Source organism: Acomys minous (assembly GCF_964271855.1).
Source record: "Acomys minous genome assembly, chromosome: 2".
Lineage (NCBI taxonomy): Eukaryota > Metazoa > Chordata > Mammalia > Rodentia > Muridae > Acomys > Acomys minous.
In genome coordinates, this window is record NC_140484.1 from 144,349,864 (window position 1) to 144,418,040 (window position 68,177).

Here is a 68,177-nt window from a genome sequence, read left to right on the forward strand (position 1 = left end):
TTCATCCACTTATGATGTCTATTTTATTTCCCTTTCTGAGTGAGATTCAAGCATCCTCTCTTGGGCCCTCCTTGTTACTTAGATTATTTGGGTCTGCGGCTTGTGGTATGGTTATCCTATGCTATATGGGTACTATCCACTTATAAGTGGGAACATACCATGTGTGTCTTTCCGGGTCTGGGTTACTTCACTCAGGATAATATTTTCTAGTTCCATCCATCTGCCTGAAAATGGCATAATTTCCTTGTTTCTATTAGCTGAGTAGTATTTGATTGTGTAAATGTACCACATTTTCTTTATCCATTCTTCAGTTGAGGGACACCTGGGTTGTCTCCATCTTCTGGCTATTATGAATAAAGCTACTATGAACATAGTTGAGCAAATCTCCTTGTGGTATGCTGGAGTCCAGGAGTGGTATAGGTGGGTCCTGAGGTAGAGCTATTCCCAATTTTCTGAGAAAGTGCCAGATTGAGTTCCAAAATGGTTGTACAAGTTTGCACTACTAACAGCAATGGAAGAATGTTCCGCTTTCTCCACATCTTCACCAGCATGTGCTGTCACTTGAGTTTTTGATCTTAGCCATTCTGACAGGTTTAAGATGGAATCTCAGAGTTGTTTTGATTTGCATTTCCCTGATGAATAAAGATGTTAAACATTTCTTTCAGTGTTTCTCAGCCATTCGGTACTCGTCTGTTGAAAATTCTCTGTTTAGCTCTGTACCCCATTTTTAATTGGATTATGTTGACATCTTGATCTACTTGGACTTAATTTTTGATCAGGGTGATAAATATGGACCAATTTGCATTCTTCTACATGCATACATCCAGTCAGACCAGTGCTACTTGTTGAAGATGCTATCTTTTTTCCCACTGTATGGTTTTTAGCTTCTTTGTCAAAAATCAAGTATCTGTAGGTGTGTAGGTTTATTTCTGTATCTTTATTTGATTCAATTCCATTGCTAAGCCTGTCTGTTTTTATGCCAGTAATATGTGGCTTTTATTACTATTATTTTGTAGTATAACTTGATGTCAGGGATGGTTATATCTCCAGAAGCTCTTTTATTGTACAGGATTGTTTTAGCTGGGAGTTTTATTTTTTCATATAAAGTTGAGAATAACTCTTTCTAGGTGTGTAAATAATTATGTTGGTATTTTGATGGGAATTGCATTAAATCTGTAGATTGCTTTTGGTAAGATGGCTAGTTTTACTATATTAATCCTATCTATCCATGAGCATGGCAATCTTTCTATCTTCTGATATCTTCTTCAATTTCTTTTTTCAAAGACTTGAAGTTTTTGTAATACAAATCTTCCACTTGCTTGGTTAGAGTTAACCAAGATATTTTATATTATATGTGGCCATTGTGAAGGGAGTTGTTTCCCTGAATTCTTTCTCACACCGTTTATTGTTTGTATAAGGGAAGGCTACTGTTTGTTTTTTTTTGTTTTTTGTTTTTTTTTTGTTTTTTTTTTTTAGTTAATTTTATATCCAGCCACTTTGCTGAAGATGTTTTTTTTTATCAAGTATAGGAGGCTTCTGGTAGAATTTTTGGGGTCACTTACATATACTATCATATCATCTTCAAATAGCAATATTTTCACTTCTTTTTTTCCAATTTGTATTCCTTTGATCTCCTTTAGTTGTCTTATTGCTCTAGCTAGAACTTCAAGTACTATATTGAAGAGATATGGAGAGAGTGGGCAGCCTTGCCTTGTCCCTGATTTTAGTAGACTTGCTTTGAGTTTCTCTCCATTTAACTTGATGTTGGCTATTGGCTTGGTGTACGTAGCTTTTATTATGTTTAGGTATGGACTTTGTATCCATGCTCTCTCCAAGACTTTTATCATGAAGGGTGTTGAATTTTGTCAAAGACTTTCTCTGCATCTAATGAGCTAATCATATGATTTTTTTCTTTCAGTTTGTTTATATGGTGGATTATATTGATGGATTTTTGTATGTTGAACCATCCCTGCATTCCAGGGATAAAGCCTACTTGATCATGGTGGATGATGTTTTTGACGTATTCTTGGATCTGGTTTGTGAGTATTTTATTAGGTGTTTTGCATCAATGTTCATGCAGGATATTGGTCTGAAATTCTCTTTCTCTGTTGGGTCTTTGTGCGGCTTAGGTATCAGGGTGACTGTAGCTTCATAGAATGACTTTGGCAATGTTCCTTTTGTTTCTATTTTGTGGAGAAGTTTGAGGAGTATTGGTATTAGTTCTTATTTGAAAGTCTGGTAGAATTCTGCACTAAAACCTTCTGGCCATGGACTTTTCTTTCATTGGGAGACTTTTAATGACTGCTTCTATTTCCTTAGGGGTTATAGACTATTTAGATTGTTTACCTGACCTTGATTTCACTTTGGTAAATAGAATCTATCAAGAAAATTGTCCATTTCATTTAGATTTTCCAGTCTTGTGAAATACAGGCTTTTAAAAAAGGTTTTTAATGACCTAATGATTCTTTGGATTTCCTCAGTGTCTATTGTTATATCTCTTTTTACTTCTGGTTTTGTTATTTTGGATGTTATCTCTCTGCCTTTTAGTTAGTTTGGCTAAGGATTTGTCTATTTTGTTGATTTGCTCAAAGAACCAGTTTTTAGTTTCATTTGTATTGCTCTCTTTGTTTCTAAGTTACTGATCTCAGCCCTGGGTATGATTACTTTCTGCCATCTATTTCTCTTTGGTGGCTTGATTATTTTTGTTCTAGAGCTTTCAGATGTGCTGTTAAGTTGCTGCTATGAGATCTCTCTAGTTTCTTTATGAAGGCACTTAGTGCTATGAACTTTCGTCTTAGCACTGCTTTTATTATTATGTCCCATATGTTTGGATATGCTGTTCCTTATTTTTTATTGAATTATAGAAAGTCTTTAATTTCTTTATTTCTTCCCTGACACAGTGGTCACTGAGTAGAGTTGTTAATTTTCTCTGAGTATGTAGGCTTTCTGTTGTTGTTGTTTTTGCTGCTGCTGCTGTTGTTGTTGTTGTTGCTGTTGTTGTTGTCTAGCTTTTGTCCATGGTGGTTACAAAGGGATTGTTTCAATCTTCTTGTATCTGTTGAGGCTTGTTTTGTGACCGAGTGTATGGTCAATTTTGGAGAAGTTTCCATGTGGTGCTGAGAAGAAGGTATATTCTTTTGTGTTTGGGTAAAATGTTTTGTAGATATCTGGTAAATCTATTTGACTCATAACATTGGTTAGTTTCTTTCTTTCTTTCTTTCTTTTTTTGATTTTTCAAGACAGGTTTCTCTGTGTAGCCTTGGCTGTTCTGGACTCACTCTGTAGATCTAGCTAGCTTCGAACTTACAGCAATCCACCTGCCTCTGTCTCCCGAGTACTGAGTAATTTCATTATTTCTATGTCTAGTTTCTGTCTTGTTGATCTGTCCATTGGTGATAGTAGGGTGTTGAAGTCTCCCTCTATTAATGTGTGGGATTGTGTGGGGTTCAATGTGTGATTTAAGCTTTAGTAATTTTTGTTTTACATATGTGGCTGCCCTTGCATTTGGGGCATAGCTGTTCAGAATTGAGATGTCATCTTGGTGGATTTTTCCTTTGATGATTATTAAGTGTCCTTCCCCATTTCTTTTGATAACTTTTGATTGAAAGTCTATTTTATTGGATATTAGAATGGCTACTCCTGCTTGTTTGTTGGGTTTGTTTGCTTAGAAAACCTTTTTCCAGCCCTTTACTCTGAGGTAACGTCTATCTTTGTTACTGAGGTGTGTGTGTGTGTGTGTGTGTGTGTGTGTGTGTGTGTTTTTGTATGCAGAAGAATGATAGATCCTGTTTTCATACCTACTCTCTTAGTCTGTGTGTTTTTATTGGGAAATTGAGCCCATTGACGTTAATAGATAATAATAATGACCATTAATTGTTGATTTCTATAATTTTGATGGTAGTGATTGTTGCATGTGTGTGTGTGTGTGTGTGTGTGTGTGTGTGTGTGTATGTGTAATTCCCTTCTTTTGCTTTTGCTTCTATGAAATTATTTATTTCCTTGTTTTCTTGGGTGTAGTTACTCTCTTTGTGTTGGAGTTTCCTTCTGGTATCCTCTACAGGGCTGAGCTAGTGGAAAGATATTGTTAATTTTGGTTTTGTTATGAAATACCTTATTTTCTCCATCTATGGTGATTGGAAGTTTTGTGGGATATTGTAGTCTGGGCTGGCATCTGTGGTCTCTTGGGGTCAGCAAGATACCTTCCCAGGCCTCTCTGGCTTTTAAAGTATGTGTTGAGAAGTCTGATGTAATTCTAATAGGTCTGCCTTTATATGTTACTTGGCCCTTACCCCTTGTGACTTTTACTATTCTTTCTTCTTCTTCTATTCCTATTATTCTTAGGTTTGGTTATTTCACAGTGTCAGAAATTTCCTGAGTGTTTTATCTAGGAAACTTTTTATATTTAGCATATTCTTTGACTAATGTCCTCTATCATGTCTTCTATGCCTGAGATGCTCTTATCTCTTGTATTCTGTTGGTGATGATTGCATACGTGGTTCCTGTTCTCTTCCCTAGGTTTCCCACCTCCAGCACTGCCTCAGTTTGTGTTTTCTTTATTGCTTCTATTTTTATTTTCAGGTCTTGAACAGCTTCATTCATTTCCTTTTCCTACTCACTTGGATTTCTTGAAGGGATTTATTCATTTCCTTTGCCTGTTTGATTGTATTTTCCTGTATTTCCTTAAAGGGTTTGTCCATTTCCTCTTTAAAGGCATCTATTATCTTAATAAGATTAGATTTAAGGTAATTTTCTTGCATTTCAGGTATGTTAGGATATCCAGGGGTTGCTGTAGTAGGATGGCTAGTTTCTAGTGGTCCCACATTGCCCTGGGTTTTATTGAGTGTGCTCTTACACTGGCCTTAGCCATCTTGTCGTTCCTGGTGTTGGGAGGCCTGGTGGTCCTTGATGGGAGGAGGCCTTGGGATTGCAGGTAGAGCTGGTAGGCCCTGATGGTTGCAGGTCTCTGGTACTCCCTGATGGCTGATGGCCTCTGTTAGTCCCTGATAGTTTCTGCCTCTGGGGTTGTAGGTAGAGCTTGGGCCAGGGAAATGGCGTATGAAGGGCACAGAGAAGATCTCACTGCTGCTGGGTTTGCCCAGATGAACCTGGCAGGCTTCATTATTTTCTTATTCTATGTACTGTTTAATAGCTCTTGATGCCTATATTTACCCTTGTTGAATATATTCTACTTTTTTATACTTTTTAAATTAATTTTTTACTTTTCTTTACATCCTGATCATAGTTCCCTCCTTCCTCTCCTCCCATTCTTACCCTCCCTCTCTTTTTCTCCCTCCCTCTTTCTCTGTTCCTCAGAGAACGGGAGCCCTTCCCCCTACCAACCCACCACAGTTCATCAAATCACAGCAGGACTGAGCGAGTCCTCTTCCCCTGTGGCCAAGTGAGGCAGCCCCACCAGGGGGACGTTATTAAAAAGCCTGTAACAAAGCCCATGTCAGAGACAGCCTCTGCTCCTTTTTCTAGGGGACCCACATGAAGACTAAGCTGCCCATTGGCTACATCTGTGGAGGGGGGCCTAGGTCCAGTCTATACATGGTCCTTGGTTGGCACTTCTGTGTCCCCAAGGTCCTCTGGGCCCTGGCTAGTTGGCCCTGTTGGTTTTCTTGTGGAGCTTCTGTCACCTCCATATCCTTCTGTCCTTCCTCCTACTTTTTCATAAGACTCCCTATGCTTCTGCTGAGACTCTCAGCCAAACATTAGGTGAAGAGTAGGGAGTTTTGTTACACTTCTTAATTTGCAGAATTGCCTAATTTACAGCAGGGTCTGGTACTATTTTGTGTTGGATAGTAAAGTTTGATAAAAACGTGCACACAACATATAGATATTCACATAGAAAAGAATCCTGGCTAAAGGACAGCTATGTAAGTAGTTTACCTTATGTTGAGGCTGGTGGCAATTTAAAGGAGTTAGTGCTACAGGCTTTGGCATAGGACAGCATTGGCTGGAGTTCCTGATCACTGCTTTCTAACTATACATCTTTGGATAAGTACCTTGACCTCTCTGAGTCCAATAAGGCTTGAACAATTCAATTTACAAAAACTTTAGAATGATGTCTGGCATATAGTAAATGCTTAATTAATATTTCTTGATATTATTATTCTTATTACTTATGTTAGAGAGCAGCATTTTTTTTTACTGCCATTACTACTTGAATCTAGTCAGCCCAAAATCTATTTATAATGTCTGGGAGCATTATTTAACCAAAGATTATAGAATCATAAAAAGGTGAACTGAAAATAACTGAGCTCAGGCGGTGGAACTAGGAAACAGCTGAGTTTCAGACACAGCAGAAGAAATATTTTTATCTTTATTATTATTTCAAATTGAATATATATTTAGTTGGGCATCTTCTTAGAGAATTTCTAGGGTCAGAGTTTTAATCACTTTCTCTCCCGGTTTCTACTTGTTCCTTGCTAAGGCAAGAGGATAGAATTATTGATGGTGTAATTGAGGAGAATATGGCAGCAGTTAGACTCCTTTAGTGGACTCCGGGTCACCACAATAGGAAGAATACCTCTTGTTCTCTTTGGCTTCCAGCTCATTAGAGCAAGGATGCTTAATGCTGGCTGGGAGACTCTGCCTGGGCTTCTGGAGTGCGGCTCCTTTTTCTGCATTGGGTCACATCAATTCACCTTCAGTTCAATAGAAGCCTCACTTTGATGTCTGATTTGAGTCATTTTATTCAGCCATTTAACAAAGATGATTGACATTCTTTATAGTGCTGGAAATAAAATACAGGGCCTTCCTTATACATACTTGGCAAGTTCTCTACCTCTGAACTGTATCTCTCTTCCTGATGGTTGACGGTTTGGTTTATTTCTAATGTCAGTCTATAACCATGATAACCATAAAATGAGATTCTGTTGTTAATTTCTATTTTTGGCCATCGATTCATCTATTACTTTATTTGCACATTAATTTGTACACTTATTTTAGATACTTAATATTCAATATTTACTGAGCTCCTACTGTTAACCAGAGACTATCTTAGGCCCTGAAACCATAATAGTGAGCAAAACAGACTGAAGTTTTTGTTGTCATGAAACCTATGGCAGAGAAGGCAGACCCTACATAATAAAAGCAAATAAAAATCCAAGTATTTATAAATAGAAACTGTATACAGTGGTGAATGTTGCTGAGGGAAATGTAATACTAGTATTGGCTGGCTGTTTAAAACCTCCACTTTGTGCCAAGCACTGTTCAAAGAACAATATGTTAATTTTAAAAAGATTTTTACTTATTTAAGTGTGTATATTAGCTAAATAGAGATTAAAAAAAGAGGGGGGAAGTAAGTAAGTAAGTTGATTCTTTTCTATCACCCTGTGGGATCCAAGGACTGAACTCAACAAGTGCCTTTACTCACAGGGCCGTATGGCCAGTCCCATAATTTTTATATCATTTCTGGAATCCTACAACTGAGGTTCTTCACAAAGGCATGGATATGGCTGGAAGATTGCCGTAATGCTAGAAGTTGGCCAAGCTAGTGTTCAAATCCAGGCAGTCTGACTCCAAAGTTCATAAATATAAAATACCTCGCTGGCTGTATTACCTCTTAAAACATATTAGGCATGACTGCTCTTTCCTTGGCTTTCTCTTCCTTTTATTAAGGCATTACTTCTTAATCTGTTTATGGACCTGCTCAGAGTTCACTAAAGGTTGATATTTATCAGACTTGTACTTCTAAGGAATATTGTTACCTCCATATACTTTGCAAAGTATAATTTTGGATTGCCCCAGGAATGACCTAGTTTTGCATTTTCCAGGACCTGTTACCTCCTATCTGTCTCTGATTTGATTTGACAGCCTGTTTTCTGTGTTTCAGCGGTATTCTGCATTTGCTTTAGTCAACAGGGAATTAGTTTGGTCTTTTTCCTGGGAATAAAATCCTGTTGAGTGTCTGTCTGCCATGACTGCTGACACTAGGGGTGTTCTTGTAATGCCATTTCATATCCACACCCAACATAGATAATAGCTGCATATCTCAGTGGCAACTCAATCACTTTGGTTCCCTTTCCACTTCACATTATATATAAATCCGTTGTTTCTAACAAATATGCAAAAGAGTACCTTATTTTATGAAGTATTAAAAATTAAAATCAATATGATGCCTGACAATAATTTGTCATCATGTAAAAATTAAAATATGTATATATAATCATAATATACGTATAATAAAAATATAGCAACGGGCTTATTATAATTTTGATAGAAACAGAACTGCATTTTATAAGGAAAACTTACTGAAAATTTAACAGCGTTTTCAGCAATAACATTATACTAGCAAATTCTGGAGGGGTAACCAGTAGTGCCAATAGTCTACGTTTGGAGAGCTTGAGTCATAGAACAGGGAGCTGTCTAGCTGGTACCGACCTAGAAACTTACTTTATCTCTACTGGCTATCTTCATAGTGTTGGAATGTTCTGTGCATGCTACTGAAGGAGAAAAGTAAGCATTAGTCATACTGAGCTGTGAGCCCTGTGAGCTGCAGTAATGACTGGCCTGTCAAGATGTGCTCACTGGTGCAGTCGTGACACAAGCAGCATGGAAGCAGCCAGTTCCCTTTTCACTGGCGTTAAGGCCCGTTCTACGAGATGACATCTATGCCTGGCACAAATATTGAGCTGAGAACCTGTGGCTAGATAGGTCATAGGCCCTAAGGAGGAATCTACTGTTATTCTGCTAAGTGGACACTTTAAACTACCAATGACTTGTCATTATAACATAGATTAAGGCATATCTTACCTTTCACCAGAGAAGCTTCTGTTGGCAGTGAATGGTGACCAACACAACGATTCATACCTGGCCAGGTTGCGAAGAACAAGAGACTGAAGAATGCACAGCCCTAAGTGGAACACATCTGCTGTGTCCTCCGTCCCGGTGCTCAGGAATCACTGCAAAAGAGGAAACAGGGAAACATATGAGCCAGAAGCAAACGGCACTTTCTAGACTCAGCAGGCCAGCAGTTACGATAGCATGTCCAAGAGCTGTCTAACACAAACTAAAACAAACTTCTGCATGGAGAGGGGAGTTGGGCATGAAGTTCCACCCCCAGCTGAGGACCTATTGGCAGATTTTAGCTGATGGGAAAGGAAGAATGAGTTTTCTCTAAAAGTGTAGCCTCTGATAAGTTGACTACATTCCAGTGGAAGTCCATATATCTAAGAGTATTTGGACAGCACAAGCTGGCCCTGATGGGGAAAAAGGACACAAAATTAAGTGAGAAGGGAAGGAGGCGTGGATCTGGGAAGAGCTGGGGGAGGGGAGGGGAATGTGATCAAAACAGATAGGGAATTCTCAAAGGAATGGGAATGAAAGTATGCTCTCTCAGTTATAACATAGGTGATAGACAGATGTACAGATGTGTAGATAGATACTTAGATGGAAGAGATAGATAGATAGATAGATAGATAGATAGATAGATAGATGGTGTTCACAGGCCCAATCTATCTGCTGCCTATTTACTCACGGCCTGTGAACTAAGAATTTTACATATATATAAATAAATATATATGTATCAAAATATTTTGATCGTATTATTTCTTCTTCTTAACTTATCTCAGATCCTTCCTACCTCTCTACCAGACGAAATTCATTTCTCTCTCTCTCTCTCTCTCTCTCTCTCTCTCTCTCTCTCTCTCTCTCTCTCTCTCTCTCTCTCACACACACACACACACACACACCCATGGAGTCTATTTTGTATTTGTTAACCAGTCCTGGGCATGGGCCTACCATAGAGTAAGGTTGACATGCCCAGTGACACTCCATTGGAGAAAAGTGATTTTCCCTTTGTTACCAGGTGTCCTGGGTGTCAGTGGGGAGTCAGAAAGAAACAGAGATGGGCTAGAAGCAAAGAGTGAAAGAGGTAGTGGGGAAGCACCGTGGTGACCCTCGGTGCACACCAAGAGGGATGGAGGTGGGCGTGGAGGAGGGGCTGAGGCAGCAGGCTGAGGTGGGGACGGAGGACAGGAGGGAGGGTAAAGACCACCTACTTGAGTCCTGGCCTAGTGTGGGGCCTGTGGATCCCTGGGAGAGAATTGGTCTCTCTTTTTATATGTTCAAGGGCTAGAAAATAAACGTTTAAGTGCACAGAATTTTATGACACATAAAAAACATACAAGGTATAGATTGCAGTGTCTGCAGGTTATAGTTTGGGTCTTAAATGCCCAGCCAAAAGCCCGTGTGTTAAAATCTTTGCTGCTAGCCTGTGCTATTATTAGGAGGCAGTGGAACTTTTAGGAGGTGAAGACAACTTAAAAAAAAAAAAAAAGGAACTCACTGGTACAGGCATACTTATGAGGGTGATTAGGAGTCCGGACCCTTCCTCTCTCTCTGAGGTAGGCGGTAGAAACATCACAGCCTCCCTGCTGGGACGTCCTGCTTTGTTACAGGTTCCCAAATGACAGACTCTACCAGTTATGTGCTGGAACCACTGAGCCAAGCCAGAATAAACTTCTCTTTTAAGATGTTTATCTCAGGAATTTTATCATGGCCATGGAAGCCTAACAATTATAAATAAAATCTTATTGGAACAAACATACATTTATTTTGTTCATGGGTGGGTGCCTTCATGCTGTGATGGAAAAAAAGAGTAGGGTTTTTTTGTTTTTTGTTTTGTTTTTTAAAGAAAGCTCACTAATCTGCAAAGCCTAAAATAGTTGCTCTCTAGCCTTTCAGTAAGGTTTTGACTCCTGAAATAGATTAATAAGCAAGTAATGCCACATGTAACATTGCCAAGATGAGGAGTCCTTACCACCAGGCTACACTGTTTCCTTTTCTGTTCCCAGCGGTCAGAGCCCTCCTGTGAATGAGGATACAGATCTCATCAGAAGGTTCAACAGGAGAATGGTGCCCAGCGGATCCTGTCCTGTCCTTTATTCTTATCATAACATGCATCTCCTTTCTGAGTAAGATGGTTCATGTAAATACTTGGCTTGTTTTCCAGAAATGAAAGTCATGAATGTGGAGATGTATTTTGAACACCAGGCAAAGCAGGTGTTTGTTTGGCACAAGAAAATGGTTTTACAATTATTGGTTTTTTCCTTATGTATTTTTGTATGAAAATTATAAAACACAGAGAAGAATAAATATGAAAATTAAAAAAAAAAAAGATCTAACCCTTTGCCTGTCGATGATACCTGTATTTTGGCACCTGTTTACCCTCGTGGCATGAGGGAATGAGCTGATGCTTGCATAAGCTTTTGCTCGCTGTAGTCAGATTCTGTGGTGTGATTCTGAGGTGGGATGCATCTTTGTTTAAACTCCTGATCATCCTGCCTCGCACACCACCAGGTCTGCACCAATAGTCCTGCAGGTGGTTAGGGATCACTTGAACTCAGTGAGGTTCCAGTTGCTGAGCTAAGGAGGGAGTTAAGGTACTAGTGATTTGGCAGTAGCCATGCCCGCTCAGAATGTGCCAGCAGAGGGCAGCCTTTCTGTGACTGAAAACACAGCACTGGAAAACAAAACAAAACAAAAGCCAAATGAACAAAAAACAAAACAAACAAACAAACAGAACCCCACAGAATACTAAGGTTGGGAACGCACGAGCTAAATTTCCCAATAGTTGCTTTTTCTTGTGGAGCCAAAAATCTATGGGACCCCAGGAATGCCATGAATCTCTGAAGCTCAGAGATTCCCAACACCCCCACCTGGAGCTGTGCAGATCACGAGAGGTGTGCAGTAGAACGTGATGCAGCATCCCGACAGATAGAGCTAAGGCGACTCGAGGGGGCGGGGCCTCCCCAACCAGGAGGAAGCCTGGGCTGAGAACATAATATCTACTTCATTTTAGTACTCATGTGATGCTTACATTTTTAATCTTTAACTTATTTTTTATTTTCAATTTTTATGTACGTACATGTCTCTAAAGTCTTTTAGTATATATACTAATTGCACATTTGTACTTTGGGCATTCAATTGGTATGTTGTATCTCATTGGGACGGGCTCACTGTCTGTTTTTTCTCAAAATCTGGTATTTTCTGTACTGCTTTTCATACCACTAACCCACATTCATTTTCATCATTATTCTACACCTTCTTGCCTCCTTCTTCTGATCCTGTGTTTTACTATTTGAAGAAATCGATACCCTCAGTCCAAAACATCCTACAAAACTTAATTGCTTTTTACACAACCAACACCCTAGTCCCTCTGTCTCCACAGCCCGCAGGAAACTCATCTGAAAAGTACAGGTGCCTCCTGCAGCCACCCTGGGACTGCTGAACCATCAGAGCTGTATTGCAGCTGACTGACCCTCTGAATGTGAGGTAACACACCAGGAAGACTCACATAAAATAAAACAAAGAGAGAGGATACATACACAGCAAAGAACCTGGAAGCACATGAGATAGCATTCCATTCTGTGACACCCCACAAGCCAACTGCTTCCAGAAACTGGAATGGTAGAAAAAGAGTTGAGAGTCCCACATTCAAAAGGAATCAGAGACCAAATAGAGAGCTCAAATAAACATCGGGAATTTAATTGAGGACCTAGACAGGAATGTTATGAATCAGTTCAAGATTCAGACAAGGAAGTTATCAAAGTGGATGAAAGAGTAAGTAACATGAAGGAAAAAAAATTAAAAACATGTGTGTGTGTGTGGGGGGAGTTCTATAAATGAATCAAGCAAACAAATAAAAACCACAGTAGGACACATCCACAGGCAAGATGAAATAAAAGAACATTCTTTAAGGATGGGAGGACAAGGTCAATACAATTACACATATAGACACACAAAAAGAAAGTTAATAAGAATGACCAAAACTGCCAAGAAGTCTGGAGAACAATCAAGACACCAAACCCAAAAATCCACAGAATAAAAGAAGGTGAGATAGCTGGGCGTGGTGGCGCATGCCTGTAATCCCAGCACTCAGGAGGCAGAGACAGAACTCTGTAAGTTCAAGGCCAGCCTGGTCTACAAAGCAAGTCCAGGACAGTTTAAGCTACCCAGAGAAACCCTGTCTCACCCCCCCCCCCCAAAGATGATATAAAGTCAAATTAGATTATACAACAAATTATAGTTGAGAATTTCCCAAACCTAGAAAAAGAAATAGACATTTAAACACAGGAAGCATTTAGTCCCCTAACAGACATGAACAGAGAGCCTGTCCACAGCATGTCACCACCAAGGCATCTACAAACAATACAAAGAGACATTGCTGAAATCTGTAAGGGAAAATGCCAGCTCATGCACAGAGGTGGAAACATCAACATCAGATCTGTCATCAATAACAGAGAAGTCTGTTTTAAACCAAAAGCAAGTTACTGGCAGCTAAGATTGCTATTCTCAACAAAGTTGTCTCTTAAAATTGATGAAGAAATGAGACTAGTTTAAGAAAAGTACAAATTAAAGTATTTCATGACAATGAACCCAGAACTACAGAAAATTCCTGGTGGAATACTCCACACAGAGGAAGAAGAAAGGCATAGAATTAATCAAGCAAGGAGTTGGTACTTGAAAAAATTAACAAGATTGACAAATTCCTATCAAATTAAAAGAATGAGAGAGAAGAATCAAATTAATAAACTTAGAGCTAAAAATGGAACTGTTATAACAGATTCCCATGAAATATATGTAAATGAGAAGAGAATGCTTTGGAAACTTATTTCAACAAGTTGAAAAATTTTGAAGAAATGGATAAACTTCAAACCATGTATGACTACCAAAATTAAATCCAGAAGCTCTAAACAGTTTAAACAGTCCTATAACAAACAATGACATTGACACAGTAATTAAAATCCTCCAGACAAAGAAAAACCCAGGACCAAATATGTGTACTGCTGACTTCTATCAAACTTTTACAGAAGCTCTAATACCAACACTTCTCAAACTGCCTCATAAATCAGAAAGGCAAGAAACATTATTAAACTTATCCTGACAGCCTACCACTATTACCTTGATACCCCAGCCAGTTAAATAAAGATACAATAAAAAAAATGAGAAAACTACAAGCCAGTTTTCCTTATGAACAGAAATGAAAATATTCTGAAAGAAACACTTGCAAACCGTATCAAACATGGTGGTGAATACCTTTTAGTTCTCAGGAGGTAGAGTCAGTTGGTTCTCTCATGAGTTTGATGCCAGCCTGGTCTGTATAATGAGTTTCAGGTTAACAGGGGAGACATAATGAGACCTCATTTGGAAAAAAAAAAAAACCAGCAAAAATACTGACAACTAAAGTTAGTAACACATTACGATTATCAAGCATGGGTGCCTTAGTTCCAGGGAATATGATGGAATATGATGCCCTGTTCTGGCGTTTGTGGGTGCTCGTGTGCGCTCGACACACACACACACACACACACACACACACACACACACACACACACCACACACACACACAACACACACACACACACATACGCACACACACACACATACGCACACACACACACACACAACACACACACACAACACACACACACACACACACACACACACACACACACACACATACGCACACACTAACAGACCTTTTAAAGAATACTGTTCGTGGTAACCAGTTGGTTTCACCCCAGGTATGCAAGGTGGTTTGATATATGTGAACCGATAAATGTAATATACCATGTTAACAGTAAGGAATGAAACCACATGAACATCTTACTAGACACTGAAACGCATCTGACAAAGTTAAACATGCCCTCATATTTACAGAGAGAGGCAGGGACCTATGATGATTCAGTTCTGCGATCAGTAAACAGATTCAAAGTTTGGAAAGGTAAGCAACTTTTCCTGCCATTGGCCACTGAAACAATGTTATTTTTAATAAAATCATCCAACACTGGGTTAGTCAGGGTTATCTAGAGGAAGAGGGTCAATGGAATGCGTATACAGGATGAAAATACATTTATTCAGTGGGCTTGCATGATAGGGGCTGGGGAACCCAACAGTGGCTATCTATCTGCACACTAGACAGGTAAAATCTAGTTAGCTGCTCAGTCCATAAGGCTGACGTGGGTGCCCAAGTCCTGAGCTTCCTGGGTTGTTGCTGGTCTTTCGTCTATGTGGGAAGGCCAAAGAAGCTGGGTTCTGATGCCAGTGAGGGATGGTGGCAGTTGTGACGTCACGATAGATGCAGTCACCAGCAGGGGTGTAAGCAGTGGGCAGGCCATCAGGCCTGTTTTTCCTTTGGATTACTCTAGCTTTCTGCTGGAAGGGCTTCCTATTCCAACGGGTGGTCTCTCCCACTCAGTTAACCCTTCCTGGAAATGCCCACATGCATGCCTCCAGCCAGGCCAACCCTTGGTGTAACCATCACAAACACCCACTTCAGGGACTTGCATTGAACAGGAAAGCAAAGTGAGGGCCATTCCAAACGCCTGGCACATGTCAGGATATGGGATAGTAGTGGAAAGGGTAAAGCTTGCAGCTGGTTTGTGGAAACACCTCACAGGTCAGCTCTACCACAGCTTCCTACAGATGCATCTGAGGCTAGGTCTCCTTGATGGATTTCTGTAGAGCTCGTGATTTACAACGTGAAGCCCCTGAGAGTGGTGACCTAAGGGAAGCTCTCAGGAAATATACCCTGCCACAGGAATTTTAGTATGCTGTATGGTGTCCCAAACCTATTTAGTGCGGGTTAGAGATGCTGTGTCATCAATCTGAATATAAATATGTACCTCTTTACAAAAACCCTGGAGACAGATTACGAATCATGACCTGTGAATGAACCCAGGGCATTTACGATTCCTCTTGGACAAATTCCAAGATGCCATTAAAGAGTCTTGCATTTACTCATTGGTGTATTTAAGCACCACTGTGCCCTGACTTACCATGCCAAGGAAGAGCGGTTAAGGATATAGGCTTCTCAGGAGGTTCCCGCATAGGCTTGCAAAAACCACTGAGATCACTTTGAGAGGGTAGGCATGCCAGTGCATGTAACGCCAGTGCAGACGATGTTTACCTTAGTGCACTTGGGCTGTATATCGAACTATTCTATTAGGCAACTTAATTATGGAAGTTGATTTTTAGTGAATCCTGAAATTAAGAAGTCTAAGACCCAGATGCTGGGAGGCTAAGTCCCATTCTGGGCCTCTTCTCCTGCCTTGTAGGCATATGTGATCTTGCTGTGGACTCACATACGCACTATTTGCACCAGGGCACAGCTCTGATGTCTTTTCTTCTTAAAAGGACACATGCATGTCTTTATCGTAGGTGTTTCCTTCATCCTTGTTCCTACACCCACTTATTTCCCAGAGCCCCATTTTCAAATACCACTGTGTTGCAGTTCAGGTTTCTATGTCTGAATGAGGGGGGCACTGAAATATTCAATCCATAAGAGCATTCAAAGTGTCAGACGATGAGGAAGGGAATGTGGCCACAGATGCAAAAGATACATTGCCTTTTTAACACAACTGTTCATCTGTACAAAATGAGTTGATTTCCCCATGAAATCATCATTTCTTTCTCCAAAACACATCTATTTTTAAACATTTAATTAAACTTATTCATTTATTAATTTTAAATCTCCCTCTTCTCCTCCTGGTCTTACCCTCTTACCCACTTTATCCATTTTTTGGTTAAGGGACACAAAGGTTGCTTCCAGGATCTGGCTATTACGAATAAAGCTGTTATGGACATAGTTGAGCAAGTGTCCTTGTTGTATGGTGGAGCATCTTTCGGGCATATGCCCAGGAGTGGTATAACTAGTTCTTGAAGTAGAGCTATTCCCAATTTTCTGATAAAGCACCAGATTGATTTCCAAAGGGGTTGTGCAAGTTTGCACTCCCACCTGCAATGGAGGAGTGTTCCCCTTACTACACATCCTCAGTAGCATGTGCTGTCACTTGAGTTTTTAATCAGAGTCATTCTGATAGGTGTAAGACGGTGTATCAGAGTTGTTTTGATTTGCAGTTCCCTGATGACTAAGGATTCTGAACATTCCTTTAAGTGCTTCTTAGCCATTAGAGAGTCCCCTGTTGAGAATTCTGTTTAGCTCTGTACCCCATTTTTAATTGGGTTTATTTGGTTTGTTGGGGTTTTATTTCCTGAGTTCTTTATATATTTTGAAAACCAGCCTAATTTAGTGTAAAGACGAGCTGAACATTGGACTGAGAATTATTTATGATTTATTCTATTACTCACGTGTCACCTACTCACTACCAAACATTGTGATTTTGAATGAAAACTTGCTCTGCATTTTATTCAGAACAGAGACTATAATTGTGAAGCCAGAAATGGTTGTAGAGACTAATACGAAAACCCTAAGATATGATAAGTAGCGTTTTGGATTGTTTTCTTTTAACCCACTTACACTGTAGATTACATATCCATGGAGTTTTCTCGGCAGCAGCGCGTTCGGCACAGACGTCCATCCTGCCTTCTGCTAGCTATGCCATTTTGAATGTTTCTGCTCCATAAACTGAACCTAATTGTGGGTATAGTTTCAGTAATTCTGCGTGGTAGAAGTTTCTCTGAATGGAACACACCAACATGATCTTTTAACTTTCCAGGGACCTTTGTCCTGGGAACAGCTGGCTCTATGAATATTTCACTAGAGAGTGTTTACTCCTAACACTCATAGTTTCCTTGTCTCTTAAACAACTGCATCGCCTTCATTCTGAGTTACTAAGCTTATTGACATTTTTTGTTATCAGATGCCATTTTGTATTTACGCTATGATCATACAGGCTAACACACAGACATTATCTCTAAGTAAAACAACAACTATGTGCTGCTTATGTATGGCATTTGATGTCACAACAATAATAGTGGTTTACCAAGTAGTGGAATAGCAAAGGCCATAAAGTACAAAAACAAAAACAAAAACAAAACACCAGAATTTAGAAATATATCCACCCAAAAGACAAAAGTCGAGGCACTCCAAATGTCCCCAAATGTCTAGATATTGACACAAGCTCTAAACCTCAGTTTGCTTACTCCCTTTCTCCATATGTCAGGCTAAATTCCTTTCTGAGAACAACCAAGTTGTCTGATGGTTAACGACCCTTCTTTCAGGAACTGTGGAATTCTCTGGGTCCTTACAAATATCTGCTGAATGTGTTGTTCAAAGCTATTTCCAAATAATTGATCATGGAGCCTCTGCTCTATGACTTTCCTGCTGGAAGCAAATGAGCCACTATCCTGTCGTTGTTTGTAGTTTAATGTGCTGTTCTTGAGGTGCACATGTCGGCTTTTAGGGGACGTGGATATAACTCACTGGTAGGATGCTTTTCTGGCATGTGCAAGACTCTGAACTTGATCCCTCCCAACTGAAAACACCAAGATATCTACTTTTTGTCTACCCGTTTTCCCTGACTCCCCATAGCAGGACCTAAAGTTGTAGGAACAATAAATACAAATTCCTTAAGAAGGTCACTGGGAGTGAGAGGTACCCATGCTATTTTACCCCTTGATTGTATCTTCTAGCTACTAGACGTAGCACACACTACATTGCTGCTGCTGCTCTGAGATTTAAAGCATCTTCTGACATAGGGCTGGCCACTTGGATCAGTGTACCTTTTTGGAGGATTTTAGTTTTGTCATAGATCCAAGAATACTCTGTTGCTCAGATTCTATGCTTAGTAGGCACATTTTATATGTAGTTTGTAGGGACGAATAGGGCTAGCAATGGTAGGAGCCCAGAGAAGACCCTACAGGAAACACATAGACATTAACTGACCTTTGGAAATGGGAAAATAATTGTTTAATCTTTTATTTCAAGCTAGGGAATCCTGTATTATACCAATCAAGATACTGATCTTAGTGACCAACCCTGATACATCCATTTTCTCAGTTTGTGAGACTTACCTCTCATTAGTGAGAATTAATACAACAATTAAAAGCTATCACTTCACCCTCATTGAGGTATTATTTATTAACACTATTTGAAAATATTCTCTTAAAATTTTATTATTCAAAAAATAACTATGTAAAAAGATGGTCAGTACCTGCTAAGATACTTATTTTTTTAAATTTTATTTTATTAATTTATTCTTATTACATCTCAATGGTTATCCCATTCCTTGTTAAGATACTTATTAAACTATGTACCAAATATGTTTATACGTGAGCCATCACACATGTGTAGTACTTTTCTTAGGTGTATACAGAGTTAAATAGGTATATATTTAGCACCTAGCTTAGGTTATAAGCGTTGCCTTACATTGTTATGATTATGTCATTAAAATGACTCCATTACAAAGAAGCCCTCCTCAACATAATAAAGGCTATATACAGCAAGCCAATAGCCAAAATAAAATTAAATGGTGAGATACTCAAGGAAAGTCCTCTAAAATCGGGAACAAGGCAAGGCTGCCCACTCTCTCCATATCTCTTCAATATAGTACTCGAAGTTCTAGCCAGAGCAATAAGACAACAAAAGGAGATCAAGGGTATCCAAATGGGAAAGGAGGAAGTCAAATTATCCCTATTTGCAGTTGATATGATAGTGTACATAAGTGACCCCCAAAATTCCACCAGAGAACTCCTTCAGCAAACACCTTCAGCAAATTGGCTGGATACAAAATTAACTAAAAAAAGTCAGTGGCCTTCCTATACACAAAAGACAAGCTTGCAGAGGAAGAAATTAGGAAAATCACATCCTTCACATTAGCCACAAGCAATATAAAATATTTAGGAGTTACTCTAACCAAGCAAGTGAAGGACTTGTTTGAAAAAATGTCAAAACTCTGAAGAAAGAGATTGAAGATGACATGAGAAGATGGAATGATCTTCCTTGCTCATAGATCGGGAGAATTAACATAGTAAAAATGGCCATCTTACCAAAAGCAATCTACAGATTCAATGCAGTCCCTATCAAAATACCTACACAATTTTTAAAGACATTGAAAGTTCAATTCTGAACTTCATATGGAAAAACAAAAAACCCAGAATAGCTAAAACAATCTTGTACAACAAAAGATCCTCTGGAGAAATCTCCATACCTCATCTCAGGCTGTACTATAAAGCAACAGTAATTAAAACAGCATGGTACTGGCACAGCAACAGGCTGGTTGATCAGAGGAATCGAATTGAAGACCCAGATATGAATCCACACACATATGGTCACTTGATTTTTGACAAAGAAGCCAAATCCATTCAATGGAAAAAGGATAGCATCTTCAAAAAAATGGTGCTGATCTAACTGGATGTCTACATGTAAAAAAATGCAATTGGACCCATATTTGTCACCTTGCACAGAACTCAAATCCAAGTGGATCAAAGACCTCAACATAAAACCAGAGACACTAAGTCAGTTAGAAGAAAAAGTGGGGAAGAGCCTGGAACACATTGGCACAGGAGATAACTTCCTGAACAGAACACCAACAGCCCAGGCCTTAATGTCAACAATTAATAAATGGGACCTCATGAGGCTGAGAAGCTTCTGTAAGGCAGGAGACACTGTCAAGAGAACAAAGCTACAGCCTATAAACTGGGAAAAGATCTTCACCAACCCTACATCTGACAAAGGTCTAATATCCAATATATATAAAGAACTCAAGAAATTAAACACCACCAAATCAAATAAACCAATTGAGAAACGGGGCTTGGAACTAAGGAGCGAATTCTCAACAGAGGAATATCAAATGGCTGAGAAACACTTAAAGAAATGCTCAACCTCCTTAGTCATCAGGGAAATGCAAATCAAAGCAACTCTGAGATTTCCATCTTACACCCATCAGAATGGCTAAGATCAAAAATTCAAGCGAAACCACATGCTGGCAAGGATATGGAGAGAGAGGAGCACTCCTTCATTGCTGGTGGGAATGCAAACTAGTACAACCACTTTGGAAATCTATCTGGTGCTATCTCAGAAAAATGGGAATAGGGCTTCCTCAAGACCCAGCTATTCCACTCCTTGGAATATACCCAGAAGATGCTCCAGCACACAACAAGAAAATTTGCTCAACCATGTTCATAGCAGCCTTATTCATAATAGCCAGATCATGGAAACAGCCTAAGTGTCCCTCAATAAAAGGATGGATAAAGAAACTGTGGTACATTTACACTATGGAATACTACTCAGCTATTAAAAACAAGGAATTCCCAAAATTTGTGGACAAATGGATTGAACTAAAAATGATCATAATGAGTGAGTTAACCCAGAAGCAGAATGAGTCAAATGGTATATACTCACTTATATCTGCATACTAGCCCAAGGGGCATGTCCCATGAAAGTCTTCATTTACCAGGAAACAGGGACAGAGGGGAGGACATCCTATTGGGACTCTAGATGAGAGAAGCATTGGGGAATGGCAAAGTATAAGGATCCAGAGGGTCCTAGAAACCTACAAGAAGAACATTATGATAGGCAGATTTGGGCCCAGGGGTCCTGCTCAAACTATGGCACCAGCCAAGGACGATACAGGCCATAATCTTAAAACCCCTACCCAGATCTAGCCAATGGACAAGACATTCTCCACAGTTGAGTGGAGAATGGGGACTGACTTTCACATGAACGCTGGTGCCCCATATTTGACCATGTCCCCTGGATGGGAAGACCTGGTGACACTCAGAAGAAGGATAGCAGGCTATCAGGAAGAGACTTGATACCCTATGAGCATATACAGGGGGAGGAAGTCCTCCTCAGTCACAGTCATAGGGGAGGGGAGTAAGGGGAAAATGGGAGGGAAGGAGGAATGGGAGGATACAAGGGATGGGATAACCATAGAGATGTAATATGAATAGATTAATAAAATTTTAAAAAAGAAATTATGCACTTAAAAGAACCAAAAAAAAAAAAAAAAAAGAAACCAAAACAACAACAACAACAACAACAAAACCAAAGAAGCCCTATTCCCTGGGAAAGAGTATGCCAAATTGTGAGCTACCTGTCTCACATGTTACATGTGTGTTACATTTTCAAGCTCAGAGTCAAGACTACTTTATTGGTAAGCAAAAGAGTTGAGATTTGTGGTGGAACTCGGAACAAGATTTTATAAAACATAAAGAACCTCCTGACTATGTACATAGTTACCTAAAATTTGGCCATGAAGCCTTCAGTCCTTGGGATCACTTGGCTTGTGGGGGCCAGGGTTAGGGAGAGGAATTCTTCTTCTTCTTCTTCTTCTTCTTCTTCTTCTTCTTCTTCTTCTTCTTCTTCTTCTTCTTCTTCTTCTTCTTCTTCTTCTTCTTCTTCTGCTGCTGCTGCTGCTTTTTTTCAAGACAGGGTTTCTCTGTGTAGCCTTGACTGGCCTTGAGCTCACGATCTTCCTGCCTCTGCCTCCCGAGTGCTGGTATTAAAGGCGTGTGCCACCATGCCTGGCCTTGAATTATTTAATGATCACAAAAAAGTCTTTCTGTCTCTGTCTTGTAGTTCCTGTTTGCCCCTTTTAATTGTGAATCTGGCATGGCAGAATTGTCTCATAGAGCTGGTGTATCACTTCTTTCCCCTTCCCTCCTCCATTCCCTCCCCTCTTGTCCTCTCTTTATCTCTTCTTGTGCAGACTTCATGTAGGACCTAGTACACACCAGACAAGTGCTTTGCTGTGGGGTTCCATGCACGTCTGGGAGCCTTTTTTTTTTTTTAAAGCAATCTGTCCTACCATCTTCAGGTCTTGAAACTACCACGGTCATCCTGCTACTTGGCAGCTGTTCAGCTACCGCTGGGATCTCAGAGCTTCTCCTTGTAGACCACTGATTGCCAACAATTACAACTAGCCACCAGCAGTGCAGGGGCTTATATGGGTCCAATCAGTGCCTTTTCTTACTCGCCTGTGACTGACTACTTAGTCCAAAATTTCCATGTTTGTCTTCACTGACTAGCTGCCTTTCTCCTAACTACCATCCAGTCAGAACTCCAAAATTCTACATTTAATCCCTCCATATTGGGAGGAGAAAATTTCAGTTTCTGATTCCCTCAAATTTTTTTTTAAACATGGAAACTTACTTTATTGTTTTATATTTATCTCTAGAGTTACTATCCATTTTTGTTTTGTTTTTAAACATTTTTTCATGTATACTTCTATTGTTACACATGTATACAATAGACTACCTACAGCAAGAAGAATGATGACACAATCAGGAATTTTATAAATGTTACATTCTTAGTGTTTTGGCTACTTGTATTTGGCAGCCTTGAAGAAAACATCTTTCCTATCTTGGTGCATCTAAAATTCTGAATGTAAATCAATCTCCATCACATCTTGTCATTATCAACTTTAAACATTTATCTAGACCTAAAAACATCTTAACTCCTAAACAACTAAGCTTCATTGTAAAACTAAGCTACCTGATCTTCAACTCCATCAGAGACTTGAGAAGGAATAAACTTGATTACCTGAGTATGCTGGGAGTGCAGGCTAGTAGTTTTCCAAGTGAGAAGATGACAGAGACTGTTTGCTACCTGAAGAGTCACCCAAAACTCTCTATGAAATTGGAGCATCTTCTTCAGCCTTTTGTTTGTGCCTGTAGTGAGGGCTATAATCTGTTACTTGAGGTACTTCACTTTCAAGTGGACCCTGGCCTTGTGATTCCTGTGTTTCTGACAGGGCTGGCTCCTTGGGGGCCTCAACTTCGGAAACAGCCTCCTCTCTGACATCAGGCTGGACATCCGATTTTCTTTTACTAACTTCTGTATTTAGATTGGTTTCCTCGATCTTGCTGCAGAATTTCCTTTAACCCAAAGTGGAGGTCCTTCAGGCCTATATAACAAAAGCAAACAATTACAAACACCATATAGGAAGCCTTATGATCATGGGGTGGGGCAGATGCTTTAGAAAAGGCCGCTCAGCACTCAGCGTGTCTGAGAACAGCTCTGCTTATGTCATTGGTCTGCAGAGTTGGCCCTGGCTGGCTGTTCAGAACAGGGCAATTTGTATACACGGCAACTCTCCATCTTTCATTTTCAAAAAGGATTTATTTTTATCCCCAAAATATCCTTCAAGTTGCTTATCTAAGGAGTCTGGCAGCTTTCCTCTGGCTTTATTCATTGGAAACCTCTCTGAACATCTTTGCTCGGCTGCCAATCTCTGGTCAACTGACAGCATCTAAGAGATGACCTCTCTGGAAATAAATGGAGGAATCTCTTAGGGATACCAAAAATTGTGTTTTGAAAACACAGCCCTTTTCCAACCACTTCCCACTTTTCTCTAAGTTCTCAACAAAGAGAAACAGATTTATGGAAATCTCCTCTTGTGTTTTCCTTTTCAGGGTCTGCAAACCATTTCTCTCTGAGCTATAGGTGCTGTCTGGGTGGAACAGTAGCTTAGAGGTGTTGCCTGTGCACAGAAAGTTCCTGTCTTCAATATCCAGCGTGGAAGGTCTGGAGAAACGTGAGCACAGTGTAAAAGGATTTCACGTTGCAGTTTGAATGATGACAGTGTTTTTAACTGAGGGCAGCATTGCTGTGCACATCTAAGGGATGTGCTGTTGGAAACAGCTGTTGGAAACCATTTCCTCTAAGCCTCTTCCGGCAAGTCCATCATCAGGTGAGTGTCTCCTGGGCTGCCTGCCAGTTCTTGGATGGCTGAAACATTTCCTGGGCTCTGGCTGCTCACCACACAGTGCTCTCCGAACAGACTCAGCCAGAGTGACTCACACAGAAAATGGGCTACCTCATTTTGTCCAATTCCATCATGTGGGCTGAAGGTTGAGTTTAGCTGGAAGAGAAAAGTAGGGATCAGAGATGCGGTGACTAATTGGGGAGCTCAATTGTGAAATGACGCAGGAGAACAGTGGAGGTCTTTAGAGGGAAGGGAAGGCCAAGACTGTGCCCTCTGCTGGACTTTGCCTCGTGGTACTTGTGAGTCACAGGCAAAGCGGGGGCAAGGCACACTGAGGTCAAGGGGGCTGCGGCAGGGATGCGGGGATGTTTGAGTAAACAACCTGCAGTGACACCTCATGCTGCCATCACTCATACTGTGGTGTGAAACTTTTACCTTGTGTTTCTATTTCTACCGAGTTGTATGCTAGAAGATGCAGCTGACCGGAGATCGGTATAACCTTTAGAAATCCCTTTACTGGGTGGCTGTCCTGATGCCAGGGTGGTCCATATGCAAGCTAGAGCCAGCCAGTACAGTACAGACAACACTCAGCTCAAACCTTTCATGCTTTCAAGTCTAGGCTCTGGCTTGTGTGCGCAGTCTTTGGTCCTGCCTGTTGTTGCACTCAGGTGAAACTCATGTGTGTTTCCATCTGCCTTCAGATGGGCACTGTTCTGGGGAATAAGAAGGATGCTCTCAGAAAGAGCATTTACTTTCTGCCGGAGGAACAAACTACCTGTTAGGAATAGCACTGAGGACCAGTGAGTCCTGGAAAGGGAATATTCTGACCTCATGAAGATATTGAAGACAACTCTCCTGTTCATGTCTGTCCGTTCACCTCTGTGTCCCACTGGCAGATTTCCTGCCTCTGCTTTCTTCTTCCGGAGACCCGTTCTCTCCCTCCACTTCCTGCTCAGCTATTGGCTGTCAAATCTTTTTTACGCTCAATAGGCAAGTGAAGAAGGATGGACAAGTGTTTACAAAATATAAGACCAGTGATGGGCTACAGGAAAAGCAATACTGAGACCTAGCTGGTAGGCTAGCACTTAGCTCTGTGCCGGTTTAGCAATCAAAGATCGACTATACAAAGGCACATCTTCACACAATGTACCCCAACAGAGCTAGAGAGCATAGGTCTTAAAAGCTATGAGAAAGTATATTCTTATCCTAACTGTGTAAAAAAAATGTCAAAATAGAAGTGACCCAACATAATGTATATTTTTAAATGATCCCTCTGAGAGTTATGTGGAAAATGAAGTAGCCAAAGCCAGGACACTAGTTAGGAAACTACTGGAGTTGAATACGTAGAAGAAGGTGACGATGGCTTTGGTGGCTTGAATAAGAATTGCTCTCATAGGCTCATATGTTTGACTGCTTGTTCATCAGGGAGTGACACTACTTGAGAAGGATTAGAATCATTAGGAGGTGTGGCCTCGACGGAGGAAGCATGTCACTCAGAGTTAGGCTTTGAGGTTTAAAAAGCCCATGTCAGGCTCAGTCTCTCTCCTCCCTCCCACTCCCTTTCTTCCCTCCCCTCCCCCATACCCCCACGGATCAGGACCTAGTGCTCAGCTACCGCCCCATCACCTGCCTGCATGCCTCCATCCCCCTCACCATGAAGATAATTGGACTAAACCTCTAAAGCTGTAAGAAAACCACCAGTTAAATGCTATTTTTCATAAGCATTGCCTTGGCCATGCTGTGGCTTCATAGCAATAGAACAGTGGCTAAGATGCTGGCTTAATCTGGGTCCCGAGTAGAGATGAGGAAAAAGCAGGGATGTGGGATGTGTTTAAGGGAGGAAAAGAGTGGAGTTATGAGGGTCTCCTAATGGAGCAGATATAGATGAAGGGAGAGGAAATATCAGTGGTGTTATAGGAGAAGATTTAGAAGTCAAGAGCAAATCTGGATAGAAAAAAATAAATTCTTTTTAGGATTTGTTTAGAGATAATCATTAAACATCCAAGTGAAGAGCATGTGACATGTTCAATATACATCCAAAAGTATCGCAGAAGCCTTTTTATGAAGACTAGAAAACCTAAAACATTATTTACTAGAGTATTTTTTCCCTTTAATTCCAGCTAGAGTCATGGGTAAAAATGTAGAATTTTATAGTCAGAGTCGTTCTTGAAGGAGGAAGTGATCACTTGATGATGGCAGTTATATCACAGGAGGCCGGAGGTTCTGTGCATCCAAGAGTTACTGAGGGCTGAACTTGCCCTAGATGACTGACTGAGGACTTCCTACTAGAGCATTTTCATAATGAGGTTGGTTTGTCCTGAATGCATTATTCCTGGCTATTCAGCATCCAGACCTGATTGCTATAAGGAAACTGCCATAGTTTGAATATGCCTCATATAAGATTCAGGGCTTGTCATTGATGTGGTGTTAAAAGGTAGAGTGACTAAGAGGTAATTAGGTCATGACACCTTTAAAAAAATTACATTTATGCCGTGTGTGTGTGTGTGTGTGTGTACATACATATATGTATGTGTGCCTTGGTGTGAGTGTGGAGGTCAGAGGACACCTAAAAGAATTAGGTCTTTCCTTCCATCCTATGAGTCCTGGAAACTGAACTCAGGTTGTCAGACTTGAAGGCAGGGGCCTTTACCTGCTTAGCCATCTCTCTAGCCCAATCCTGCTGCCAAGAGAGGGCACTTTCTTTATTAGCAGGACTATATTCCTTGTAAAGGCGGTGGTTGGTTAGGTTGCGTTCTTCCTTCTGCGGTCTGATGACTCAGTAAGAGGGGCCTCTTCGAGCTTGATATTAGATTTTCAAGTCTCAGAAATGTGACCATTTTTGCCTCTTTTACAATTTCCCATTCTCACTATGCTGACAAAATAGCACTAGAGTAAAATACCACCCGATACCTTATACACACTCTTGCCTTATTTAAATGAGCTTAGGATGTTCTGTTACATTCAATATGTATCCTCTTGACACAATGTTAAATGCGTTATGGATGGCCACACGTATGCATGCATCCATTCTTCTAGTGGTACTTGTGAAGACTTAATTCTCACTCAAAGGAAAAAAAAAAACCCCGTAATTTTAACCTGAAGGAAGATAACCCATTAAAGAAGATACACACTAAACAAACCCAATTATAATTATATTTCTTGGCCAAAGGAAAGCTTCTAAAATGATAGGCTTGAGAAAATAGGTTCTAATTAAAAAAAAAAGTAACAGATTGATTCATGAATGCCAATAAATTAGGATTGGCAATCTGCCTTATTTACTTTCCTGTTGCTATGATAAGATTACATGTCCAAAGCAAAGTACATGAGAGTTTATTTGGGGTTACAATTAGTGTCCACGGTCATGTTGAGGAACATGGCAGCAGGCAGCAGGCACAGTGCAGGAGCTCACAAGCATTGGGCAGAGAGAGCCAACAGGGAATAGCACCGCAGATACCCACCCTGATTAGGTATCGGAACAGTATGTCCTTTCTATTTGCCTCGGAACAAAGGCCTCTCTGTAGGTTTGATTTGTGTTGTGAGAGAATAAAAAGCCTTAATGTTTCTGTGTATTTGCTTGCTGATCCAAGAGGTTCTGAAGGGAACTGGGTCTAGGAGTAAGAGGCCTGATATTGGAAAGAAGCCACTGCGGCCCATCACGAGTCTAGTGGCTCACATTTCACAGCGTTTTATGCATGGGAGATTAATCCTGCCTAGCTGTAATGTGAGCCAGTCGTGGCCGGCTATAAGCCATGGCAGACTCTCTTGGTGCTCTGCCAGTGTTTACAACTGCCCCTTGAAACAAGCTCATCCTAAAAGCACCTAAACTACCTGCCAGGGGATTTTTCTCTGGCCACATGAGGTTGGCCAAGTAGGATGGGTAAATATGCGGGGCAGGAATTAGTAGATAAATAGTTTATTCCATGGGTGGAGCAAATCTGAGACACACTCTTTACTGTGGCCCAGGGGAAGTCCTGGGGATTAAGCACCAATTGCCCACAGTAGTGATCTGTTCATTACTGCTCTGTAATGCCTACCTTCTTGCTGCGTCTTACTTCCTCCTACCCTTGCTGGTGCAACTTCCCATGCAAATGGTTGGCCTCCAAATTCTTGTCTCTGGGTTTGCTATTAGAGAAATGCAAAGTAAGGCAATGATTAGCATTTGCACAGTGCTTGCTGCGTGCAGTGCTCTATCGTAAGCGCTTTGTACCTAATCTGATCTCCATGCCTGCCTTATGAAACAGGCTGATAAAGGAAGATCAAGAATTACAAAAAGTTTCAATGATTTGCCTGTGGTTTCTTGCTAACAGATGTGGGAGGCAGTCTTTGAGTACCAGGTAGTCACTGTGTGGTGTGAGTATCTAACTCTATGCCGTAGAAAGAACTACACTGCCCATTAAGCTAGCCATCAGCCACATGCCATGACTTACTTTTGTGCTACGTGATAAAGAGTGACACATGACTAGTGGCTGCTGGGCTGGGTCCAGAACACTGCCTTAGCTCAAGAAAGTCTGTTGGCAGCAGTGTTGTGAAGGTGCGTTGTACTCCCGGCTTGCCTAAGGCTTCCGTTACTGTCTAGGGGGTCTTGATTAGATTCATTCTCTCTGCCAGTTGAAGAATTAGACAGCAGGAAAAATCCTGAGCTCAGCAGGGAGCAGAGAAGAAAGCTAGAGCACAGAAGCCAGGGGCAGGTGGAGCCAGCAGTTGAAGAGGATCTTTTATGGGGCAAATAAACTCACACATGCAATAGGCACAGAGGAGAAGACACTCTGAAGCTGAAGCCAAGAGGGGTCTTGGGAAGCTGAGATTCCTTTGCTTCTAGAGGGCTGGGGATTTTTTAAGTCTCTGAAGAGTCTTCCTCTCCTGGTTTAGGGCTGGTCAGTTTGAAGTAAGATAGGATGGTTGACTGGCTGTTGTGTAGGCATGTCCTGATCAGGCCTTGAACTCATGCCGGCCCATCTGTAGGGGACCTACGAGTAGGAGAAAAGGCCACAAGGCCTTTGTTTTGTTTCCAGGCTTTGGTGTCAAGTGGGGAGGGTGAGGAAGCAACAGGCTGCCTTGGAAGTTCATCTTTGTCACCTAGCCAGAGCTCCTCTCCCTCTCCGCCTGTCTACCAGGGAGTCTGTCTAGCGGCTAGTCTCTTAGTTAACATCTTAGAAACACTGAAAGAAGTAGTTGAAGTGGTCCCTCCTTAAAACCCTCCTTCATATAGCTCACAGCAGGGGACTAGGAGAGACAGCAGCAGGGCAGTGGAGGGGCTTCTATTTAGAGTCCTGTGCAGGAGGAGGCTCTTAGTAGCATCCCATATCGCTCCTCACTTTTGACTTGTTCTGGTCACTGTTGTTGAACAGGATCCTACTATTCTCTGCCTGGTGCTGAATTAGTAGGTGAAAAGTAACCTAGATTTGAATTGTGGGTAGAGGCAAATGCACTGGCAGTGACAAGAAGAAACTGTCAAGACTCAAAACCCACCTTTTTGAGATTCTGCGAGGAAGGAAGTGATGAGGCAGGAGTCCCACAGCAGAGCAGTCAGAAGTGTGGGGTGAACAGGCTGCATCGCGGGGTCAGGTCACAGCGCTCTGTGGGAATGTTCCGTTGGCGGTGCCTGGGAACCATCCAGAGAACATTAAGAAACTGCCCATCTGCAACCCTGGGAATTTACCTCGACGAAACCTCCCAGGGCCCGAGAGCACTGAGGATTCTACTGTAATCAGAGTGACAAGGAAATAAAAGGGCCTGTGTTTCTACCTTCTCTGCATTGTGGGGCAGTGCTGCAGACCAGACCGAGAGAGGGAGAAGTCACTTTGGGTCCTGAGAGTCTGGGCCAAGAAAAAAATTTCAATCATCTCAGAGGAGCTAACCTGAGGACTTCCTGACGTCACTGGCCTCTCAGAGCGACCAGCCTTGGGTCTGCGCCACTGTGCTTTGCTCATTCTCTGGCAGACACAGAGAAATCTAAAAATGTTCTCCAGAATATTTATGTGGTAGTTTGATGGTGGCATCTTCATTTCTCTGGGCTTGGGGAGAGGCTTGCGATGAACAGTAGCCACCAGCTGAGGCGGAGTGTGCCTCCTGCCACTAGGCTCGCCTTCTCACCTCGTTTGGAAAAAGGAAACTATGTCAAAATGCATGTTCCTGCTGTAAATCCTGTGCAGTAAGGAAAGACATGAAGAAGAAGAAAAACAAAAACAAAACAAAAGCTCAGAGCTTGGAGCAGTTGGCAGTTACACAAGGGGCCAAGAGGAAAGTGATTGCAATTCTGGGGACAGGGTAAGGTGGAGGACGAAGCTGAAGGAGGAGGCTGCTCACAGTTAGACTCCAGCGTTTTCTCACTTCTCCTGGGTCCTAGAAATGACTGGAGATTACTATAGCAAGCCGTAGACTCCCAACTCCCTTTTCTTTTCAGCTAACCCCTCCCCCCATTCTGACCTCTACCTTGCTGCCCATACAAGAAGCTAGGAGACCCCTCTTAAAGAGTGATCAGGAAATCTAGGCAGAACACCTGCAGCAGCTGGTAGTGTAAGGTTTTACCCAGTAACATGTCAAAATCACCATCTGGTAACTCTAAACTCAAGTCCACATACAAACAACTCTGCTGCTCTCACAGCTGAGGACCTCACTGCTCCCTTACATCTGAATCAGCAGAGAAAAAGGGCTGGAGATGCAGGGATCGGCCCTAACAACCGCTTCTGTTACTCTCAGAAGCTAGGATACACTGAACCTGTTTTTTTGTCTGGTTGTTTGTTTTTAAACCTATAAACAGAAATATTATGAGGTAAATAGAGGCTTTCGAAAATTAAAACTATGATTAAAAGAGTTTACAAAGTATACACTTAAACTCAGAAATCCCTCTCAAAGTTGGGACAGACAGGGAGGCAGGCAGACAGACTGGGACACACACACACACACACACACACATACACACACACACATACACACACACACACACACACACACACACACAGAGAGAGAGAGAGAGACAGACAGACAGACAGACAGACAGACAGACAGACAGACACAGACAGAGACAGAGACAGAGACAGAGACAGAGAGAGACACTAAAAATACCAAGAAATTGTTCTAGTGAAGGCAGGAACTTCAGATTGCACACGCTTCCTGATACTCAGATAATAAATGATGCACCTCACCAAAGCACATCATAGTGATTCTTCAGAACACCAGTGAGGAGAGAGGGTGGAGGTCCGCAGAAGATAGTGGAGAGCAGTTTTGAAATGTGCAGTGAAATGATTTCTTGTCTAGAATTTATCCCCAAAGAGCCACTGTTAATCCATAATAGTGAACAGGTTTCATCAAAGTGACGGAGTAAATGGATGAGGGGCAAATGGGATCCAAGGAAGAGGAACAAACAAGGCAAAGAAAGAATGGGGCAAATGGGAGGAGCGACTGGTCTGGTCGGTGCAGCCACACTGCACTGCCTGGCTGAGCTAGGGCAGTGTTTATGTTGCATCAGCGACACATACCTCAGACATCCACTGACACAGGCATTACTGTTACAGTAGGATTGCTTCTATTTGGGAAATAGGGTGTATACTGATTAATTCTGCCACTGTGATACAAGGCTGGTAGGACAGGAATTTTTCTTGCATTCACTGTGAATCCCTGCGCCTAAGACAAAACGCCCTGAACATTGTAGGGTCTCAATAAACGTACGTTGGCTGGAGGAAACCTGGTATGGAATATTTATTCTAGGAAAAATTTTTAAGAAAACACCTAATTAAGATATTAGTTGTTCTTCCTGTTGCCACTTGACGAAAAACACCTGAAGAGAGGAGGTTAGTCCTGGCTTACCTTTCCCTTCATGGAGGAGCTTGAGGCAGTCAGGAGGCAGAGAGATGAATGCACCGTGTTATGCAATGCTGGCACGCTGCTCCCTTTGAGGACTGGGGACTCAGCCTCTGAAACAGTGCCACCCACGTTAGAGGTGGCCTTTCCTTCTTCAACCACGCTAATCTAGAAAAATCTGCCACAGAGATGTCTAGGCATTTGATCTCACCGGATTGTAAATCTGGTCAAGTTGACTAGAGACTAATCTTCACAGATACATTTGCAAAACTTCCAAAGCCAGATGGCACAAGTTCGTATTTCTCTAAAAATTCAAGACAGGCCTTCTCAATCTTAAAAACTTTCCCAGTGTTTAAAACTAATGGTTTATGAAACATTTAAGGTAATTATCAAAATATGGAGGAGATTTTTTTTTTAAAGCCAGATATGTTCCTAGGAAAGTGTTCTTTATGCTAGTTAGGTTGGTGGGAGACAGAGCCAGTTCCAGGGAAACTGGAATGCAATTTCCTCCATTTAGAAAGGTAATTACCTTATTGACTTTTCTTCTTGTTCATTCACTAATATGATTCCAATCTGGGTAGAGAGAATGCCTTGTTCTGCTTTTCAAGCTGGTGGACTCTCCTGAGGAGATGCCTTTTGTACTGCCTCTGGCATTCCATTCCAGAAAGTTCCACCAGTACACCCATTCCTCTGATTAAATAAAAAAATGTATGTCTCTAGATTGGCAATGTGTGCTTCCCCCAGTGTGGCTCTAAATTGGGTCAATGGTCCACTTTAATTTGGCTGGGAATTAATTGTCTGACTCTAGGCTAATGACCTCTAGAAGTGTTCATCGGTTCACTGTTTCACTCTTTCTAACCTCTGCAGTTTGTTCTGCATATTTTATGCACCTATCACTGAGTAAGGAAAGGAAAGGGAAAAAAAAAATCAGGTCAAATAATTCTGGGTGCACAGAGGTAAAATAACCAGTCCTGTGGGGCTCCCAAGAAGATAACCAACTTGCTAAACTGGGTGTAGTTATTTTTGTTGGTGGTCAGGGCCGTTGGATGCCTTTATAGAAACTACTGCACATTCTACCCTAGTTAGTCAGCATCAGGCTGGGGGCTGTGTTGAGCACTCAAGTTGCTTTCATGAAGAGCATCCTTTAGGGAGATTGCTAGGGTGCCCTGTGGGGGCATTCATTATAAAACTATCCTGAGCCTCTGCCAGGGGCAACTTTGATCTATACCTGGCTTCCTCGGGAACTGCCTCCCATTCTGTCTTACTGCATTGTTTATGAGGATTAGAGGCTAGTGGGAATTTCCCAGTTGAGGCTTTTTGCGGGGGTGGGGGGTAGGGGGTGTCCTCTGCCCTTGCTCAAACAACTAGGACCTGATACACAAAAATGACTCAGAGGCCCTGGACAAACCCTGAGCTCTTTTCTGTTTCCCAGAAACTGAACATGGGGTGTGGGGAGCTCAGGAAAACAGGAGATACTTAGTTCCTTAGCTTGGGTGTGCGTTTATGGATGTCCGTGGTTGGGGCAGAGTGGCCCTGTGTCTGTTCGGTGTGCACAAAGTTCATACCTGTTTCTGAGGGGTTGGGTTGTTTTTTGTTTTTTTGTTTGTTTGTTTGTTTGTTTGCCAGAGCTCAGTAGATTTGGGTAAGTGGGAGCATACAGCTTGTTGCTGAAGGCAAGTGAGCCTGGGTGTTCCTCAGTGGCTGTGCCAGCTTGAATTTAGGGATGTTACAGCTGAGAGAGTGTGAAAGTCCCCTGCTGGCCCCAGGGTTGCTGCGGTCTGCTTAGGTGGCGGGTGCAGGGCCCTGGCTCAGCTCTCAAGCTTTACAGAGTCGGGAGGTGGAGATGTGAGGGCAGGAAAAGGGAGGGGAGGAAGCGGAGACCTGGAAACAGGGAGCATCAGCCATCAGCTTGGCAAATGCGCTGTGGGCGCAGGTAGGTGTGTGAACCTACAGCAGCGCTGCTTTGGCAGTGTGGGGTCCTGGACTTGGATGGAGGATGCAAAAGCTATAGCGCAGAATTTGGAGGGTCTGGAGCGGGAGGAGGATGTTCAGTCTCCTGTGCAGTCTCATAGCCTGCTCTCCAATACTCACTAGTTTCTACCCCTTTTTAGGTGAGCGATGTGAAGGACTGCCGGAGTATTGGGTGGGGGCAGGCATGCCAGAAGCACCCTAGGGCCCTGACAGTCATCTTCCTGGCTGTATCTAGTGAAGTCCTCTTAGAACCCAGGAGTGCTCACCCTGCCTGTGAGTACAGCCGGCACGAGGTTCAGGAACCCATTGGAGTGGGTAGCAAAAGGTTGTAGGCTCCAGGTCAGGCATTGAAGAGTTCGTGACGCCAGACTCTCCCCGGTTTGCTCACATATTCTGCATGAATCCACCCTCTCTGTCTCCTTACCTCTCCCCCACCCCGTTCCTCAGAAATGACCTCAAAGACAAGGAGCGGACTGCTCGCCTCCCTCCTGCAGAATTGTAGGTAGCTCCAGCTATGACGCTATGGAAGCTCGGTCAGAGCTCTGATTGGTGGAGAGCCCTATTGCGGACGCCCCCCCCCCCTCAAGATCAGAGAATAAGAGAACAGAGCTCGGGGGACAAGGCTTCTGCAGCCCAGTGCGCTCGTCTCGAGTAGACACTTCGCTCTTGCTGTGCCAACACTCGGGTTACCAGGTGAGAAACTTAACTTTTTAACTCATTCAGCTCACTCTGCACTAGTTTATTTCCTTTATTATTATTATTTTTTTTTTTGGCGCAGTGTTTCACACTGTAGTCCAGGTTGGTCTGGAACGCACTGTATAGCTCAGGTTGGTCCTGAGGATTACAGGCGCCGCCACCGCACCCAGGCTCCCTTTGCTGGCAGCTTCTTCAGTCTACATCCATTTCCACCTTCCTGCAGCTGGTGCTCTAGTCAGAAAGTGCGGTCCTGGTCCTGACGGTTTCTCCTAACTGGAGTGAGACCCTAGAGCTCGCCCTTAGGACTATGCAGCAGCGCTGGAAGCTGGGAGCCACGCCCACCTCCACCCCACCCCCACCCTCACCCCGACCCCAGGCGAGTCTGTGGCTCCTACTTGGGGGCGTGTGGTCTTGCCGCTCCCTGTCTAATTTGGGGATGGGAGGTCCTGGATCCAGGGTTAGAGAGCGCCAATCGTTTCTCCCGGGTGTTCCCAGCCATTAGCGCCCTAGGGTCTTCAGCAAGCGTCTGGGGCTGCACTTGGAGAGGAGTCATTCAGTGCCAGCTGCGAAACTGCACTTTTTGTGGTTCTGAGACAGTTTAACCGGGACTCAAAATATTCTCCCAACTCTGCAGATAGAGGGAGAGATTAGTTCCAAGCTACCGTTCCAGCCTCCCCAGGATAACCTCTCAGAAAAGATGGTTCGAAAAATTTCAGCCTGTGAGAAGTCCAAAGCTGTGGGACAGCGAGACCACTTCGGGTGCTCTGAGTGGTTCTTGGCTTCTTCCCAGATGAGAGCAAAAGGGGGCACACACAGCAGGTGTATGTGCTGCTGCAAGCTGGGTGCAAATGAATGCCTGTAGCTCCTCCCTGCTCTTTCACAGAATGGAAAATGCAATCCACATCTACCCTCCCCCACTCATTCCTCACTACACTGTATCTTGAGATCCCCCAACAGCCCTCTGCAAACAAGGGAACAGTGATGGGGAGGTGAAGGAAAAGTTATCAGGGCAGTTGTGGCAGGAGCAGGGCTGGAACTAGGGTCTATAGTCACTGTGCAATTGGACCATTCCCTCTCTCTCTCTCTCTCTCTCTCTCTCTCTCTCTCTCTCTCTCTCTCTCTCTCTCTCTCTCTCACAGAGACACCATGGGCTTCTGGAAATTCTTTTCCTGTCTGGCTCTCAGCAGCATATGGGTCCTGTGCTTGGCCAACAGTCTTCAGGCCACACCTTTCAGGTAAATTAGCCTAAATCAGGGGTACAGCTTGACTCCCCTCCTGCGGCCCTTGGGACGGGTCAACTCTGTGGCTCTGTTACCTAACCGCATCGCAGTTATTGGTAAGTCAGCGCCCTCGTGTGGGCACTGGCCTCATGACCCGACCACAATGCCCTTAGGGAAAAAGCCAGGATTGGGAAGCTTGGCTGCTTCCCTGGCAATCAGACCCTGCCCTGGGTTTGCTACCTCCACAGGTCAGCTTTGGAGAACAGCCTAGACCTGGCCACCCTCAGCGAAGGGAAAGAGCACCTCCTGCTGTCCGTACTGATACAGGCCTACGAGCAGACAAAGGCCAGAAAGCTGGAGCGGAAGGAGCAGGAGACTGAGGGCTCCAGGTAAGGCTCTTGGGCCACCTGGCCCCATATATTCCAGAGAACCTATTCCAGAGAGGCAGAGAAACACTGGCCAGCAGTCCAAGGGACTAAGCTGACTGTCCCAGGCTCCATGGAAGACAGAGGTTCCAGTGCCGCCAGAGACCCACACTGGTTAGACACATTAAAATGTTGTTTTCTCCTAAAAACTCTTGGGAAATGAGATGTAGCGTCACTCACTGTGGGGGCTGGACTTACGCCCATGGGAACGCATCGCTGCACTGGCTGAAGTAGGACAGGTACGTGTGATGCCAGAGGAAGGGCTAGGATACCAGGACATCTTTACAGCTTCAGGCATTCCTTGTTCTTTCAGCTGGCAAGGAGCCTTCCTTTCACACTTACAAGGGGAGTACGTAAGGATAAGAGGGGTGCGGGACAGGGAGAACAGTGTGTGAGGAAGGTCTGGGGCACCTGTAGAGGTATGCACGTCATTACAGGGTCAGCTGCCTGTGCATCCCAGTCCTGGAACCAGACCAGCCGTGGCCTGGCTCCAGCACCACCCAAGGAAAAGCATGTGCTGACCTGCATCCACCCTGAGAGACCTCTGACAACATGAAAGATGAATGGCACACGGAGTGCCAGAAAAAGCCACCCTTTCCTGTCCCTTCCCCCACACTGTCCTGGCCTACCTAGGGCAACCCCAAACCTTCCCAGCGGAGTCTCGGTCCACCATTCCCTGCCCCAGCTTCTGGTCCCCCTGCCGGGTCTAACCTGCTGACTGCCTATGAGGTCAGCCCCTGGGCGTGTCTTTTCCCTGCAGTATCAGATCTAAGTGGTATGTGAATCTAAATACATGCACGGCGTAGGTACAGGATCTGAGCAGTGTCCCTTCCTACCTTCTCTGGTATGGAACTTCAGGCACGTGCATCCGTCTGTGTCTGTTCTGTAAGTTGGCAATAGCAGCTTTGGTATGGCTGAGAGTGCCTCAGAGTGGAAAGGGAGGGAACCGAAATCATAGATTATACTTGAGGGAGGCACAGTGAGGGAGCCTTCTGGAGCCCTTCCATCCCCTGCTCCTGAATACTGACATAGTCACATTCCACACACCTCACTTATTTTTCTAGAAGAACCAAAGTTGTAGGGATCATTGCTTTGGTCCACATCTGAAGCTTATCAATGGCCAGGGGCCTAGGACGTAGCCTTAGCTTCATGGGAGCTGGGCAGGGGCCTCGATGGGCGTCTCTGTGATGTGGTACCCACAGCAAGCAGCTAAGCATCAGATAAGCATGTCCCAGATGATGCTGCAAATGCTGGCCTTAGCCTCAGCAAGGTAAGAAGGGTTCTGTTTGTTTGTTTGTTTGTTTGTTTTGTTTTTGTTTTTAAATTCAGTGATGGTTTGGGGAAGAGTTTCTGGCAAAGACTCAGGTCATTTCCCTGAACAGCTCTGATAAACGCACTTAGGAGAAAACACTTACTGCTAAGTGGCATGTCAAGGGGGCGCAGCTCGCCTTGTGGAGTTCCCAGTGGGCAAGAACTCCCAGCCTTCACTGACAAGACTTTTCTTCCTTTGCCATCCTGAACATCAGTAACGTTGCACAAAAGAGATCCTGCAACACCGCCACCTGTGTGACGCATCGGCTGGCAGGCTTGCTGAGCAGATCGGGAGGTGTGGTGAAGGACAACTTTGTGCCCACCAATGTGGGCTCCAAAGCCTTCGGCCGGCGCCGCAGGGACCTTCAGGCCTGAGTGAGCAGTGGGCCCAGGAAGAAGGTGATTTTGTATGCTGGGTTGGGAGAGGGAGGATCTGGGAGCGAAGAGGCAGTGGTAGGGTCCCCTATCTTTTAATACTAGTCTTCTTCCTGAGGTAGTGAGTCCCCGCTCAAACTGAATTTGAAGATGAAATCGGTATGGTAGGAGAGATTACAGAGAAGCAGTGCCTTGCTGCTGAGAACAGCAAGGAGGAGAGATGCTGCGTGGACTGGAAAGTGAGGGGCCTGCAAACCTTACCCAGTGCCGAGCCTCACGACGGGTCCAGCCCCTGCAGGGCTCTGCTCTCGGTTGTCGTCCCCCAGTTCAGATCAGAAGGCTGTGAGCGCATCACTACCAGTACCTTTCGTATCTTTTTCGCTTTTGAAACACTTTCAAGTAGCCCAGGCTGGCTTCCAGCTCAGTATATAGATTGCGGAGTCTCCAGGACACCCATCACCACTTCTGGGACTAATGGGGACAGCGTTCTAAGCCTCCTCCTGCTCTGTGTTCAGACTTCATGGACGCTGCTTAGTGGAGGACCGCTTGTGTAAATTTGCGCTGATGGGGATGACAGTGGTTACTCACATGTCTGTGTCCTTCTTCCCCTTATTTTATTCCTTTCCTCTCTTCCCCCTCTCCTTTTGCCTCTTCCTTCCTTCTTTCTTTCTTTTCTTTTTCTTTTTGTCTTTCTTCACCTCAGGTCACATAAAGCTGAACTCACCACGCCTATTAATTTTTATTAACAACAACCTGGTGAGAAGGTCCCATGGACAATGCATACATTTGCATCCTGATAGATACTGGAGAAAAGCACCATTGTTTCTTGAGAGGGAAGAAAGTGGGTATAGATGAGTTAATTATGTATTCGTTTGCATCATTTTATACTAAGTCTGTGGCCAGTCAATGTGAAGGTGTCTCCCACTGGCTTCCCCAGCAGCAAGCCACACAGGTTCTCCAAGAGCCATCCAGCTGATGGTGGCAGCTCTGTTGAGCCTTAGGGAGATGTGAAATCACTGCCTCTTGTGGCCTCTGGGGACTTACGGTAGATGGGTTGCTAATGCCTTTATGTCTCAGAACATGGTTGTGCACTTATTTAAGGAAATGTCAAAAGTGTACCATTTGTGAACTTCATCAAGATTAAAACATATTTTGGATACATTTGTTTTGAGTCTGTGGTGGTCCATTTCACCTTGTCTTCCTATGTAATAATGATAATAGTAATAATTATAATGACAGATACTCGAGTGTTTAGTATTATTTGATGTTCTAATAAATTGTTATATGCCTGCAAATTGACTTAATATTCATGACCAAGCCATAAGAAGATACCCACATTTGAGGAGATAAAGGCATGGAGAGGTGAGATTTAAGGTCACAGTAATAAACTATGGTAGACCTGTGATGGTTTCCAAGCACACAGCAGAAGCCACCATGCCATGCTTTTCACAGTGGCCTCTGACATTTACCAGAGATCTATGAGCCATTCTTTGGCTTTCGTGCTTGATATGGTAGACCCTTCCATTTTGGAGGCACATAAAAAACTTAAGCATCTTATAGTATAATGAAGTCTTTTGTATCCCTCGCTTGGCTTCAAGAAAAATCAGTAGTAGTTACTCTACTGCCCACTTCTTCTTCTACTCAGAGTACTGCACATCAAGACATCTGTAAGGAGTTCATTAGGCACTTCTAAACGGAAAGACGCTGAACATAACCATGTCCTATTTAACAAGGAAAATGGGTACATTCCTTATTTCTTAATTCTTTGCTCAGACACAGGCAGTAATGGTTTAACCCTCCTCAGATCTTTATACATCTACATGTAAAATCCTGGCTGATACTGAGTTTTGTATTGCTTCTGGTTTATGCTTAAGGCCCTTGTGATGTAGGGCTCCTCTCCACCTGTTTCCCTCTCACAACTCACTGGCAAGAGAGACTCGGCTCTATGGGACATAGTTTTCTCCATTGTGGTCTGTGAATTGGCAGGGAGACCCAGAATGAGTGATGTGGAAGACACTGGTGAGGTCAGAGGTGAAGGTGACAGATAACATAGGATTCTGTAGGGTCTTTAAAAGACTTCAGATTTTAAATTTTTTTAATTTATTTTTTAATTTTAATTTTAATTTTTTTTTTGAGACAAGGTCTCTCTGTGTTATCTGAGGCCATCCTGGACTCACTTTGTAGACCAGGCTGGCCTCAAACTCACAGCGATCCACCTGCCTCTGCCTCCCAAGTGCTGGGATTAAAGGCGTGCGCCACCACGCCTGACCAAGACTTTGAATTTCTATCAGTTAAGTTCTAGTTGAGAAAACAAATTACATTGGTCATTTTAACTGAAAAATATTTAATATTTACTGTAACAGTGGCACAAACAGGTGTTAGAGTGCTGAAAAGGCCAAAGAGAACGTGAAGCAAAGAGGTTGCCACCTACGGCCTGAGGAAGAGGAAGTGAGAAACTTAAAGAAGGATTCTTGGACCACTGAGAAAGGGGCTTCGCAGACGCCAGTCTGTCTTGGTTGGGTAATGGGGTAATATAAGGCTGTTCTAAGAGTGCAAATGCAGATATCCCTTGGGTGGGAAAGGGAGGAGGTGCATCCAGAATGTTCTAGGAATTTAGAAGAACTAAACTAAGGTAGCAATTAGAAACAGCTTCACTGCCAGAGTAAGCCAGTACATAAGTGATGCAGACAGAAGCAGAGATTGAGCTTGGAAGGGCCCAGCTCCTTCCGGGGTTTGGCTTCAGAGTTCTTTCAGGCTCTCCTACTGACAGCGTCTAAAGGGGGTCTAGCTGGCAAGAAAAAATTTTTTCTGGCAAAGTCCTAGCCCCAGGATCTCATTTCAGATATGTAATTTTATATTAACATTTTGAAAAGTTCATTTATTTCGGTGTGTAGTTCTGGGAGCAAGTGCTTGAGCCATGGAGTCGGCACAGTGAGGATATAAAGCAATTACATCACTCACTAAATCCTCCTCCTGCTGCCCTTTGTGCTCAGTTGCTTCCCTCAGCCACAGTCCCTGCTGCTCTGTCTCCATGGGCGTGGCTCCTCCAGAATGTCCTCAGTGGGATCAGCATGAAGTCTCGAGTCTGGGTGCTTTTCCGTAGCAGAACGTGGTTAAGATTATTCCGTGTCATGGCAAATATCACTAGTTTGTTTTTTGAATTACCAAGTAATAAAACATTGTAGAGGTGAACCCCAACAATTTATGTATTCCCACTGCATGACACTTGGGGTGTTTCTAGCTTTTGATACTGTGAGTAGAGGTATGCTAAACATTCACAGACAAAATTTTAATATGATGATGTACTTTTTTAAAAAAAGAAAATGGTGTTTGCAGAGACAGTTAAGGGTTCTAAAAGAGGATGATTTTGGATGGTTCAGGAAAGCTGTAAGTCCTTTGTGTCCTTAGATAATGTCCAGAGATGATGATGCGAAGGGAGAGGCAGAGAGGGGCAGGCCAAGGACGTGAAGGAAACACAGGAGCCAGGAGCCTCTGTTAACAAAAGCTGGGAGACTCCAGAAGCCACCCCACTAGCAGTGCACACTTTCCCGGTACCTACATCTTTGGACCTTTGACCCCTAGAACTGAAAGAGAACAAATTGCTGTTGATTTTTTTTTATTATTGCTGTAGTTGTTTTTTGCTATTGATTTTGTTTTAGTGACTAACTTTGTGGCAATTTGTTATGGCAGTCCCAGGAAAATAATAATAATAATAATAATAATAATAATAATAATAATAATAATAATAATAATAAATAATAATAATAATAATAAACTGGCATTTTAGGTAAATGCATGGCAATGGGATTGTTGGACCATTTGGTGATTATGCATTTAACTTAATGAGAGAATTCTGTTTGTCACTTCCTTCTGGTGGGGCGGCCTTGCCAGGCCACAGAGGAAGAGGATGTAGGCAGTCCAGAAGAGACTTGATAGGCTGGGGTCAGATGGTATGGGAGGAGGGCTCCTGACCTCTCCAGTTTCTTCCGTCGTGCCCCCCGCCCCCCCCACTTCCATACCACTCTCAGTGCTCAGCCCACTTAGGCTGCCAGTCCCAGCATCTGTCCCTATCCCCTGCTGGGTGGAGTCTCTCAAAGAACATCTGTGTTGAGCTAATATCCACTTATAAGTGAATGTATACCTTGCACGACTTTCTGGGGCTGTGTTACCTCACTCACGATGATCTTTTCTAGTTCCACCCATTTGTCTGTAAATTTCAAGATTTTCTTTTTCTTTTTCTTTCTTTCTTTCTTTTTTTTTTTTTTTTAAATAGCTGAGTAGTATTCCATTGTATAAATGCACCACAATTTCTTTATTCATTTTTTGATTGATGGGCATCCAGGTTGTTTCTAGATTCTGGCTTTTATGAATAAAGCTGCTAGAGGGAATGTTTTTAAATTTTTACAAAGTCAAATTTATTGATTTTTTTAAATTTATGAATTTTACTGTGAGTACTTATCTAAGAACTCTTTGCCTAACCCAAGGTCATGATGACTTCCTATTTTCTCATTTAAAAAAGCACAATTTTCTGTTTTACGTTTAGGTCTGTGATGCATTCTGGGTTAGTTTTAGTATAAGATGGGAGCTGTTGGCTGAGATTCCCTTTACTTGTAGATATTCATTTGCTCTGGAGCTGCCTGCTCACCTCTTCCCTGTCTTTGTCCCCTTTCTGCTTGTGAAATGTGTCCCTGGGTTCCCAATTTGGGCTCCTTGATATTTGGCCACAGTTTTGCCATTGTCACCATTGTCTTCATCCTTTAGGATTAAAACAAAGGGCATGTGGGTTTATTCAATGCTGATAACACTTTTCAAAACTATTTTAGAATGACTCTTTCTGCATATTGAAAGTCAGTGATTATATTAAGAGATTAAGGAAAATCCAACAGTACCATAAGGATTACATATAATTCTGATTTTTGAATGGAGGTAAATGGGCTTTTGATCACCTTAGTCATTTTATCAGACTTATAACCAGCCATACCCAACTTATTTGCATCCGTATAGAAGGTGGGTGCCCCTGGTATCTGTGTCCTCTTTCCAATATTTGGAAGGATCCAATTAGTTCTTTTTATAAACTGTATATGTTTGCTTTTCAGGTATATGTTTTTAATTTCTCCCAAATAGTTACTGCAAGACCTTTGTCAATCTTCATTAAATGCCCATGATGACATAATCTCAGAATTAGTAAGAGGCACTACAATTTCCACCAGGTCTGTCCTTGACAGTTGACACAATCTTATTCTTTCCTTTGTAATCAATTCAGATTTTTTTCTATGTATGTCTTCAATTTTTTACTTTGTTTATTTGCTAGGAAAACCCATTCCATAATTCTATCTTCCCTTTGCATAAAGAGTCCAGCATGAAAATGTTTTGGAGGCAAAATAACCAGAATGCAACCAAGTTTTGGATCAATTCTATTCACGTATACATTTTGCAGTTTTTGCTCTACCAGAATTATCTCCTTTTCTGCTTCAGCGGTTAGACACCTTGGACTGTTTACATCTGAAGCCCCTTGTAACATTTGAAATAAGTTACTTAACTCATAGGCAGCTAGTCCAATGGGAGGCCTTAACCAGTTTATGTCTCCCACTCATTTTTGAAAGTCATTTAGTGTTTTCAACTGATCTCTATGGCTCTGTATCTTTTGTGGTCTAATTTTTTGTTCAGTTATCTTATAGACTAAATAGGTAATTGAATCTCCTCTTCGTATTTTTTTCTGCAGCAGTCTGTAACCTCCAACAAGGCAGAATTCTTTGTATTTCTTTAAACATTTGTTTTAAAGTTTCCGAATCAGAATCAGCCAACAGAATATCATCCATGTAATGGTAAATGATAGATTGAGAAAACTGCCTACAAAGTATTTCTAATAGTTGTTGTGCGAAATTTTGGCATAAAGTGGGGCTATTCAACATTCCCTGTGGAAGTACTTTCCAATGGTATCTATTCCTTGGACCACTACTGTTCAGTGTCGTTACTGAAAAAGCAAACCTTTCCCTATCCTTCTCATGCAAAGGTATTGTAAAACAAACAAAGAAACAAACAATCTTTTAAATCAATTACTAGTATAGGCCAAGACTTAGGTAACAGGGAAGGTAAATGAATTCCAGGCTGTAAATGACCCATTGGTTGGATTACCTTATTTACTGCTCTCAAATCTGTTATCATCCTCCAGCTGCCTGACTTCTTCTTCGTCTTTTTTTTTTTTTTTTTACCACAAACACAGGGGAATCCCAGGGGCTGGTAGACTCTTCTGTATGCTGAGCCTCCAGCTGCTCTTGTACTAAATGATGAAGCGTCTGTAATTTTTCTTTTGTTATGGGCACTGCTCTTGCCACACAGGGCTGTTTGAAATCGATTTTAGGGGCACGGCCCCTCTTATAAAATTGGAAACTCATTACCTGGCTGTGTTTGAACAATGGGCATAGCTTGTGGTTGCTCCTGATTATTCATTTTAATACCTCCCCAAATGCATGTACCATTTCGCCCCTAGCTTTATCATTGTTTGTCTCTGTAATCTCAGGAATATTACTCTGAGTACCCCATTGTTGAAAGAGATCCTTCCCCATAGATTTATGGGTATGTCAGCCACATAGGGTCTCAGCTTCCCTGTCTGCCCTTCTGGTCCCACACACTTAAACCACCGTATGTCCTGTTGTTGTATTTGCAATAATTTGCCAATCCCTATACTTTCAGTATAAGCCTTCTGAAGTGGCCAACTCACATTCCAATACTTGTTTGAAGTAATTGTGATGTTAGCACTGGTATTGACCAGACATTGTAATTCAACACCATTCATTTGTATTATTAATTTAGGTCTTTGATCACTAACTAATGCTTGCCAGAACACATGTTTCTCTGTACCTGTTCGTTCTACTGGAGCGGCTTTGCCCATAATGTAAGGAAACACAGTACTAGCTGAACAATTCTATCCCCTGCATTAATTTGCATCTCCTGCTTTACACACGCCATGGTTTTGATCTCCTCTTTACAATCCCCATCTATAATACTGGGATGCACAATAAGACCTTGAGAAGTCAATCCACTTCTTCCCAGAATTATTCCCACTGTCCCTGAAGGCAAAGGACCATAGACACCAGTTCTTAATTTGTAGCATTCAACCTGTAGAGATAATGTAATAGATATATCTGAGGCCAGATCCAAGCTGCGCTGCCTTCAGTAGCATGCATTAGGTCACTAATACCTAATTTCCATTTTCCTGTGAGTCTGTTACTTCTGGACTGGCCAGGGGGAATCCAACTTGTATTATTGGTGGTGGGGCCCTGAGCCAATGGGCCCTCCTGCCGTTTCCCGCCGGCAAAATTTTACCTTGCATATCTCTTTTAGATTGACAATCCCTAGCCCAGTGTTTTCCTTTCCCACACTGGCTACAATACCCTGGAAGTCTTGGCCCCTTGTAATCATCATGGCCAGATGCTCCTTGTTCTGCCCTGTGAGTATCATTTACTCCAGATTGAGTGCACCTGCTATTTTGAGGTCTGAAACTTTTAACCTTACAGTTTCATTGTACATGACCAAGTCTGCTGCACGTAAAGCACCGGGTGTTATAATATCCGGGACCTCTGGGCCATAGCTTGGCCTACTGTGTGGTTTTGATGTTCTGGAGAGCTAATATTAACTATTTGTGTTACCCACTCATCTAATGGAGCTCCTCTTTCCTTTAAGGGTCTGATTTCCCTCTTACATTCCGAGTTAGCGTTCTCATGTGCCATAATAATTCTCAGTGCCTGTTTGGTGTCAACATCTGCTATTGCTCTATCTAGCACTGATCCCAATCTCTGCAAAAATTCTGTGAAGGCTTCCCCAGGCCCTTGGAATATCTTAGTAAAGGGAACGGTTATCTTACCGGGCTCCTCCACCGTGTCCCAAGCTCTTAAGGCTGCAGCGTGACATTGTTCAATCACTGTGTCATCATATTGGACTTGTTGTCTGAAGTCAGCACCTCTTCCTTCACCAAGCAATTGCTCTTTACTAACACTTATCTCCCTTCTCCTATTTTCTTGTTCTATTCTCTCTGCCCTCCCTTCGTCGCCATGGTAACCACTGCAGCTGTTGTGCCGCTTCTAATACTGCTGAAAGCAAACTTTCCCAATCTTGAGGAACAAGTCTATGCAGCATGGCCCAGTTATTCAGCATCTGTTTAATGAAAGCAGAATGTAATTCATACCTGACGACAGATTCCTTAAAATGTTTTAAATCTAGCTTTATCTATTGGACTCCATGCCATCCCATCATAACCCTGAGCACCATTCTGAGCAGGTGTTTGTCTTACACTAACTGGAAAAGCTGGTGGTGACTGTGTGACTTTGGAGGGTTCCTCTATGGAAACATTTTCCTCCAAAGACCCTTTTGCTTTTCTGCTGTCCTGTTCCTCTTGGTTTTTGTTTGTTTGTTTTATAACCTCTCAGGCCTCAGGTTTCTCTCCGCCCCCTTCTGCTCACTGGTGTTCTGACCACCTGGTCCATGGAGCATGGCGGGGGTGGCAATAGTGGGGAACACTCGCTTCAGTTACCAGGTTTTTCTCCTTTATCAATGGTGCCGGAGCCATTTGTTTTCTATTTGCTTCAACCTCTACCTTCAAATTTTTTAGTTGTACTGCCAACTCTGCAGTCCTTTCCAGAATTTACTGACCCTCTCAGTTTTTGCATCTTATCAGCCTCTCGTCCAATCTTTAAAAAAAATGTAATATAGTAAAAAGACCAAGAAAAAACTTCGCAACAGCAGCTGGGATTTGGCTGACACCCTGAAAGAACATTGCTATATCTTGAAAAACCTTTATCTTCCCCTGCAATGTTAGAAGTTAAGTTATCCATGATGCCCAAAGCACGTTGGGCACCACCTGTAGGTTCAGTTTTCTTAACAAGTATACTTTATTATGAACTCACTAACAGAATGTACCTCACTTACAACCAGAATAACCCAAACAATAGGAAAAGGAGATTAAAGAATACAATAATGAAACCTTACAGATATCAGTTCTGAGGAACAATTCTCCCAGCATAGTCAGCAGGACCTCAGCAAACCCACAATTCAACCAAGGTTGCTGCTGGAGCCTGGAACAGCAACCGAGACCCAGAGCCTCAGCCGGAGCCCAGAGCCTTGAAGCCGTTCTCTCTAGGAGCATCTGTCCAAGTGTTGATGAACAGCCAAACAACCCCAAGTCCTATTCCCAAGCCTCCTCCTGTTTTGGGCTCGTATATATAATTTTGGCTATTTTAGATTATTCCCCTTTCCTGATATATTTTGGAGTCAGCTCTCTACAAAACTTCTGGTAAGAATTTGACTGTGAGTTTTGTTAAATCAGAAGATGAATATAAGAAGGCTTAGTATATTAGTAAGGCTTAGATTGATTAGTTCATAAGTACTTCATAATTCCAGCTATTTAGGATTTTGATTTTTTCCAGATATATATTAATTTTTTTGGCATGAAGATCTTGTTAGACTTGTAATTCTTGGGTTTTGGTGCTATGGAAGTGGTGATTAGATTTCTTAACGTTTCCAGTTGTTCGTTGCTAGTGTGAGGCATTATGAAAAACTGACTTCGCTCTACGACGATGCAAAGCTCACGCATGCATTGCATTAGGTTGTTCTGTTTCTTTGTCATTTCTTTCTTTTTTTTTTTCACTTGATCTCAACCAAAGGCCAAGAAGTGACACATTTCTTGAAGGCTTTTCTATGCACACATTTTTCTGCTAGTTGAGTCACTCTATTTTATTTTATTTTTTTCTTTTAAGCTGACCTACCTCTTGTTAGGTTGCTGACCCAAGTCACAGGCTGAGGTGCCTACTTAACACATCAAAGCAGACATGGCTGGCAGATTCTCCCAGCACCCCTCAGTCCCTTCCTGTTAAGTGGTCCTCCTGGCTGGCACACCTTGCCTCCTACCCTAAACCTCTCCACTCAGAGGCTGGGCTTCTCTCCCCCAGCTGCTCTTCCCCACATAATCCAACCCTTTGGTTACCTGGCCATTTTGTCTAGTCTACCCTTTACCTTCCCCTCTCCCCTCCCACCTTCTCCTCACATTGCTCAGTGTGGTCATGTTCACTCTGGACTTTGCCAAGATGTCTCTGCCTCTAGCTATGACCATATCTACAATAAACCTTTACCATACCTAGGAGCAGCCAAGTCATTCATTCATTCATTCATTCATTCATTTTCTCATTCACTTTCATTTCTTTTCCTCTTTTTTTTGTAATTTGCTGTTTTATTTTATTACTTTTACACTTACATTATATTATCACACATATATAAATAAACTACGTACAGCAAGAAGGACCGTGAAACAATTAGGAATTATATAAATGTTATATTCGTAGTATTTTGCCTATTTCTATTTGGCAACCTTGGAGAAAACATCTTTCCTATCTTGGTGGTTCTAAAATTCTCAATGTAAATCATTATCTATCATATTTCATCTCTGTTAACCAAAAAACATCTATCTAAACCTAAAAACAACCCCTAAACAACTAAGCTTATTTGTAAAACTAAACTATCTGGTCTTCAACCCCATCAGAGACTTGAGAAGCAGTAAAATTAATTATCTGAGTAATCAGGAAGTGCAAGTTAGCAGTTTCCAAACTGAGGAAATGACAGAGACAGTCTGCTGCCTAGACAGTCACCCAACACTCTCTATAACGTTGGAGCATCATCTTCAGCCTTCTGGCCCAGTGTATCTGACAGACATATTTGTGAGACAGGAACTACTGAGGACTTGCTTACTCTGCCTTGGCAGAATTTGTCTGTCGACTCTGCCTGCATCCAAGCTTGCCCACTTTTAGGCAGATCGTTTCTTTTTCTTAACCTACTACATTGCCTGGATCCTGTAGAATAATATTCAATTGAAATGGTGAGAGTCGATATCCCGTTCTATTTTTGTGGTAGTTTAAAACATGTCCACAAATTCTTTGATCCTATGTTCTTTAAAACATGACCTCAAACATCCCTTTCTTAGTGTGAATTCTGTTTAGTAATATACTTCTAACAAACAGAATGTACTAGAGGAAGTGACGAGTGATAATCCTGGTAGAAGACATAAGGGATTGTGGCCTTTTTATCCCTGCCTTTCTTTGCTTACTGGCTCAGCTTGTGATGCTGTTTAAGCATCCTATAAGAGATCTACATAGCAAGGTCCCTAAGTGTGTTTGATGATGCTGCAGACAGATCCCCCAGAATCATGTCCTGATGACTGCAGCCTCATGACAGGCCCAGATCAAAGATCACCCAGCCAGGTTGTCTCCCAGTTCCTGACCCACATAGACCGGAAGAGATATTGGTTGTTTTCAGACCATACATTTGTTACATAGCCAAACAATGCAGCCTGTTATAATGTTAATACAAATTTCTTTTTAAGAATGTCTTTTGTTACAAAGATTTGTGAAGGAGAGAGAAACCTGTTTCCCAAGTCTGGGATGCTGAAGGGTCTTGTGAGAGAACAGGTGAGGTTAATTCACTAGAAGACCAACCACCTCCTGTGGGAGCTTGATTGTTGCCAGCTGAAAAGATCCTGTGAACAGACTCTGGGACGAGATAATATAAATGAGCCCAGAACTGGAGGCGGGGCCTCTGGAGACTTGGGATAGTTTTGGCTGTTTATTGCTCCTAGACGCTTCTAGAGAGAACTGCTCAAGGGAAGGCTTCGGGGCTCTGGCTCCTGCTGTGGTTCCAGGTTCTGGTTGCTCCAGGTTCCAGCAGAAGAAATCCTGCTGATTACGCCAGGAGAATCGTTCCTCAGACCTGGTATCCTTACGGTTTTGTTATTGTGTTCCCTAGTCCTCGTTTCCTATTGTTTTGGTTAGTTGGGTTATAAGTGACGTATGCTCAGTTAATAAGTTGCAATAAAATATATTGGTTAAGAAAACTGAGCCTACAGATTTGCTTATCATTTCTTGAAATAGTTTCATAGTTTTAGTTCTCATGTTTAGGTTTCTGATGTACCTCTAGTTGATTTTTGACTATGGCGAGAGGTACCGGTACCAACTTGCTCATTTTGCACATAAATATCCATTTATCGCAGCAGAATCTATGGAAAGGATGATTCTCTCCTAGATTAAATTGTTCTGAGAACTTCACTGAAAAAATCAATAGACCATAGCTGTTTATATTTACTTCTGGATTTTCAATCATCATCCTGAGTGAGGTAACCCAGACGTAGAAAGACACACATGGTATATACTCATAAGTGGATGTTAGCCCAACACAGATGTCTTCTGAGAGTCTCCACGCCACAGGGGATTGAAACAGATGCTGGGACTCGCTGCTGGACTCCAGGTAAGAGTGATATGGACGAATGGGGGAATAGCAGGACCCAGAGGGTTCAGGAGCCTCACAAGGAGACTATCAAGGCTGGCGAATCTAGACCCAGGAGGCGGGGGGGGGGGGGGGAGTGCTGCACAAACTGTTGTACCAACCAAAGACTATGTGTGCAGTAAACCTAGACCCCCTGTTCAGATCTAGTCAATGGACAGCATATTCTCTATGGTTGTGGGGAGAACAGAGACTGCTTCTGACATGAACTCTGGTGCCCCCAGTTTGATCACTTCCCCTTGGTGGGGTGGCTTGGAAGCACACAGAAGAAGGAGAAGCCAGGCTATCCAGATGAGACCGGATAGGCTGGGTCATATGGTCTGTCAGAAGTCTAGGCGAGGGGAATAGGGTGAAAGCGGAGGGAGAGGGAATGGGAAGATACAAATGAGGGGCTAACAACAGGGATGTAATCTGAATAAGTTGTAATAAGAATGGAAAGTATTTGTCACTTGTTCAAAATGTGCAGTTGTAGTTATTGTAACTTCTGGTAAGTTTTCAAATGCGAAATATGAGTTCTCCAACTTTCTTCCTCTTTTCTCAAGATTTTCTTGGCTCTTCAGAATCCTCTTTGTTGTCACACTGATGTAGAAATCACTTTGCCCATTTCTGCAAAAGAGGCAGTAAGAATTTTGATAGGGACTATGATGTTGTGTCTCTGTCAGTTTAAGGGTCACTTACATCTTATAAAGTATTGCATCCTCCAATCGGTGCGCACAGGGTTGATCTGTAGGTTTTTTAAATTAATTAACAGTTTGGTTTGGATTTAATTTATATCCTCTGTTTTTGTTAGGATTTGTCAACTTGACTCGAGTTAGAATCATGTGGAAAAGGAACCTCATTGAGAAAATACCTCCGTTGGATGCCCATGAACAAATCTGTAGGGCATTTTCTTGATTAGTGATTGATGGGAGGGTCCAGCCCACTGTGGGAGGTGGTACTCCTGGGCAGATGGGCCTGGGTTGTTTAAGAAAGCAGGCTGAGCAAGGCAGCAAGCACCACCCTGCATCAACTCCTGCCTCCAGGCCTTGAATTTCTGCCCTGACTTCCTTCATGACGGACTGTGATTGGAACGTGTAAACTGAAATAAACCCTTTCTTTCCCAAATTGCTTTCATCAATATGCTATCGGTCTTCCCCAAATGCACTGGGAGCTGCGTTCTTTGGGAGGTCAAGGAAGTGTGACTCTCATGAATGGGGTCAGTGCCTTGCCATGAAGACGTAGGCCAGACCCTTTGTCCCTTCCAACAAGTAAGGCAACATCTGTGAGAACACTGGCCTGTGCTGACACTGATCTGCCTCAGTATTTGACACGACAGCCTTAGGATCCAAGCCAAACAAGTTGCTGTTTCCACACAGCCAGTTTAAGGTAACTTTGCTTCAGCCCAAACAGATTAGGACAAAAGAGTGTTTGTCTGTTGGTGGAGCTGGAAAGTGATTTTCTCTTCACTTATATTTTTGGGAGACTTTTTAAAAAGCTAAGTGTTTGGTAGAATTAAGCAATCTATCCTGGGCTTCTCTTCAGGGGGCATGTTCTGAGGGTTTGTCTGATGTCCTTCATGAATTAAGATCCTGTTAAAGGACTGTGCAATGTTCAGCTGTTTTATTTGGACTCTTTAGTTCTTTGTGAGTCCATTTCAGTAGTTTCAATTTTTTTCTAGGAGTTTTCCCCTTACATAGAGGTTGTCTAATTTGGTAGCATCCCTCATGTGATATATTTTTATTTTTGTACTGTTCCTTCTTTTAATTAAAATTTAAGTAATTTTCATTTCTGTCTGTGTTTTCTGTCTCTTCCTTCCTTCCTTCCTTTCTTTTCTTGGTCAATCTAGCTAAATGTTGCTCACCTTTATTGATTTTGCAAATAACCATATTTTGGCTTCTCTTATTTTTTGTTTTTCCAAGTTCTACATCTTATTAATTCCGCTGGAGTCAGCATTGCTGAGCTCAGCTCTTCTTTGCCCAGTTTATTAGTGGACGCCTTGTTATTGGGGTGAAGTGTTTCTTCTCATCCAGTCCAGAGTTGTCAGCTCTGGTTTCCTCTGAGCACTGCTCCTGCCACATCTCATGGCCTGCAGTTTAGCACTGCTCTTTCAGGAGCATCTGTTACCAAAGGTCTTGGCCAAGTCAGGAAAGCCAGAGAAAAGAAGGGTTAAAGCCAGGGAAAACAGTTCTATAATTATATGTACAGGCTCTCTAAAAATATGTAAGTAAAATATTGGAATTAATGAAACTACTTTTTAGAAATAGTGTCTCTGAGATCAATATATATCATATTGACTGGTGTTTGTCAATGTATTTAAAAATACAGTATAGAGCAGATAATGCCAGTCACATGAGCTGCATATAAACATAAAATGCAGAGTTTAAGAGTTATCTGTGTGGTTAAGATTATTCTATTTTACTAAGATGCATTAAAAATAGCTAAATTACCAGGTGTTGGTGGTACTCCCCTGATAAGTGGGAGGCAGAGGCAGGTGGAGGTGAGGCCAGCCTGGTCTATATAATGAGTTCTAAGATAGTTGGTGAGACCCTTTCTTTAAAAAAAAAAAAAAAGAAAAGAAAAGAAAAAAGGAAAGAAAAGATGAGCAGAACTAAATAAGGGAAGAGACATATATGTGGATGAAAAGCTTCAGTGGTTTAAATGTCCTGCAACTAAATTCAACTAATAATTCAGTAATATTTTTTTCTTACAGTTTGAAAAGTTGCTTCTAAAATTATGTAGAATAAGTGCATATACTGCTGTCACCATATGAACACTCATGCTTTTGTCTCAAGATCTAGCCCTGGGGGCGGGGGGGGGGGGGAGTGAAGGCCACGGCTTGGGCTCATTTCCAGCATGCTGGGTTAGAAAGGACAATATCCTCCCCAGCTTCCACTGTGAGCAGCAGACTTTCTCCTCTCTGAGAGCTGTACACAACAGCAGCTTTCCAAATTCCTTTCATCATGCTAATGGGAAAAAGTTTAATGTTCAGTGTATCAGGGTCATCCCGAACAGGGTGCTATCCCTAGAGTTTTATAAAACTGAGGGACCACGAAGGGGCTGAAGTGACCAATGGCTCCAAAAGAACTATGCTGAATACTTGGATGTGAGCATCACTGTAGTTTGAATAGGAATCATTTGACATCAGAATAAATACAGAAAGATCTAACGAACCTTGTTTTAATTAACTAATTAATTCTCTCATATATTATATCCAGGCAGCAGTTTCTCCTCCCCCCTCTCTCCAGCCGCCCCCCACCTCTCCCCCCCTTTCTCTCCAGCCGCCTGCCCCACTTCCCCTTTGCCTTAACCACCCACGTCTACCCAACCATTTCCCTTCAGAAAAGAGCAGGCCACCCAGGGATATCAACCAAATATGGCATAACAAGTTACAGTAATACTAGGCACATACCTCAAATCAGTGTTGGATGAGGCAACCCAGTAGGAGGAAAGGGATCCTAAAAGCAGGCAAAAGTGTCAGAGAAAGCCCCTGCTCCCACTGTTAGGAGTCCCACAAGAACACCAAGCTACACAACCAAACATATATGCAGAGGACCAAGGTCAGACCCATGTATAGGCTCCGTGGTTGTCAGATCAGCCTCTGTGAGCCCTTAGGAGTCCTGGTTAGTTGATTCTCTGGCCTATGGTCTTGCGGTGTCTTTGACCCCTCTGGTCCTACAATCCTTCTACCTCATCTTCCATGGAGTCCCCCAAGTTCCGCCTAATGTTTGGCTGTGGGCCTCTGCTTCTGTTCCTATGTGCTCCTATCAGTTGCTGGATGAAGCCTCTCTGATGACTCTTACGCTAGATTCCAGTCTGTGAGTACGGGTCACTAGGAATCATTCATTAACTTAATTTTTTCATCTGCCTTGGCTCTATTCTGGTCTCTGAGCTGTCCTGCCTCTGGCTGCTGGCCATCTAGGCAGCCTCAGGCATTGGTTCCCTCTCCTGGCAGATGTCTCAAGTTGGACCAGTCACTGGTTGGACACTCCTACAAGCTGTGCACCACCTTTGGCCCAGTACATCTTGCAGACAGGACAAATTGTAGGTCAAAGGTTTTGTGGCTGGGCTGGTGTCCCAGTTCCTCCACTGGAAGCCATGCTTGGTTACAAAAGATGGCTGTTTCAGGCCCGTATTCCCCGTTACTAGGAGTCTTCACTAAGGTCACCATTGTAGATTCCAAGGAGTTAACACTGCACTAGGTTTCTACATTGCCCCCCCCCAAAATGCTCCCAATTCAAGTAGTCTCTCTCAGGACCCTCCATACCTCCTGTTCCATCTCTACCAGTGAAATGTTCTATAGATATCTGGTAGGTCCATTTGGGTCATAGCATCTGTTAGCTACATTATTCCACTGCTCAGTTTTTGTCTAGACGACATGTCCTTTGTTCAGTTTTTGTCTAGATGACATGTCCTTTCATGCGAATGGGGTAGTAAAGTCTCTCACTATTAATGTGTGAGGTTAGGTGTATGATTTAAGCGTTAGTAACGTTCCTTTTACAAATATGGGCACCCTTGTGTTTGGGGCATAGATGTTAAGAATTGAAAGGTCATCTTGGTGGATCTTCCTTTGATGGGTATGAACTGTCCTTTCCCACATCTTTTGGTTTTTGTTTGAAGTATATTTTGTTAGATATTAGGATAAATACACCAGCTTGTTTCTTGTGTCCATTTGCTGGAAAAATCTTTTTTCAACCCTTTACTCTGAGGTAATGTCTATCTTTGATGCTGAGGTGTGTTTCTTGTCTTCAGCAGAAGCATGGATCCTGTTTCCATATCCATTCTGTTAGCTGGCCTGTGTCTTTTTATTGAGGAAGTGAGTCCATTGATGTTGAGAGATATTAATGGCCAATGATTATTAATTCCTGTTATTTTGTTGTTGCTTGTGTGTGTGTTTCCCTTCCTTTTGGCTTTTCTGGAGTGAGATTAATTATTTCCTGTATTTTCATGGTTGTAGTTAACCTCCTTGGGTTAAAAGTTTTTTTTTCTAGTATCTTCTTTAGAGCTGGATTTGTGGATAAATATAATTTAAATTTGACTTTGTCATGAAATTCCCTTGTTTTCTCCATCTATGGTGATTAAAATTTTTGCTGGGTATAGTAGTGTGGGCTGGCACCTGTTTTTTTCTTAGAGTCTCTAGGACATCTGTCCAGGCCCTTCTGGCTTTTAGAGTCTTCATGGAGAATTTGGGTGTAATTGTAATAGGTCTGCCTTTATATGTTACTTGGCCCTTTTCCCTGGCAGCCTTTAATATTCTTTCTTTGTGTACATATTTGATGTTTTGATTTTTCTGGTGTAATATATTTTGTGTTTTGTAAGTTTGTTGTATGTTTATAGGCATGTCCTTTTTTATGTTAGAAAATTTTCTTCTATGATATTTGTTAAAAATATTTTCTGGGCCTTTGAGCTGGTATTCTTCTCTTTCTTCTATCTGTATTATTCTTAGGTTTGATGCTTTTCATAGTGTCCCAGGTTTCACGAATGTTTTGAGTCAGGAATATTTTAGATTTAACATTTTCTTTGACCAATATATGAATTTCTTCTATTGTATCTTCAATACCTTAGGCTCTTTCTTCCATCTCTTGTATTCTGTTGGCGATGTTTGTGTCTACAGTTCCCGCTCATTGCTTACCTAGATTTTCCATGTCCAGAATTTCCTCAATTCATGTTTCCATTATTGTTTCTATTTCCATTTTCAGATCTTGAACAGTTTTATCTGTTTTTGTCAAATGTTTTGTGTTTTTTTCTTTTTTGTTTTGTTTTTGCTTTCTTTGATGGATTTATTCATTTTTTCCAATTGATTGTTTGTGTTTTACTGGATTTCTTTAAGGGACTTATTCATTTCCTCTTTAAGGACCGCTATCATCTTTATAAAGTTGGTTTTAAAGTCTTTTTCTTGTGCTTCAGCTGTGTTCGAATACGTAGGGTTTTCTGTAGTAGAATAGGTAGGCTGTGGTGGTGACATATTGCCCTGGCTGTTGTTGATTGTGTTCTTACACCAGCATCTAGGCATCTGGGTTTGGGGTGATTATAGGTTTAGGTGCTGGTTTTTTACTTTGTCTTTGTTGGATGGGTACTTTGTCCCTTGGTTTCTGTTTCCTCTCTGGTCTTCTGTCCTGTGTGGCCTGAATTTCTGACAGCCTAATGTGGCCTCTGGTCCATCAGGGAGTCTCCTCTGAGTTGGGGCTTGGCCTTTGATCCAGCAGGGAGTATCTTCCTGAAGTTAGGGAGGGTGGGGCATGGGGAGTAGGGATTGGGGATAGTGTGGGGACACAGAGAGAGAGGAGGAGGTCCACAGGTGGGCTGCTTACTTGACAGGGGTGTGGTCTCTGGTCCAGCAGGGAGTCTCTGCCTGAGTTTGCCTATCGGTTCTTCTGGCTGTTGTGGCCTGCACCTAATCAGAGGATATCTGCATGAGGTGGAGATGTGGGCACAGTAGTAGAGGTGGGTGGTGGGGCAGGGGATTTGGGTTCTGAACTGAGAACATGGGAGAGTTCCTCCGGTAGCTGGGCCTATTACTTTCCTTCTGACTGGCCATAGAGAATATTTCTAAGAACAAGAGTGGAGGGTAAGATGAACATTTGGAATATGTGTTCATTAATTTTTTAATTTAAATGAATTTTCTTTATAAACTAATATATAAAACACAAAATTGTACAGACTAGTGGAATGCCATGTGATGTCTTAGTATAGCAATATACTGTATGATGTTTCAATCTGGTTAAACATGCTTGTCTCCTCAAACACTGGGTTAAAATGAGAGATTGAGAAAATGGTAAACCAATGACTGGCCAAAAATGAGATCCATGCCATGGGAGAGCGCCAAGCCCTGACACTATTAATGATGCTCTGCTATGCTCAAAGGCAGGGGCCTGGAATAATTGCATTCTGAGAGGCTTCATCCAGCAGCTGACGGAAACAAAGGCAGAGACCCACAGGCCTGAGCTCAGGGAGTCTTGTGGAAGAGAGAGAGGAAGGATAGAGGAAGCCTGAGGGGTCAAGGACACCACAAGAAGACCTACAGAGTAAACTAGCCATGGGGGCTCACAGAGACTGAATCACCAACCAAAGAGCTTGCATGGGCTGGCCCTAAACCCCTTGCACATATGTGGCAGATGTGCAGCATGGTCATCATGTGGTCTCCTAGAAACGGGAGTAGGGTCGTCTCTGACTCTGTTGTCTGTTTTGGATCCCTTTCCCCTAGCTGGGCGGCCTTGTCTTGCCTACTGTGCAGCACCTAGCCCTGCTGTGACTTGAGGTGCCAAGGTGGTTGGTATTCCTTAGGGGCCTCCCCTGTTCTGAGAAGGAAGGAGGAGAGGGGGAGGGGAGCATGAGGGCGGGACTAGGAAGAGAGGAAGGCGGGGGCTGGGATCAAGCTGTAAAGCTACTAAGCAAATAATATTAATTTTAAAGAAAGAAAAAAAAAGGAGAGAACATTTTGGGGATTGGTGACATTAAAACAGCCTTCCTCCCCAATTGTAACTTCTTTTCCACCAGGGGGCGCATCAAGCGTCAGCTTGCTTTACAAAGATTCCCACGCCCCCACTCACCCCCCTCCTCTTCCCCAGAGGGTCCAAGTCTCTCAGTTTCACCTTTAATTCTCCCCATGTCCCCTCCCAGATGCAGTTCTCTCCCATAGGTGCTCAGGATTCTGGTGGCACATGGGAATCTTTAGGAAAGACAAGGCTGGAAAGTTTCTCTGCTCTGGAAGGCTTTGCCTGAGGAGCCCGGGACAAGTGACTGCAGTCCTAATTATCCCAAAAGGATGAAGGCCAGGGCAGAGATGGAGAGGTGCCGGGTGGGGTGCAAGGGCAGAACTGGAGGGGCTTGGGGCTAAGGGGCACTAGGGATATGAGTGAGGTCCCTACATTTTTACAGAACTGCTCGCCCTCCTGAGTGTGTCTTACTAAGGCTTACAGTGTCAGAATGCTGTCTGAACTCAGAGGAGACTTAGTGACCTCCTGCTTGGAGTGGGGAGTGACTGAAGGCGAAAATAGGGGCATTTGTGGAAGAGTTAGTCTGGATTAAGTGTTAAAGTGTCAGTAAGGGTTGCCTTTTAGCTTAAAAAGAAAGAAAGAAAGAAAAAAAAAAAAGAATTGGTTTTCCAGACACAAAATTGGAAAATACAGGACAGAAAATGATTTTGTTCTTTGGTTATCGCGTCACCAGGATAAGTCCACCATTAGCAGTTTGGTATTACTGCTAGGGAAGGTGTAAACTGGTGCAACCATTACAAAAGAGCATGGAGGTTCCTTAAAAATATAAATAGAGTATGCCCCAGTCATCCAACCACTGGGTGGGTATCCAAAAGCAGTGAAGCCAGCATGTCGGGAGGATATTTGCAGCCCTGTTGACTGCATCACATCTCCTCTTACAAAGCCATGGAACCAGCCCGGGTGTCCATCAGCTGAGGTGATAAGATAAAGGCGAGAAGATAAAGAGGTGCATGAGGAAAACTATTCAGCTGAGCATGAAGCCCGGCTGTGAATGACAACCTGGACAGATCTAGGGCACATGGTATAAAGTGAAGATGGGCACACGTAGAAAGACGATTACCACGCGACTTCGCTCATACGTGGAGTCTAAAGAGGCTGACCTCATGCAGTCGAGAGTCGAACAATGGCTACAATAGGGGAACAGAGGTAGAAGCTGGCGCAGGATATAAGGTGACAGTGGCGCAGAGGGATGAACTCTGCGGCCATTGCTCAGATCGGTCACGGTTGGCAGTACTGCTCTGCGTGCATGAATGCCTTACCATAAAGAAATAATACATGCTCGAGCCGATGGATGTGCTACTTACTGTGATGTGGCGTTACACACGTGTAAGTGTGTCAACATATCAGAGTGTTTTGCTGAACAGCATGAATCTGTACAATCATTATGTGTTAATTATAAAGAAACAGTTAAAGAAGCCTCCTTGCAACACCTAGGGGTGTGCAGAAAGTTCTTTTTTAAAAACCTCATGTGCGTAGTTATAAAAATTGATCATACCAAAGCTGCTTTTTGGAAATCTGCCTGTGATGGATAGTTTTAATTGTCAACTAGACAGAATCTACAATCACTTGAAGAACAGGATTCTGGGAATGCCAGTGGGGGTTACATTCAAGACCTGCTCACTGTGGGTGGTGCACTCCCTGCCGAGGGTCCTGCGTTGTATGGGCAGAGCACCAGCGACTTGCATCTCTTCTTTCTCCTGCTTGTGGATGTGGTGTGGCCAGCTGCTGCAACCTCCTGCTGCCTTCACTTCCCCATCATAGCTGGCCACGCCCTTGAGTTGTGAGCTACATTGCTCTTGTTGGAACAGTCCGTCTAGCAATAGGAAAAGAACCAAAGACTTTCCCCTTCTCAGTGTACAATTTTTTGCTCCATTTTGTATTTTCCTCCTACTTCATTTTTAAAATTTCTATTTCACATTCTATTAAATAAATGTGCCAGCTTTTAGTTAATCAATCCCTTAAACATATGAAATTGTTTCCAGACATCCATAAAAATGCTGTAATAATCATATTTGGAGAAAAATCTCCCAAAATCTTCATATTTATACCTTTAGGGAATGCAATTGCACACAAATGTGGATCCTCTTAATTTAATTTATTTCTAATGTGATACCAAGTTTTATCTTTCTTCACGGTGGGTTTGCCTAGTCAAATGGCTTATAGGTAATGCGCCTCTTTGCACTCCTCCATGCATGGTGTAGGAGTTCTTGTTTTCTCCAGCTTCACAATTTAGATATGTGAACACATTCTGAATGAATTTCTGAATGACCAGATTGAGGGGGAGATGGAGCAACACAGGTACCAGCCATCAACAACGAGCCCTCAGGGTTATGCCTAGGCAGAGCCAACCAGCCATCAACAACGGGCCCTCAGGGTTATGCCTAGGCAGAGCCGACTGGGAGAGCACTGGGGCTCAACAGGGAAGTGCTTCCTTTCAGTCATGCCTGCTTAGGGTACCACAGGGTTCCCGAAAGTGATAGTCAACCTGTCACTGGAGTTTTCCACCTTCAGAATGTGCTAGAGAAGATTTCAGCATCTGGGCCAAGGACCTTCATGACTAACGATAAACACACAGTCATATGATTATCTCATTTTAAAATTCCTGAGTCCAAGAGCCTTAATTAGGCCTTTAGTGCTGTCTGGAAGTCATAATGTCATATTACATGCCTCATCCACTTTCCCATTTACTTCCATCTCCTCTGTCCCCTCATGCCCTAAGTCCATCACCCATATGATTGCTTCCTGCTTCATCGAGAGAACGGCATCCATCAGAGGCGAGCTCTCGCAGGTTTCCCCCCCAAATATCCCTGCACCTAGGGTCATCTGCATATGTGCTTTTCATTCTGTGGCTGACAGAATAAATCTTCTGTGCTCCTTTGTCTGTGAGCCCCAAGGACTGAGGCTTCGCCCTAATCGCAGTCGTGCCCTAAATGGTGTACGTCACAGCTCCAGAGCTTTCCCCCTTATCACGGGCTAGGCTGAATTTCGTCCAGCCCTAGTGAGGTCACCGTGCTCTGAAGTAGCAAGTTCCTAGAGAATGTTCTTGCTCTTGGATAGTCGTAGGATTCTGGACTGAAACCTGTATGTCTGTGAGTTTACGGTGTGTGCCCATGTGTGTGTGTGCGCGTTGGCACGTGTGTACCATGGTGCACATGTGGAGATCCGAGAGCAAGCTCCGGGGTCGGTCCTTGTTTCCTCCTTGTTTGAGCTATGGTCTCTATAGTTGTTTGCCACACCCTGTTCCAGGCTAGCTGGCCCCTCCCATCTCACTGTAGGAACGCTGGGATTACCTGGCTCTACATGAGCTCTGGGGATTTGAACTCAGGTCCTCACATGTGTGCAGCAAATGCCAAGCCATCCACTCAAGCCTCCTCCACATTCTTATGCAGATTCGGCATGAGTAAATTCTGGAGGGTAGAGCCTTTCAGTGCTAATTTTATGGAATTTAAAGTAAATCTGGGTGTCTTCTCTCTCTCTCTCTCTCTCTCTCTCTCTCTCTCTCTCTCTCTCTCTCTCTCTCCCCCTATCTTCCTTCCTTCCTTTCTTCCTAACTCCTGGGTTGGAAATCTTTTCTGTGACAGAGATCATTTCTGGGTAATCGCCCATCCATTCTTATAATGAACCCTAAGGTTGTCATTAAGGCCTTTGAATTATTCAAATTGTCAATTTTTTTCATATCCTAGTGAAACTTTTTTGAACACTCCCATTGCAGCTGTTGGTGTGCACATGAGTACAGTGGAAGCTCCTGACCCCCTGTAGAATAGGCCCTTAGCCACAAACTGTAAATCTGGGCCTCTTAAGACCATTAAGGCAATTTTAGAAGCTTTCTGGAAGGTTCCGTGCTTTTGTTGAGGTGTTACAGTGGAATAAAGACTGGGGTTTAGAGAGACTGAAGGTCTTGCTTTTTCTCTGGATTCTGGCTATTACCCACTTGTGCTGGATGCCTCCATGTCTGAGGAACTTGTCGTTAAGAGACCGCATTAGCTGGACTCCCTGGCTCCTCAGGGGGCTCAGCTAACAGGGCCCGGAGTGATAAGCTTGAATCGTGTCAAGTGGACGCAACCTATGCTCATTTGGGAAGAGAGTCTGTCTCACTGAGGGGCGTCCACATGGTTGGCATGTCTTAGGGGGGTTATCTTAGTTAGCTGAATGTGAGTAGCTATTTCCTGATTTGGGCTTCTTGACTCTTTAAGAACAGAGCGAGTTACCTGAGTATTAAGCACGCGTGTAATCAGTTCTTTACTCTTTCTAATGTTTGGCTTTATCTTTTATGCATGCATGCGCATGTGTGTGTGCCTGGGAAAACCCCGCAGAGATGAGAAGGGTTTTGGGTTCCATGAGCTGGAGGAAGGCAGCTGTGAGCCACTCCCCCTGGGTGCTGGGAACTGGGAACTGAACTTGCAAGAGCAGCAAACAGCCCTGACTTCTGAACCGTTTTCCAGGGCCCTTTCTCTATTCTTGACTGCAGGTATTATGTGAGCAGGGGTCTCAAGCCCCTGCCAATGTGACCCCCCCTGCAGTGATGGACTTGTGACCTGGAATTGTAAGCTAAAAATCAGCCCTTTATTCCCTAAGCTTTTTGTCCAGATATTTTATCACAGTAATAGAAACAAAACTGGGATAGGGCGATGGCTGCGATCTGGAGGAAGAGCAGAGAAGACTTGTGGGCTTTCCATCTTCCCTACATAGGAACCATAGTTTATGACCACAGCCATGTGTCAGGGATTCTGGAGACCAGACCTACAGTAAGCATCTAGACCTACAGTAAGCATCTGATCCTTTAGATTTAAACACATAACAGCTTCCCAAACTGTCAGTGCTTTGGTGTCTTAAGCCACTGGCTTTCTTGACCACACGTGCTTCTTTGCTAAAAATTTCCAAATCCTTCTGGAACAGTTAGTTTTCTTCTGTTAAGATCTGCCTAGAAGATCTGAGCATGCACAGACTATACCCCTGCCTGAAGTGCGGCTCCCTTTCTTACCTCTGGGCTCAGAGTCCACATAAGATACATATACCTGACAGCACTTTTAGACTCAGTCTCAGAGTGATCAATCCCAATACTCTAGCCTGTCTATAAGCTGTAGGCTGCCACAGAGATAAGTGAGGAGCCAGCATTCCTGCCCTGTGTGCTGTTATTATTGATATTCTCACTTTTGGACTGAGAAGATGTGAGGATCGGGTAAAAATCATGACTTTTAAACTTGTGGGCAAATAGTAAACAACCTCACGGGAAGTAATGAGACTGTTGAAAGGAGAGTCCAAAACCTCACCAGCCCTCATGACAAGGCGGCTGTGGTGCCTGGAGTGAGAATGGCATCCATAGGCTCATGTATTGAATGTGTAGTCTCCAGCTGGTGGAACTGTTTGGGAAGGATTAGGAGGTGTGGCCTTGATAGAGGAGATGTGTCATTGGGAGTGAGCTTTGAGGTCTCAAAAGCCCAGACCCGCCCTCTCTCTGTCTATGTCTCCCTCTCTCCCTCTCTCCCTCCCTCCATCCCTTCCATCTTCTGGATCAGGATGTAAGAGTCCCAGTTATTTCTCCAGAGTCACACCTGTCTGCCTGCCATGAGGATCATGGACTGACCCTCTCAAACTGTAAGCAAGCTCCCAATTGAACGCTTTCCTAGATAAGTGTTGCCTTGGCCATGGCGTCTCTTCAGAACAACAGAACAGTGACTCAGGCAGTAGCTGTTGGGGCCAATGAGTGGATGAGTGAGGAGGAGTGCCAATGGACTTCCTAGAGAGCGCTCTAGAAAACCCATGTCTTCTTGCTGGTTTTTCTGTGGCTACCATTCTCTAGGTGGCTGTTGTCCATGGATGTTCTTAGCCTCCCTTGGCTCTGCCACGCAGGGAAACCCCTTCCTCTGTCATCCTCAAACGATTTCACGGGTGTTTGTTGGTTGTCTGTTATATGTCAGGTGATGGGGCCTCTGTGTTTGGGGCATGAAAGCCTGGAGAGACAGAAGAATGAAACAAATAAATAAGAGTAATAAATATTGTTCAAAGAAAGGCAGGGAGTGGTCACTATAGGGCGGGGAAGACCTCCTTGGGGGGGATCCTGATAGAGAGGGAACTTGTCTAGTTTCATGAGTCAGAGAAATGGTTTGCTGTTTCAGTTCTACATACAATAATTTAAAAAAAAAAGAAAAAGAAGAAAAGAAAAAGTTGCTAGAGAACGCTGGGTTGTGGAATACAAGGGTTCATTCTCGTTGTTAAAGGGTAGCCCTGAGCACCATGGACTCACTTGGACTTGAGAAGCCAGGCAAAGGCCTAGGAGATTCAAGGTGATGGCCTGGGCCAGATGGTGGCAGTGAAGACCAGACATAGCGGCAGGATGAGGGAGCCAGCTGACTGGTTGGGGTAGAGAAAGTGAGATTATAAGTTAAGGAGGAATCAAAGATGATTCAGGTTTCTGTTTTGTCTGTTGGGTGGAGGTGGAGGCAGTTAATAAGCAGTTTGATTCAAATTCACCAGCGGGGTCAGAGCTGCCCACAGTCTAGGGAGGGACACTGATCCCTTGCTAGGCTCAAGAGCTTCCCTGCTGGCTTCCCACAGCAACCCAGTTCTCTCTGAGATAACCTTGGCCTCCTTATTCTGGCCAGCGTACACGTTCACACTGCCTTCGCTTCAAATGTGTGTTTTAACATCCTATCCTGCCCCCTTTGTCACTTTTTGAAAGAAATATTTTATTATCTTTTTTCATGCTACGGAAAATAGATTTTGTTCATGCAATACATTGTAGTTACAGTTTCCCCTCCCCCAGCTCCTCTTCCCAATTCCTTCCCGCCTCTTCTCCCATCCAGACGCACCCCTTCCTATCTCTTGCTAGAAAACAAATAGGCATTTAAGAAATTATAATTAATATAATATAATATAATATAATATAATATAATATAATATGAAACAAACCAATCAGATCAGAACAAAACAAACAGAGGGAAAAGGGACAAAGAAAAAGCAGAAGAAACATATGCAGACACAGAGACTCACATTCACACCACAGGAATCCTGTAAAAACATAAAACCAGAAGCCATAATATATAGACCTGTAGGGGAAAAAAAAGCACTGATACAACATTATGAGACAAAAAAAAAAAAAAAAACCCTCCAAAGATGCTGTCAGGTTCATTTTCTGTTGGCCACCTACAGCTGGCCATAGTGCCTGTTCTTAGAGTTGTTTATTTCCTCAGTGAGACGCTTTTGTAGAAAACTAAATACTTTTCACTTACAAGTGTTTATCAATTGGAGACAGCTTTTGTGTTAGTGATGGGGACATGTGTCCACTTCTCCTCTCAACTCTAGGACACCATCTAGTGCAGACCCATGCAGGCCCTGTGCATGCTGCTTCTGTCTCTGTGAGCTCATAGGTGCCTTGGTTCCCTAGTGTCCTCCACCACCTTTGGCCCTTACACGTTTTGTGCCTTCTCTTCTGTAGAGTTCCCTAAGCCCTGTGGACAGGGAGTTGATGGAGACACCCTGTTTACGACCGAGTATTCGGAGGTGTCCTGCTCTCTGCGTAGTGTCTGGCTGTGGGTCTCTGAATTTGTTCCCATCTGCTGCAGGAGGAAGTTTTTCTGATGATGGTTGAGCAAGGCACTGAGCTATGCATTCTGCAAGCAGAGCGTCATCAGGACTCATTTGTTCCTTAGACTACTTAGTCTCAGATTCGTGGTCACCCAAACAGCACTGGATGTGGGTCCATCTCATGGAGCGGGCCTTAAATCACATCAGATATTAGTTGGCTACTCCCACAGGCTTTTCCTTTTGCTATTCTTTCTTTTTTTCTTTTTCTTTTTAAACATATGCATGTATATTATTACATATAAATACAATAACCTACCTACAGCAAGAAGAACCACCTAACAATCAGGAATTATATAAATGTTACATTCATAGTGTGTTGGCTATTTGTATTTGGCAACCTTGAAGAAAACATCTTTCCTATCTTGCTGAGCCTAGAATTCTGAATGTAAATCAATATGTACCATATCTCATCTCTATCACTTTAAAACATCTAGGCCTAAAAATATCTTAACCCCTAAACAACTAAGCTTAATTGTAAAATTATCTGGTCTTCAACCCCATCAGAGGCTTAAGAAGGAATAAAACTTAATTACTTGAGTAAGCCAGAAGTGTAGGTTAGCAGCTTCCAAAGTAGAAAAGTGACAGAGACACAGACCTTGAATGATCAATTCTCAACTTCATATGGAAAAACAAAATACCCAGAATAGCTAAAACAATCCTGTACAATAAAATAACTTCTGGAAGAATCTCCATCCCAGATCTCATGCTGTACTATAGAGCAACAGTAATAAAAACAGCATGGTACTGGCATGGAAATAGGCTGGTTGATTACTGGAATCAAATAGAAGACCCAGAAATAAACCCATACACTTACGGGCATTGGTTTTTTGACAAAGAAACCAAATCCAAACAATGGAAAAAAGATAATGTCTTTAACAAATAGTGCTGGTCTAATTGGATGATCCCTCCGATATCAGTGGCTACCTCCTTGGAGCACTTAACACCAAGACCAAATGTGACCATTGTAGTCCCCAATAGCAACAAAAGCCTTGAGCCTGGTCCACTGGCCAGCCTGTGTCTGCTTCTGCACTGGCATGATCTTGAGAACCTCATCCTTTAGGGATGCTCCCAGAAAAAAGTCAATTATCTTGGGTTCCTTAATGGGCAGGGAGAACAGATAAATCTCCCTCCAAGGACTTGATCTTTGTGCCCTTAACCAGGTGGCCTAGCTTGGTGACGGGGATCCAGTCCTTGTCTTCACCATTACCTCTGTGAGCCCCCAAACCTCTACAGACCATGGCCATGGCCAGGACCATAACCAGGGCCCCTAAGTCCGCTGCTGAATTCTCCGTGGAAGCTGCTGGGGCCTCCTAACCCTGGGCCCCTGGTCCTCCGGGCCCTCCTGCTGTCCTGGCATCAGCTGCCATTTGGTGTTTTCCCAAGCAAGAAGAATAAGAAGCCCTTTTGCTGTTCTTTTGTTGTTGTTGTTGTTTTGTTTTCGAGACAGGGTTTCTCTGTGTAGCCTTGGCTGTCCTGAACTTGCTTTGTAGACCAGGCTGGCCTCGAACTCACAGCAATCCTCCTGTCTCTGCCTCTGCCTTCCAAGTTCTGAGATTAAAGGCATGCACCATTTTTCTCTGGGGAGAGATGCCTAGTCGCTCCCACCTGACCTCTCAAGCCACATGCCTTCTGTCCTTTATTTCCCAAGCTCCCCTAGATCTTCCTCATTAAGGAAATGCAAATCAAACCTACTTTGAGATTCCATCTCTTCTACTCAGAATGGCCACCATGAAGAAAACGCACAACAAATGTTGGTGAGGAGGTGGGAGGTGGTGGTGAGGGAACCCATGCGTACTGTTAGTGTGAATGCACAGTCTAGTCACCTGGAAATCAGCATGGAGGTTCCTCTAAAGGCTCTATATAGAACTGACACTTGATCCAGGTGTGCCACTACTGGACATATGCCTAAGGCACACGACAGAGACACCGGCACACCTGTGATTATTGTGATATTATTCGCAATAGCCAGATTATGAAACCAGCCCAGATGACTATCCAGAAAATATAGTACACATTCAACCTTAAGGAAGAAAAAAAATTATGTCTCAAATTGGAAAATAAATGGAACTGCAAATCATGTTAAGCAAGATAAACCAGGCTTAGAAATACAATTAGGACCATTTTCTCTCATTTTCAAAAAATCTAGGGTAAAGACATAGAAAATATAAGGAAAACTATTGAGGGCAAGCATGGAGATCAAGGGTGTGTAAGAAAGAGCACTGGGGGAAAATATGAACAAAATGTGTGGCATTTGTATATGAAAATGCACAGAGACCCAGTGTTTTGCAATTTATAGGCACCGACAGAAGTGTTAAATAAACCCGATCAGGCTTCTCTCCCACTCTTCCCACATCTTCTTCTCCCTCTCATCAGCAGGTGCATGTCCTCCTGTCCCTAGTGAATTTGGCCCAGTGAGACACACAGAGCCCAGAACCAGGCAGACCTGGTTTTGAATCCCTCATCTTCCACGGATGTGATCTTGGAAGGGCAAGTTAACTTCTCGGCCTGCTTCCTTCTCTCTAAGGTAGAGTTAGCAATGCTTTCATAATTAGATTTGGTAAATGTCTAACTCGTGTTTATTTCTATTGTCTGTCTATCTTT

At 42.9% G+C, this 68,177-nt stretch overlaps 1 protein-coding gene and 1 long non-coding RNA gene across 11 annotated transcripts; one reads left to right on the forward strand and one right to left on the reverse strand.

Moving 5' to 3' along the window:
- Nucleotides 1-21,913: 21,913 nt before the first annotated feature.
- On the reverse strand, nucleotides 21,914-31,740 carry LOC311589858. Of its 2 annotated transcripts, none has more exons than XR_014776659.1 (3): nucleotides 31,547-31,740; nucleotides 29,871-30,003; nucleotides 21,914-24,557 (listed from the first exon to the last, which is right to left on the reverse strand). It is a non-coding gene; the product is annotated as an uncharacterized lncRNA (long non-coding RNA). The 2 variants fall into 2 exon arrangements; XR_014776660.1 differs by lacking the exon at nucleotides 31,547-31,740 and adding an exon at nucleotides 30,260-30,312.
- Nucleotides 31,741-34,209: 2,469 nt separating this feature from the next.
- LOC311589809 (calcitonin gene-related peptide 2-like) lies at nucleotides 34,210-39,356 on the forward strand. Of its 9 annotated transcripts, none has more exons than XM_084768465.1 (5): nucleotides 34,210-34,312; nucleotides 34,667-34,865; nucleotides 36,008-36,103; nucleotides 36,337-36,477; nucleotides 38,040-39,356. In XM_084768465.1, exons 3-5 carry the CDS (start codon nucleotides 36,015-36,017, stop codon nucleotides 38,197-38,199), a joined length of 390 nt encoding a protein of 129 aa, XP_084624591.1. In that variant the 5' UTR covers nucleotides 34,210-34,312; nucleotides 34,667-34,865; nucleotides 36,008-36,014; the 3' UTR covers nucleotides 38,200-39,356. The 9 variants fall into 9 exon arrangements, with proteins under 9 accessions (XP_084624591.1, XP_084624590.1, XP_084624592.1 ...); XM_084768466.1 differs by lacking the exon at nucleotides 34,210-34,312 and adding an exon at nucleotides 35,092-35,146 and having other exon boundaries at nucleotides 34,621-34,865; XM_084768461.1 differs by lacking the exons at nucleotides 34,210-34,312; nucleotides 34,667-34,865 and adding an exon at nucleotides 35,497-35,687 and having other exon boundaries at nucleotides 38,040-38,199; nucleotides 38,318-39,356.
- The last annotated feature ends 28,821 nt before the right edge of the window (nucleotides 39,357-68,177 follow it).

Excerpts from the sequence above, each read along its gene's own strand:
- LOC311589809 (XM_084768461.1), top strand. The coding sequence starts at position 35,566 with ATGGTTCGAAAAATTTCAGCCTGTGAGAAGTCCAAAGCTGTGGGACAG. Across the intron at positions 35,688-36,007 it reads AAAGGGGGCACACACAGCAG|AGACACCATGGGCTTCTGGA; the intron begins GTGTATGTGCTG and ends TCTCTCTCACAG. Across the intron at positions 36,104-36,336 it reads CTTCAGGCCACACCTTTCAG|GTCAGCTTTGGAGAACAGCC; the intron begins GTAAATTAGCCT and ends CTACCTCCACAG.